The 72,089-nt window shown below is 35.3% G+C and overlaps 8 protein-coding genes across 8 annotated transcripts; 2 read left to right on the forward strand and 6 right to left on the reverse strand.

Moving 5' to 3' along the window:
* Nucleotides 1–5,614: 5,614 nt before the first annotated feature.
* On the reverse strand, nucleotides 5,615–6,553 carry LOC105068542 (olfactory receptor 52E1-like). Its single transcript, XM_010954418.3, has one exon. It carries the CDS (start codon nucleotides 6,551–6,553, stop codon nucleotides 5,615–5,617), a length of 939 nt encoding a protein of 312 aa, XP_010952720.3.
* Nucleotides 6,554–17,202: 10,649 nt separating this feature from the next.
* On the reverse strand, nucleotides 17,203–18,138 carry LOC105068543 (olfactory receptor 52J3-like). Its single transcript, XM_010954419.3, has one exon. It carries the CDS (start codon nucleotides 18,136–18,138, stop codon nucleotides 17,203–17,205), a length of 936 nt encoding a protein of 311 aa, XP_010952721.2.
* Nucleotides 18,139–25,694: 7,556 nt separating this feature from the next.
* Nucleotides 25,695–26,636, reverse strand: LOC105068544 (olfactory receptor 52E2-like). The gene has a single exon (XM_010954420.2). The coding sequence runs from the start codon at nucleotides 26,628–26,630 to the stop codon at nucleotides 25,695–25,697; it is 936 nt and encodes a 311-aa protein (XP_010952722.1). The 5' UTR covers nucleotides 26,631–26,636.
* Nucleotides 26,637–36,452: 9,816 nt separating this feature from the next.
* Nucleotides 36,453–37,427, forward strand: LOC123616666 (olfactory receptor 52D1-like). Its single transcript, XM_045516261.2, has one exon. It carries the CDS (start codon nucleotides 36,453–36,455, stop codon nucleotides 37,425–37,427), a length of 975 nt encoding a protein of 324 aa, XP_045372217.2.
* Nucleotides 37,428–41,703: 4,276 nt separating this feature from the next.
* Nucleotides 41,704–42,645, reverse strand: LOC105068561 (olfactory receptor 52E1-like). The gene has a single exon (XM_010954436.1). The coding sequence runs from the start codon at nucleotides 42,643–42,645 to the stop codon at nucleotides 41,704–41,706; it is 942 nt and encodes a 313-aa protein (XP_010952738.1).
* Nucleotides 42,646–53,421: 10,776 nt separating this feature from the next.
* LOC105068545 (olfactory receptor 52E2) lies at nucleotides 53,422–54,348 on the forward strand. Its single transcript, XM_010954422.1, has one exon. The coding sequence runs from the start codon at nucleotides 53,422–53,424 to the stop codon at nucleotides 54,346–54,348; it is 927 nt and encodes a 308-aa protein (XP_010952724.1).
* A 7,778-nt stretch (nucleotides 54,349–62,126) lies between these two features.
* LOC105068546 (olfactory receptor 52E2-like) lies at nucleotides 62,127–63,062 on the reverse strand. The gene has a single exon (XM_010954423.1). It carries the CDS (start codon nucleotides 63,060–63,062, stop codon nucleotides 62,127–62,129), a length of 936 nt encoding a protein of 311 aa, XP_010952725.1.
* Nucleotides 63,063–69,309: 6,247 nt separating this feature from the next.
* Nucleotides 69,310–70,245, reverse strand: OR52J3 (olfactory receptor family 52 subfamily J member 3). The gene has a single exon (XM_074373072.1). The coding sequence runs from the start codon at nucleotides 70,243–70,245 to the stop codon at nucleotides 69,310–69,312; it is 936 nt and encodes a 311-aa protein (XP_074229173.1).
* Between the last annotated feature and the right edge of the window lie 1,844 nt (nucleotides 70,246–72,089).

Here is a 72,089-nt window from a genome sequence, read left to right on the forward strand (position 1 = left end):
AACTAATTTCATTTCTATGAAGTTCTAGAGCATACAAAAAAATAGGTGCTGAAAATATTAGTGGTTTCATGGGATTGAAGGAGGTCCGGGACAGACTGGGAAGGAACACAAGAAGATTTTTGAGGTGCTAGAAAAATTCTGTCTTTATTGAGGTGTAGGCTATAGGCTATAAAGGTATATGCATTTGTCAAAAATGTACAGATAAGATTTGTGAATGTAAACGTGCAAATTTTACCTTAAAAAATTAAATCCAGTTCTGGAGAAAATAAAATGTGTACATTTCTTGAAATTGGATGATAAGAGATTCATGCATATCTATTGTTTGCATATGTATGAAATGACTCATAGTTAAATAGTATGAATATAAATCTAGTCAAAATAAGTTCCATCTTTAGTATTTTATGGTATAATATACAATGTAATTTGATTTAATATAATATTCAATTTTGGAGCTTATTTTAGAGATAAAATCATTTGCCTCATTCAGTTACTAGAGGAAGCTAAAAACCCTAAAATCTAACAATATTTCACAATCTCAGTCAAAGAACATAAAATAAATAACCTGTTATACTTAAATATTCAGTAATGATTTCTGTTGTGAATAGGATTTAGCTTTTATTTCTGATATTTTCTCTCTTAGTCATATTTATCAGCTCTAAGACCCATGATAACTATGAAATTGTCTTCATGATTATTTGCAACAAGTTCATTGATGATTGAAATTACTGTGAATAATGACAAATTTCATGGAAATTACAGTCGCACAGCATGCTAGCTTTATGTCACAAGTTGTGGTATACTATTTTCTCTGAGATTTCTTAAATTTATAATTTACTTTTCATGTAGTACAGTATTTACCCTATACCCTACTAAAATTTCTCATATTCCTCAACACATTCAACAAAATTTCGTATTCTATTATTAAAATTTAACACTTATTTCAGGAAGCCAGAAGCCTAATCAACTAGGAAAGTACCAATTGAGATGGCTTTCAGGATGTATATTTTTCTCCAATTCATGTATATAATGGCTATCTTTCTGATTTATTTGAGTGACTATGCTAGTAAAGCATCAGTCGAAGAAAATAATATTTACCAAAAATTGTATTAAATTGCTTTATAAATATTCCCACTCAAATTTCAAAAGAATTCTATGAGGTAGATGTTATTATCACACCAGATTTACATGCAAACAAAGCTAAGGTTAAGAGAGTCTAAGGAACTTGTCTCAAATAATGCATAAATGTAAGTTGTATGATTAGAATTAGATTAGATTAAAAAAAGGTACATGTGTGCTCCTCAGGAATGAAAAGGAAAACATTGACAATTTAGATCATAAATCATCTGGTTTGGAATTGGTGAGGGTCTTTGGGTGGTCCTAGACTCAAGAAAAGGTGAGATTGGAAGAAAGAAACAAAACGCTAAGAAGAATGAATAGATGGAGCCCAAGGGATTTTTAGGGCAATGAAATTATTCTGTATGATACTATAGTGGTGGCTACATGTCATTATGCATTTGACGAAACCCACAGAATGTACATCAAGAGTGAACCCTAATGTAAACTATGGACTTTGGTTGATAATAATATGCCCATGTTGGTTCATCGATTGTACCAAAAATGCCACACTGATGAGGGATGTTGAGGGTAGTGGAGTATATATGTGTGGGTGGGGAGGGCTATGTGCAGACTCTTTGTATTTTCTGCTCAATTCTGTTGTGAACCTGAAACTGCTCTAAAAGAATAAAGTCTATTAAAAAAAAATAACAACAACAAAAAAAACCCACTAAGGATTTGAGTGGCTCTTGTCAACTAGCACAATGAAAACATGCTGACTTTTTGGGGAGTACAGAAAGTAAAGGCATATGAATTCCAGGGAGCTGTTTCTGGCTAGGGAAACATCGAGGACTGTGAAACATATAACTTGACATTCTCTAAGACCATATCTCAACTCCATTTCCTGTTGTGCTGATGATACCATCTGATAAGTAGATCCTCATTAGAAATTCACAGTCATTACATGCATGAAAAAGGAAATTTCAGGGATTTAAAGTTTTGTCAGTGCCATAAATGTGGAAAAGTATAGACTTTAGAGGCCACTTGGTCAAAACTTCACTCTTAATATCCAGAGGGAAAGTTAGTCCTCAACTTTGTATCTGGTGTTCTACCACCATCAGGGGACAGTAACCTGTTTTAATATTTTTGTAGCTCTAATTCAGGGTTTTAATATTTGGCATATATAGCAATGACAACTTCCTACATATAATGTTTAAAGCAGACACTGATAACACATTACTTTATGACAACATATTACTTTATATTTTTATATATGTTATTTTTTAGATAAGTTTATTGCCACAACTTCTCAACAAAGTACAACTGACATTGACTGTCCATTGAAAGATAGCTTATAGGATGAACCAGTCGCCCCCAAGCTCACCTATTCATAAAAGCTGTGAAGGTAGGAATTTATTTGAAGGTCTCATAATTTATATGGTTTCGGATCTTGACTAGCAGATAGATCGTCTTATTAGTCTGTTCTTGCCAGCTGATATCCACTTGGTTTCAGATTCATACATGGACTTTTTCTGTTTACATAAGCACCCATCTGCATATTATGGCTGATCAAGAATCAGTTGGTTTGATGTTCAGGGACATTCCCTTTTAACCCAACAAAACATAGTTTTATGTCTTCACTCTCCCACATTCTAATGACATTAGGAAAATCATTCCCTGAGCCTTATTTTATTTATCTGTAGAGTTTGAGATAATAATAGTACCAACTTATATGGCTCTAGTGCTAATAAAATAAGATGTTGCGTAATCCTCTAACCCTGTGTCCTTAGTAACATTGGCTGAAATAATTTTGCATTATTATTACCCACGCATATGCCTCTTGGTACTAATATTTGATTTTGTAATAAAGCACAAAGCTTACTAATAATATAAACATGGTCCTTTCTAGGGGACTATGTTAACTGAGCCCCACCATTCAGTTTAAATTGAAAGTTAATCCTCTAATCCAATTAGATTAGGAGCTGTGTTTTAAAGCATCTTCATAATATTTGAGACATACATTGCACTTAGGGGACAAATGATAAAAATTTTAGGACTCCTTTATTGACATTCACTTGGGAAAGGCTTTCTTCCTAGGGTAAATTTACTAACACTTGATTTTCATTCTGAAACATGGAATATATAAACTATATTTGACTCAATGAGAACAAAATGGGATGCTGTAACTCAAATTCTCATTTTTTATCACTCAAACTGTGGAAAAACATTGTCATCTCTATAGAATCTGACTCCTGCACACAGGTTAATACCAAAGTAGAACAAGTATTAACATTTTTGTTTGCAGCTCAGAGTGCAGAGGTCATTCCCAAGGTCTTACAGCCGATAAGATATGGCAACTATTTCAGAGAGGTCACTCTACTGATGACCACTTTGATTTCCATGGTTCTGGACTCTGAGCACTCACCCACGCTCATTATCTGCAGTGAACATGCCCCATACAGTGTCTGGATGCTCCCTTTCTGTAGGGGTAGCTGCAATAAAAGGAACCTGGCATTTCATCTGTGATGTGTGTAAATACTACCTGGTGTGATTTCCAGAAACTGTCCTCAATGTCCACTGTGCTCAGCTGCCCCTCCTGTCTGAGCCTTTTCATGGGAAACCCCCTCCACAAGTATAAACTATGACCTGGGCCACCTTCCCAAGGACAAGGTTCTGCCTCTTACTGCATGGCAGGCTGGCCCTCCTGCCCAGGACCTCTCAAGAGGAACATTTTGTGCAAAGACTGTATCTCCCATGAGGAGAACATCCTGGGCCAATCCCTTCAGGGAATAAGAGCATTTGAGAGCTTGAACCAAGCATTCTGAAGTATCTTGGTTCAAACCTGCATCTAGGGAGCCAAGTATCCCTTTTGTATTTGGTCTGTTAGGCACATCAGTTTTTTATGTAGTTTATCTTCATTTCCATCTTTTATCTTCATTAGTATTCTCTAATTATTTTAATCATGGTCTCTTTATATTATATATATATATATTACGTTCCCTTTTATTTACATTTCATAATTAACAGCTATGCTCATTACTTTTATAGTCCCATTTTAAGTTGTATAACATGTTGGCATCTAGCTGTTTTCTTAACCTTTGTTTGCCTGCGTAAATACTCTGTATGTTAAATTATAACAGAGAGGCTAAGAAAACTATGCTGAGACTTATTCATTTAAAATTCTGTTACATAATAGTTGTGTGACTGTGTAATTCACTTAACTTCTGAATCTCTACTTACTTACTATAAAATGTAAAGTACCTAAAGAACCAAATATAATTCCTGTTATAAAGGGTCAAGAAATGTTACATACCATTATTAGTAGTCACATTGCATCTTGTTTCATAGTGTTTATATGATTCTTAAATCATAGAAATTATGGGATATTTATCCCATCTGTACCATATATAAGGAGCCAGTTTTTCTTGCTAGTGGTGTCATATACCTTTTTACATGTAAAATCTACATACTTAGTTTTGTTCCACAGTTTCTGAATATGTTCATGTTACATATTTTTGTTTACTCAGCTGAGAACCAAGGCAGTATCTATTCCAGATTTGAAATGCTGCTTGCCCCAATATAATATTAATATCAATATACAATATTATCATTGCTTATGCTGTTTTCCTGGTTACTTATTGAATTATTTGTACATAGACAAGTCTACCAATTTATAGATCTATCTTATTGTGTATTGGCTTTCACTCTTAAAGGTTCATTGAAGATTTTGATGAAAATACTGATAAAGAAAAGTCTAAAAGCATATGTACTTTTTGTTTGATGAGTGCATAAATGTTTTGCTTAATAATGTCATCTTTACTTCCTGTTATGTTTCATTTGCTGTGAAAACTAGGTTTATGAAATTATTCCTTTTCCTCCCACTACACCTTCTCACTTTCAGGCTTTATCACTACAAGCTAACCCATGTTGGCATGATCTTATCCTGACTTGGGTCAGAAACAAACAAACAAAGTTGTTTTTGCACTTTTTCCTCAAACTCTACCCTTGTTAGTTTGGAATCTTTTTCTCTGATTAAAAAAAATTGTTTAAAACAGCCACCTTCCGTTGCTTAAAACTTCTGTCTCTTCAGATAGATGGATTTCTCTAGTTACCTCCTCCATATACACTCTATTTTATATTATATTATTACCTCAGTTTCCTGAGCTATAGAAAGGGAATCTTAAGTATAGCTACTTCTTATTATAGTTATAAGAATTCAAAGAGTTAATACAAAGTTATGAAAACTGTCTGGCTCATAATATGTCTATGAATGAGTAGTATTACCATTATATTAGTCAGTTTTTATCAACCTCATTTTTTCCATGTAAATGCTGTTTTATTTATTATGTAGTTGCTGATATTTGTGATATGTGGCTGGAACTTTGCTTATATTAAATATTTATTGTTGTTTCTCTTGGCTTATTGTTTCTAAGATGAATGACTTTATAAATCTGCACATAGAATACCATCTTTCCTAGACATTGTAATGTTTCAATTTTGAAAGGAGAGAAGAGGTTCCATTTTCTCTTACTCAAGTCACTTAATCTCTGAAAACCAAATTTCATAATTTATTTCTGAAAGTTCTAATTACCCTGTCTCTTATCTGCTTGGTTCTGATCCCATAAATAACAGGGTTGAGAGCAGGTGGGATGACAGCATAAAAGTTAGCAAGAAGAATGTGGATGTATTGAGGAACATTTCGGCCAAAACAGTGGGTCAGGAAGGAGAAAAATGCTGGCGTATAGAAGGCCAACATGACACAGACATGGGAGCCACATGTGCTGAGTGCCTTTAGTCGGGCATCCCTGGAAGGTAGGCAGAAAACAGCACGGAGGATCTGGACATAGGACATGACAATGGCTATAATGTCAAACACCAAGATGGAGATGGCTCCTAAGCCATAGATGATGTTCACCTTTATGCTGGCACAGGACAGGTGGGCAATGCCCATGTGCTCACAGTATGTGTGGGGGATGATTTGGTGTCCACAGAAGGATAACCTTAGAATGAGCAGAACAAAGGGGATTGCAACAGCTAAGGGTCTCAGGAGGATGATCAGTGCTATAACTGATACCACCTTGTTTGTCAGCACCAATGTGTAGCGAAGAGGGTTACAGATGGCCACATAGCGATCATAGGCCATGGCCATGAGCACAGCCGACTCCATGCCAGTGCATAGGTGGATGAAGAACATCTGGATAAAGCAGCCCTCAAAGGAGATTTCTCCCATCTTGAACCAGAACATGCCAAGCATCTTGGGGATGGTGGATGTGGACAGGCCCAGGTCAATAGATGACAGAATGGCTAGGAAGTAGAACATTGGCTGATGGAGACTATGTTCAGTCTGAATCACAAAAATAATTGTAATATTTCCCAGTAGGGCAGTCAAATATACAATACAAAATGGAAAACTAATCCACATATGCACATCTTCTAGCCCTGGAACTCCCAATAGGAGGAAAAAGGACGGATGGAACTGTGTGCCATTAGGAGGGATCATGCTGCTCCTGTGGCACTTTTACAGCTGCACATATCATGGACCAGATGTCTCATTCACTGAGAGGCTGCAGCTCTTCTTGTCCAGTTTTATTGATTTATTACAGAATTATACAACATATGTGTAATATTTTTAATCATCAAGCCCATCATGACATAACTGTGTGACTTTTGTGAAAACTAAAATACATGTCATTCTTGTTTAATTTCAATAAGCTAATCAGATTCATTACATTTATTTTCATTCATTCCTTTAATATAATTTACTAAAACATTACTCAAAATGGATCAAAGACTTAAACATAAGAAAAGATACAATAAAACTCCTTGAAGAAAATATAGGCAAAACATTATCTGACATACATCTCAACAATGTTCTCCTAGAACAGCCTACTCAAGCAATAGAAATAAAAGCAAGAATAAACAAATGGGACCTAATGATACTTACAAGCTTCTGCACAGCAAAGGAAACCATAAGTAAAACAAAAAGACAACCTACAGAATGGGAAAAAATTTTTGCAAATGAAACCAACAAAGGCTTGATCTCCAGAATATATAATTAGCTCATATGACTTAATAAGAAACAACCAAACAACCCAATCCAAAAATGGGCAAAAGACCTAAACAAGCAATTCTCCAAGGAACACATACAAATGATCAATAGGCACATGAAAAAATGCTCAATATCACTAATCAGAGAAATGAAAATCAAAATGACAGTGAGGTATCACCTCACACCAGTCAGAATGGCCATCATTCAAAAATCCACAAATGACAAATACTGGAGAGGCTGTGGGGAACAGGGAACCCTCCTTCACTGCTGGTGGGAATGTAGTTTGGTGCAGCCACTGTGGAAAACAGTATGGAGATTCCTCAAAAGACTAGGAATAGACTTACTGTATGACCCAGGAATCCCGCTCCTGGGCATATATCCAGAAGGAACCCTACTTCAGGATGACACCTGCACCCCAATGTTCATAGCAGCACTATTTACAATAGCCAAGACATGGAGACAGCCTAAATGTCCATCAACAGATGACTGGATAAAGAAGTGGTATATTTATACAATGGAATACTACTCACATAAAAACCGACAACATAATGCCATTTGCAGCAACATGGATGCTCCTGGGGAATGTCATTCTAAGTGAAGTAATCCAGAAAGAGAAAGAAAAATACCATATGAGATCGCTCATATGTGGAATCTAAAAAAGGAAAAACAAACAAACAAACAAAGCATAAATACAAAACAGAAACAGACTCATAGACATAGAAAACAAACTTGTGGTTGCCAAGGGGGCGGGGGGTGGGAAGGGATGGATGGGATTTCAAAATGTATAGATAGATAAGAATAGATTAACAAGATTGTACTGTATAGCACAGGGAAATATACACAAGATCTTATGGTAGCTCACAGAGAAAAAAATGTGACAATGAATATATATATGTTCATGTATAACTGAAAAATTGTTCTCTATACTGGAATGTGACACAACATTATAAAATGATTATAAATCAATAAAAAATTTACTAAAACATTTATCAAGGACCAATAAGTTATCAGGCAAATGGACAGATATCTGGTGTACAAAGGTAAATCAAACATTGTTACTCCCTTTTTTTATTGAAATGTAGTCAGTTTACAATGTTGTGATGTTGTATTAATTTCTGGTGTATAGCATAGTAATTCAGATATACATATATCTGACTTTACATAATGGCCTGTGGAGTATTACATAAAAATACAAGTTTTAAGTCCAGACCCTAGAAATTTTGAATCAGTAGGTATGGTATAACACGTCATGATTTCTGTAAAGATTCTGTAATTAATCTGATTCAATTTTTTTTGACATTTGGGAACTGCTGCAGAACAAGATATTGTACATAAGCAGTTATAATATGAGTTAGAATGTGTTAAAATATGTGTACATTTAATAAAAGAATGTATAATTCAGTATCTCATAACCCTGACTTTATATGCCCTTTTCCCTTCTTAGAATTCTCGAAACAAAGTATAGTCACTGATTCTACGCTATACTATGATACTCTCAGGTTTTGTGGTGCTTTATCCCTTCCCTCAGCTGGAGTTACTTGTGGGAAATCTTTTGCTTTACTACATGTATATCTTCCAAGGACTTAAAAAGATACATATTAGCAGGTCTCAAAAGAAGTATGTCAAAGTAGAGTGAACTGGTATGTGGTAAATATAATCATCATTATCATCATCATCACCATCAGCTACTAAAGTTTTCTTTAGGATTTCCCTGTGCCCATGCTCCCCTGTTAGAGGGGAAATAATAAGAAAAAAACATAGAATTGACCTCGATGAGACATTTTCTGTCTTTTGGAGATTTCTGAAGTTCAGAAATTCTCCGAACCCTACTTATTCTCCAACTCTCATGAAGAAAACTTCCATGAATTTCACAATTATTGTGCAAAAGTACCAACTGATATGGGAAGGAATTTTGTTGTTGTTGTTGACTCTATTCATAGGAAGAATTGTAATTTAGGAGGACAAAGCGTTTCAGTTGACTAGTTATGATTGGGCAAGAAAAAAGAATAACAAAGTAGCATAGACTCAGATTATCTTGAGATGTGATTAATAGTGGCGCTATATACCCAAGAGCAGTAATTTGTAGGTAGAAATATATAAAGGGCTTTCTGTGACTATAACTTAGGCTCACGTAACCAAAACTGACTTTGTGATATGTAATAATGGATAAAGGTCGGGATTTGAAGCTTAAAAAAAAAAATTAAATAATAGTTCTACTTCTTTCAAGCTGTCTGGTAATATTCAAGACCTTGTTTTCTAAAAAAAAAAAAAAAAAAAGAAAGAAAGAAAGAAAAAACAAAAAAACCCCACATTCTTCACATATAACTTTGAAATAATAATACGTATGTTGCAAGTTTTATTTAGGAATTATAAGAAACATGGATAATGTATTAGGAGGTCAACGTAAATTAGGAAATTCTAATACTCTAAGTGCTAAATTATTTGAATTTTTCCACTTGTTGGTGTTACATTGCTGTTGTAGTATTTGTCTTAAATTCCAATTAGGAAAAAAATTTAAAGCAGTTTATAGAAATGAAATTTAGATAGACTATTCTTTAAAGATTCTAGATGTATATGGATCTAGAAATGTTTGGAATTGGTTCTATAAATGAGTCAAGCCTTTTAAAAATATTTTGCAATATCTTTGGAAACTTAAGGAATCTTGATATGATATTTTTCACTACTATGTTATAGCAGAATGGTAATAGCTAAGAGAAGGCAAGAGTGACAAGATTGAAGGCTAAGATACAACCACAGTAGGCAAAGTAAAAAGGGAGATAAAGGACAAAGTCAGAGAACACAGAAAGTTATAGAGGTATTTTCATATGCACACACACATATCACTAATATTTAAGAATGAAATTTAATAAAGTCTTTGTTGCAGTATGCATCTGAATCTGTATATACTTACTATCTTGTTACCCTCTAGGCTCACTGATACTTTCCATATTCAATTAGCTTTCCTTTTTTTGTCATCTTTTTAATCTCTTCAATCTACATCTCAATGAAATGGCCACAGTAAATAGTTCCTGTCTTATTGGGTCCTTTCTGCCCCCAAAGCCAAACTTACCAGCAAAGCTTTCTGAATTAGCTAGTTAATCTGGCCCAGAATGTTTCTGTGTCATGTACTCTGACTGAAATGGGAGATTTATACTGTAAACACTACCCTTAAAAATGTAGTGTCTTCAAACATCATTGCTCTCTAGAGAATAGAGGTGCCCAGAGGCACTGAGCTACATGCTTCATACATGAAGCATAACATAGTGATTTAAAAAGTCCTGATCCTGGATGCCGATTCCCAAGCTTGGGGTGACTACTGATGAATTGCCTTATCTCTAAGCAGGAGAGGCTCTGAGGAGGGCTTACTGCCAATGCTGTCTCTTCAAAATTCCTCTAGTTCTAGATTCCCTCTCGTGGGCCCCATGTATCAGTCCAGGTCATAGAGAATCTGAGGTGATTTTATATAAATGTTTGGCAAGTCATTCTGGATTTTTTTTTTCTTTTCATTACTGTGTTGTTTATCTTGCTTTTATCTGGTCAGTTTCTCCAAAACTTACCTGCCCCTCACCCTAGTCCTAAACATATTCAACCTTAAATATAATCATGAAAAAATTGAAGCCCGGTTAGTATTCTTCACTTCATGGAGTCGGGTATTTGTTAGAACTTAATTGGGGGAAATGATATAATAAAATAATGCCCAGTTGTTTTGAACACAAATCCTCCCTTCTTTCAGGTTCTTATTAACAGTAAAATAAGACAAGGTTAAATTTAATGGTAAAAAACTAGAGGCCTAGGGAAAGAAATATGAGATATAGGAAATTGGCTCAGTGGATGGACTTTGAGACAGATTGTATAGATTTGTATCCTATCTCCCCTACTTAATGGACATATGAGTTTGTGCAAGAAATTTAATCTTTGTCTCCATTTTCTTCTCTATGATGAGCAGAGTAATACCCAGTACAAAACATTGTTGTGAATATTTAAAAAACTAACACTTATACAGCAATTAAAACATCTCCTGAGATATAGTAAGGAATTTGTAACTGTTTGTTGATAATAATCGAAGCTACTTAGCTAATACTGAATATTCTCGGGCTGTGATACTCTATGGAAGCTCATACTGATTGGAGTTGCCATGGAGACGTCTTCTAGAATTCACTCCTGGAGTTATAGGGGAGTCAATAAATGACATCATCTTCCTTGTCTAGATTTATCGCCAATAACGAACAAAACATAAATCAAACAAATGACTTTTAGAACATCAGCATTAATACTGAGTAAAAGCTCTGTATTGTTTCTTATCTTACTCAGACATCTAAACTGGCAGACTGGGCTTTTTAACAGTCTTTGCTCCACACTCTTCACTTACCACAGAACCTTAGGTGTCTGTTCGCAGCAGTAGAGTCTTGTTAGGAAACTCATTGGGATTCATGGATTTTGGAGAGTGACCCTGGGGTCTGCAATGTCAGCACTATCATATGACAAATACATGTGTATTTCTAGATTCCCTATTCAGTATATTCATTTTTTGTTTATTCCTTTATCAATTGTCTTCTTTCATAATTTCAACAGTGTATTAAAATTCTTTACATCTCATATAGTATGTCCTGTTTCTTCTAGGTCTGTAATGTAACTTCTGGCTGATTGATTTTTTATACACTTTTTTAAGGTTTTAGGTAAACTTTAAAAAAATTAGAACACTTGTAGGTTAAAGAAAAATGCACATGTGGTAAAGAGAGTTTTCATATAACCCACACAGAATTTCTCCCATCAACATTGTACATTAGTATGGTCATTTGTTACAATTAATGAGCCAATATTAACCAAAGTTCATATATTAATAAAGTTCATATATTATTCAAGTTCATATATTATTCAGGTTCCCTCAGTTTTACCTAATGTTCTTTTTCTCTTATGGGATCCTATCCAGGACACCAAATTACACTTATCAGTTATGTCTAGTTAGACCTCTTAGGATTGTCTTGACTGTTACAGTTTCTCAGACTTTTCTTGGTTTTGTTAACTTGACAGTTTTTAGGAGTACTGGTCTGATTTTTGTAAAATGTTCCTTAGTTGAGATTAGTCTGATTATTTTTCTCATGATTAAACTAGAGTTATGTGATTTGGGGAAGAAGATCAGTGAGGTAACATACCATTTGTATCAAAACATATCAAGAGCTCCTACTATCAATGTGGTTTTATCACCTGGCTAAGGTAGTGCTTGTCAAGATCCTCTTTCTCCCACATTGTGGGAGCCCATGATTGGGTTAACAAATTGTAACAGACCCCAGCCACTTGTCTCCTTAAAGAAGAGCAAATGTGCTTAGTAACTGCCTTGTTTGCATAGTTGAGGTTTTAGATAGCACTCTACTCTAAGCAAAGCAATGACCGAGGCCTTCGGCTATAAACACTGGGCGTGCCTTCTATTAGATAATCTTCTATCCCCAAAGTAAGGAACTGGCTGGTCTGATGGTCTGCTTTAACATATCTATAAGAATGTATCTTCCTCCCCTCTTCCCATGACTTCCCTAAAGGTAAACTGTAGGCCCCCAAAGGAACGAGTCTTGGGCTGGAATGGTAAACAAGTTATAAAAAGCTGCAGACTCAGAGGTGAGAAGGCTGGTTAGCCAATGACTGGTAAGATCCCCAGAGGGGGGCAACCTAAGACAGGTACAGCCTCCTGAGTCCAAGAAAAATGTTAAGCAGCTGCTTCTCATACGCTCCTCCCTGATAAGCTGTAAGGCTTGCTGATGCCAACATGAACATGATTTATCAAAACCTAAAGGGTCTTCTGACCTTGAGCCAGACTCTACAATCTCAATCCCACCCTGTCTTTCCCTAAATTCCTGCATTCCATCACACAACTGTCAGTGATCTCTCCTTTGATTGTACACAATAAATGTGGGAGCATGTGAGAGGTTCGTGGAGTTGGCTCCCGACTCCCTCTCGCTCTCTTGACTTTTTCCACAGAGTCTCGAGTAATTCATTCCATCTCGGTGGGACTTCTGCTGACCAGAACCCACAACTGGTGACGAACCCACACCACATCTCCAAGTTTACTCTGTGGAAGCAAGTTACAACGTACATCCCCCGAATTACACAGTGAGATGTTATCCTCCACTTCCTTAAGATGGAGTATCCTCATAAATTGTTTGGAATTTTTTGCATAAGCAATAAATCTAGTTCCTCCATTTGTTTATGTATTCAATTATTTATTTGTCAGTATAGACTCATAAATACTTATTTTATATTTTAGGCTATAATCCAATACGGCTTTATTCTGTAACGTTTTCCGGCTTTGGCTACTGGGCGCTCTTTCAGTCAGCTCCTATGTCCCTTTGACACATCCCATAATTGTATGTTCTTATTTGGGGGGAGAGGGTGGTAATTTTCTTACTTTCTACCACCACAAGATGCTGTAGGTTTATCTTATGTATCACTTGCCCTAGGCTTAGAATGTGATATTTCTTTAAGGGTCACTGGTTTCCTTAGTTGGATAATGGTATTAGAAACAAAATTCTGGGTGCTGAGTATGCTTTACTGCTGGGTTGTCATTACTTTAAGGCCCTCTCAGCTGACAGCAAGGAAATATATGTGTGTATACTAACCTGTGTATGTTATACATATTTAGAAAGATTTGTCATCTGTTTAAAGATATCATTGTGATGTCTCTAACTAACCCATTACCGAATGAATTCTAGTATCCTCTCATGTTTATTGGTAAACTACCACTCCAACAATGAGAGACCTGGCATCCACCATATACCATGCATTTAAATAATTGCTTAATAGCAGTGTTAGAATTGTTAACCTATGACCCAAGGGGAAAAATGTATCTGCTAGTGTTTGGTGCTTATGTATGTATTTCTTTTTGCCTTTAGTCTCCACAGACTCCACTCATGTCCAAAGTTACTTAGGTTGACACATTTTCCCCTACAAACTTTAGTGAGGATTTTTCCTACATTTGTACTACATTATGTTTGTCAAGAGTTTGCATTTCATCTTGGGATACCCTGAACTCCTTAATGATTTTTTTAAAAATTTGATTCATCTTTTGTGTGGTAAAATTTTATGGACTTTGTGAAATGTGTAATATCATATATCCACCATTATAGTACCATATAGAATAGTTTTACTAACTTAAAACTTCCCATGTTCTTCACTTATTCAATATCCCTGAACTCTTCCTCCCCTTGGCAAACATAGATATGTTTGCTGTCTCTGTAGTTTCGCTTTCTAGAGAATTTTTTTTGCTAGAATCACACAAAATGAGGCTTTTTCCACTTAGTAGTATGCATTTAAGATTCGTCTATGCCTTTTTATAGTTTGCTGTCTCATTTCTTATTAATGCTGAATAATATTAATTGTATTATGTACAATGGATGTACCACAGTTTGGATATGTATTTGTGTATTGAAGGTCATCTTGACTACTTCCAGTTCTTGGCAAAAGTTGCTATAAATATTCATATGTATGTTTTTGTTTGGACATAGTTTTCAAACCAATTGGGTAAATTCCTTGGAGTGTAATTGATGGATCATATGGTAAAATTATATTTAGCTTTGTAAGAAACTTCTAAACTTTCTTCCAAGTGACTCTGCTATTTTTTTCATTCTCACTAAAAAATGAATGAAAGTGTCCATCAATGGATGGATGCATAATGAAGATTCATACACACACACACACACACACACACACACAGGAATACTATTCTGCCATTAAAAAGATAAAATCTTGCCATTTGTGACAACATGGATGGATCTTGAGGGTATTATGTTAAGTGAAATAGGTCAGATGGAGAAAGACAAATACCATATGATTTCACTTATGTGTGGAATATAAAAAACTAATAGACAAGCAGAAAACAAAATGAATGAACACACCAACCAAACAAAGCCAAACACATAAATACAGAGAACAGAGTGGTGATTTCGAGGGACTTAGAGGGTGAAATGGGTGAAAAGGGGGTGGACTGTATGTGTGGAAAATAAATTTTTGATGGTGCACACACTGTAGGATATACAGAAGTAGAAATACAATGTACATACAAAAAAATGAGTGAAAGGTACTATCACTTTGTATCCTCACCTACCCTTGGTATTGCTCTTTTTATTTATTTATTTTAGCCATCTTTTGAGATACGTAGTAGAATCTTATTGCATTTGTTATTTGAAATTCTTCAATGAAAAAATAAGTTGAGCATCTCTTCATATGTTTATTTTCCATCTGTGGACATTATATATAAAAGAAAGTGATGTTGAGCAAGTGAGAGAGAGAGCTGAGGGGAACCTGGACTTGAAGAGATATTTCCAGTGCTTTTGCGACTAAACCACTAAGCCCTACCTGCCTTTTATATGTAGGGCATGGAAGCATAAAGCAAAGTTTATGGTTGAATACAATGAACACAATAAATATAACAGCCATTGTTAGAACATGAATTTAAAGCTGCCCTTTAAAGTTTTAATAGAGAACATCATTTCTTGCAGATTAACACATCTGAGTCCTGTCAAACAGACCAACTGGAAATATGTATGAACTTTCCCTCTAAAGGTAGGACACTATGAATTTAATTTCTTTGAAGAATGGTATTGGTAATCCTGTGTGACATTGAAGGTGGGGGAGGAATCACATATTGGGCTTTTAAATCAGTGTATAAAATTAAATACACAATTTATTAATGTGAAAATTTATTATTTAATGTATGTCTTATTCTTTAATAATATTAAATTTGGGTTATACTTAAAATGGCACGCAATGTCCAAATTAAGGAAAACACTGGAAAGAATGCTGTTGGATGCACTTTGACAAAAGAAGCCATCAAAAATACATTATGTGCGTCTTCCTATCCCTAAGAGAAAAGAGCATTTAATGTGCTCAGAGTTCACAGGAAATAAATTCTTGAGATAATCATACTCACACATCTCTTATGTGACCCCCTCCCCCATTAATTCCTTTTAAAAAGTTTTTACTGAAGTCTCTAGTTCACATTCCTTGTAGTAATGTTGCAGTCATTGTAATAACATTAGACAGTGAACTTACCATCAGGTTGTTTTTAGCCTTCTGCCCAGTCACTCACTCTTATGTTCTATGTCATTATTTTTATGTGCACATCACTTTCTGCTAGCATCAAATTCAGGAAGAATAATTGTTAAAAAATATTTGATGCCCAGGAGTCATGTTGGAGATACGTACTTATAAGGTTACAGAAAACATTTTTATAAGAATATCCAGGAAATTCTGGTGAAAGTTGCTTACTTTGAAAGTATTTTCTACCTGAACTTGCCTGAGACTAACCTACTTTGGCAAAGCATCAAGTCCCAAAGGATGTATGTTTATTGCATTTTACAAATCAAGAGGCAGAAGTGGCCCGTATAAATAGAAACTTGCCTAAATATATTTAACCTGTGGTAATACACACACACTCATCTGAGGCAGGTAAAAGACTGATCAGACATGACTCAAAATCCTACTGTTAGAATTCTATGCATTCAAGCTTCTTTTATGTTCATGATTTTCATTCTTTAATACAACAAAAGGGAAGTAGTTGCACAGTAGGAGAACATGGTGTCTGTAGATTTTCATGAACAGAAAGGAGAAAGGTACTAAAACAAAAGGGAAGGACTGGAAACATTTTAAAAACTCTACTCCATAGCCCAGTGATGTCCTCAGAGAGTCAGGCACATCAAAATTTATACCTGAGAAATTGACCAAGACCTTTCTTACTTTAAATTCAAGTTCAGCTCTCTTTTCAGAGAAAACATGTCAGTTGACATAGACTAATTATGCCCAGCTGGAATATGATCCTGTTTTCAAACACAGGGACCAGGAGTTTCGCTAAATCTCTGTAGTTGAAAATGAAAGGACTTCCAATGGGATGTTTTCCCTAACTGTAAGGTAACCCTACATTCCACAAAAATAAGCACTCAACACCAATATGGAGAGGAAATATTGGGATTTAAGACTAGAAGGTAATCTCCAAAGTTTGTTCCTTTAGGATCTGTAGGATCTTTTGCTATAAGGAACACTTAAAAAGATAACCTTGAATAGAGTTAAAGTTAGCTACTTTAACACACCCCCAAGAACTAAGGAAACAAAAGACCCTACTTTGAGGTGAAAATACGGACCACATGCTCACGACTCTGCTTTGTCCTCACACCATAGATGATAGGATTGAGGGCAGGTGGGATGACCACACAGAGATTGGCAATAAGGATGTGGACATAATGGGGAATTTTTTGTCCAAATCGGTGGGTGAGGAAGGAGAACAGGGAGGGTGTATAGAAAACACACATGACCCCTACATGTGACCCACACGTGTTCAGGGCTTTGTGACGAGCATCTCGAGATGGGAGATGGAAAACTGCACAGAGGATGTAGGCATAAGAGATTCCAACCAGAGCCACATCCAAAATGAGGAAAGAAGCCACCAAAAGCCCATAAATGGCATTAATCCGAATGCTGGTACAGGCCAACTTGGCAATGCCCATATGCTCACAGTAGGAGTGGGCAATAATTCGAGCCTCACAGAAGGGCAGACGATAAGTTAGGTAGAGAATGGGCAACATAAGCAAAACTGGGTGCATTATAATACCAACACCAGTGCCTGCTAGAACTCGGGGTATCAGGATGGTTGTGTAGTGGAGAGGTGCACAGATGGCCACATGGGGGTCAAAAGCCATTGCCAGCAGGACTGCAGACTCCATTCCTGTGAAGGTGTGTATCAGAAACATCTGGGCCACACAGGCTCCAAAGCCAATTTCATGAGCATTAAACCAGAAGATACCCAGCATCCGGGGCACTGCGGATGTGGAGAGGGCCAGATCTATGGCAGATAAGATGGCTAGAAAGTAGAACATGTGGTCTCGCAGAGTACAGTCAGACCAGATAATCAGCAAAATGGTAGCATTGCCCAGCAGAGCCATTAAGTAAATGAAGCAAAAAGGCAAGGAGATCCAGACATGGGCATCCTCAAGTCCTGGGATGCCTGTAAGGAAAAAGGTGTCTGGGTGGAAAGTGGAAGTGTTGATGTGGAGCATCTTGCCACTGATGAGAAGGCAAATAGTTGACCAACTCTAGAAGCAAAAATAAGAGTGATAAAGGCTCACACCTCCAATAGGCTTAATTTTTATTTTTTTTCTTATAAAAGGTAATGATACAACTTGTGTACGAAGGTAGGTATAGGCACAGACTGAGCACTTTTTAGTGGAAGGAAAATTAACTTTATGGAAATCTTTCCTCTGAAATACTAGATTCATATCTTATACTTGTTAGCTCAAACCCCATACAAAATATGCAATGAATTAAAGAAACATGAAGGAGTTTATGTTTATATTGAGATCTCAGTATTCTTTGAAGACAAAGTACACCTTACTTAAACATATCAACACAAAAATCACTCAGCATCAAGATACAGACACCTGCACACAGAACGTGATTATATATGTATAAGAACAGTGTTGTAACTAGATACAAAGAGTGATAGAAGTCAAGCAGGATTTCTTAAACTTGTTTGTTCAGTATCAATTTTTACAATGAATACCAGATCCAAAATGAAGAGGTATGCTGCTTTAGTTTATCCCTTCATACTTATTCATATACCCCCACAGACACACTGTACTGTGTCTAGATATAAAGAGATGCACAAAGATAGACAGCCACATTGTACTGTACATCAGATTTGAAAATAGTTACACAAAGATGGGAAAACCTGATACAATGTGCAGGAGACAAGTGATCTCTTTGATACTAATATTCTGATGGGATATATACAAATAAAGACTCTCCAAAGTTTTACAGGCTATCAAATTCCCAAGAACATCCCAAGATTTCTAGCAATTCTATCTTTCTTTGTATGAGTGTGGAGGAGAGGGGAGTTTGGGGGTGAGCAGTGAAAAGATTTGTTGAAAGGAGATGGTTTGAGAGAATAAAGACCCATTTCTAATGACAATGATGAAGGTCAGCCTCAGGCTGATGAAATCCATGCTCCTGATTTACCACCCTGCAGTTACGGTCTTTCTTTCTTTCTCTCTTTCTTCCACTCCTTGTCTCTCTTATTTTCTCTCTCTCTTTCTTTTCTTTCTTCCTTCTTTGCTTTCATTCTTCTTTCTTATTTTTTCTTCCTTCCTTTTTCTTTTTTTTCTTCCAGAAAAAAAGCAAAAAGAGATAACACAGCACTATAGAAAAAATAAGAAAGGGACAGAGAAGTATAGGATGAAAGGAAAGTAGGGAAGGAAAAGAGAAGATTAAAGACAGAAAAGAAAGAAGGAAGCATAAAGAATTAAGTAAAAAGGAAGGAAGAAAATAAGGGAGGAAGGAAAGAAAAAAGAAAGAAGAAAGAAAGGTAGGAAGGAAGGGAGGGAAGGAAAGTGGAAGGGGAGTCTCAGCTCCAAGTGACTCCTGTTAAAAGTGAGAGACAAAAGTCCAAATTTGGGGAATTATTTTAATAATGATATTAATAAGATAGAGCTTCCCCAGCCAGTAAATCCTGCAAGACTACTTAATCTCCATCTCCAGGCTTCTTACTTCTTTCCTTTCCCCTTGATAATCAACTTTATAAACCTGCACTTAACTCTGGGTCCATGATGGCCTTATTTTTTAATTATTATGATGGAAGACCATGCCCTAATACACAATTATCACTGGGAGTGGAGATCTTCATTTACAGCATAACTTAAGTTCCCTATCTCTATATAATATAGATAGTTATTTAAAAATTTAAATTGTTTCAACATGATCTAGTTCTTTCAGTCAGAAAATCCTTCTACAGTTGTGATATAGAATATATAATAAATTCAACCACAGCCTGTTCTTTAACTGGTGTACAAGGGTCTCTGATCCATCTACATCAAACATTTAATTGGAAGCTCACCTCCAGCAGGAATAGGGCTAGAGAGCTCTAGTGTATCTACTAAAGGGAACAACGACTTATACTACCTGTACTTAGGATCCTTTGGGGCCTGTCTGAAAACAAAGCCAACTCAAATCCTCTACATGAACCAGGAATAACACCGAGAGACTCCTGAGAAAGAGCCCATTATCTGCACGTGGGGCAGAGGGACTGATGTGGAGCCAGACAGCATCTTCTACTCCACATCGTTTCCCCAACACATATACATATTGTAAATAGAAAGTCAGAGTTACAAACTAATACTACCAAAACATATTGATATGAAGTGAACAGAACTTCTTATTGGCTAAATTTTGCATCCTGATTTTATTAGATATAACAATGCTATTTAGATCATAAATTACCAATATGTAAATCTTCCCTTCCCACATCCATGTCTCAGCACTCCTCAAAACTTTATTAACATATCATGACTGTCAAATAAGACAAAGTCTCTGATGTTTTTCCACGAGTACTAGTCTTACTGGTTGTAAATGTAAGTTAATAAAAATTAAATAAACAAAAATTAAATAAAATGAAGTACATTTAAATACAGGAAATAAATGGAAGCCAAAGAAAGGAAAGATGTGGTATCCTAATATTTCAAAGTCACAAATAAAAATGCATTTTTTCTATGTAAAAATAAAAGGAAAATAATATTACTTAGTCATAGAAAAATACAGGAACACCACTTACCAAAATTCCCATTCAGATGGTGATCCAGGAGGACTGGTAGATGATCTTCTCATTACATATGTCAGTTAAAGCACTTCTACTATTACATATTAACATAGACTATTGAAATTACTACAAATCTATAAATGACAAACAACTCAGTATTGAAAAAGGAACAAAAACTTAATCTGGTGATTTAAAAAAAGAGAGTATCTGACAAATATAAGAAAAAATTTTTCATCTCTGCTATGCATCAGGAAAATTCTAATTCAAACCACAATGTGACACTGTTAGCAGATAGAGGGACCCCTAAATTAGGAAGCCCACCAAAATGTGGGTCCTTGCTGCTGGCTGAGAAGGAATTCACACAGCAGAGGCATAGGAACCAAATAAACAGCTGCTTTGTTGCTCAGAAAGGGAAATGGAAGGAAATTGCTCGAACAAAGATATGGAAAGAAAGGGACTCAAACAGAAAGGAAGTGCTCCAGCAGGAAGCCATCAGCCAAAATGGCCAGTAGAGATGGCTGTGGGCCAGGACCAGCCAACAGGTCTTTTGTTAGAAAGCTCTGCCATCATTATCTTCATTCCAGTGGTGGTGTTAATTATTTTCTGCTATGGGCTCCTTCCTCCCTCACAGCTCAGCCCTGAAACAAAAAGCAATTAGCAAAAACTTTGGCTAGAACAAAGGAAGAGATACTGGGGTATGTCCTTGGATTTTGGGGAGCCAGCTGTGGGATAACAGAAACGTAGTCCTAAAGAAAGCACATGGAGATCTGGCTATTAACTTAGGCAATATAAATAGTGAAATGCTCTGCCGAAGCCACGTTACAAAGGCTCTTGAGACTCTATGGTTAAAGGCTCTCAAGATTAAAAAAAGTTTTGAATCTGGCTTTAAACCACTGGTAACTTAAAATTGGCCATGTTGGGAGAACTTCTTGACGGAAATATATTTTCCATTTTGTAAATGCTCCCCAAAATGTGTGTATATATACACATATGTTTGTGAGTACAGGTAAGTAAGTAGATACATACACATACACTTGCGTACGTGTGTGTGTGTACACTCCAGCCTGCAGATGGGGAATAGTGTTCTGTGTGTGCAAGCATGTGTTTCAGAAAGACTGTGCATGTGTTTCAGAAAGACTCTGTCAATGAGTTAAAAAGAAGGTGGGGAGGAGTGAGAGATACAGAATGGGAGGAATTAAAAGGTGGGAGAGAGTGATGTAGAAGACAGGCACAGAGATGATGGAAGGAAAGCAGAGAAATGTGTCATGATTTCTAAGTTTGAGAGTTTGCCTGTATCTTTGGAATCCAGCTTCTAGAAGGATAAAAGAAATGACCACCAAGTGAGAACTAACAATGCAATGAGGTGAAGTCCTTTTGGATTAATAGTTCATTGTAATGTCATAGTGAGATTGATACAATTATGAAGTGAATAGGCAAAAATATTTATTTTCCCCTTTCTAAAAAAGAATCACCAAGAAGAAAACGAGAAATATGGGGTCTTGGGAATAATACAGGAAGAAGACCCAATGGACATTGATTTAAGAAAAAAATTTTTATACACCTGAGTATAAAATTCTTGGTAAAAGAAGACAGAGAATGTTCAGTAATATTATATCACTTTTACCTCTAGCCAATCAACTTTAGTTTTATACTTATATATCTTCATTATATAGTGATACCTGACATTTTAGTCAATTTGAATAATAAACATATATAATAAGAAATAAAATATATATTTATAAAAATCACTAATAACTAAAGTGTTTTCCTCTGTATTTGCATACATATATGCCTTTAAAAGAATGGTGATTATATTTTTCTCTTTTTTTTACTCAGTATGTAATAGTGAAAGCTCTTGTCAAACTTTATTAATAGATATAATATATGTTCATTTAATCATCCCCCAATATTTTACAATTTTCCCAATATCTTACAATTGCCAGTAGTATATACATATATGATCCAAGTATGTAAATGTAATTTACAAATTTCTGTAAGTTTATACTGTAAATTTTTGTTTATAAGAGGGGACATATTTATCTTATTACATTTACATCTGAGACATCAAACAAGATACCTGCCACTGAATGTATTCTTTGTAAATTATGCATTTAATCAAGAACTTATAGTTAATGAAGAAGATATCTCTAGAAATTATGCGTATCTCTAGAAGTTGATGCATTGGGTGTTAGCTCAAGTATGAAATATTTATTCTTAAAATGATTAGTCTAAACCAGTAATGGCAAATCCAATCCCTTTATCAATGGTGTGTTTAGAAATAGTCATAAACTAATTCTGGCATTCAGTTCCAAAAGGAAGGCTTCACTACCCTTGTTGAGAGAAGTTTTTTAGCTCCTAAAAGGCTGTGGAGAAATTAAAACCTATAGATTTGGGCCATTAAAACAATCAACTATGGATCCTGCCTTTCTACTGGGTTTATTGTTATATGAAATAATAACATTCATTATACTGAAGTAAATTCATACTGTGACTTTCTTTTATTTGCAAAGTGAAGCATCCTAACCAGTATGATAATTATAGACATGTTTAAGACAATTATTATATAATATTAAAATCAATTGTCACAAATAATTTTCCAATTTTTATTCCATTTTGCACAATAAATTAATAAGTTAATTGGATTGGAAAGATGTGCTCTACTCACTGACTCACTATTTTTAGAATTCAGTCATTTACTTGCATCTTCTCAATACAGTAACTATTTTTTCAGCCTTTTTCTGTACAATTTCTTTTTTGGCATGAAACTTACACTAATACATAAATTAAACATCAACTTTCTTATATTATACTATGACTAATAATAAGAGCATGAGTTGTTTCATTCTTTGATTTATTCAGCAGACATTTCTTGAGTAGCTTGTGAGTCACATTGTGAGTCACTTAATAGATAAGTAAGTGACATCAAATTCCTTATAGTCTGGAAGGACAGAGGAAGATAGGCAGTCATTGCAAGTTATTATAATACTAAGCTGTAAGTGAGAGAACTATGAATAAATACAGTAAACAAAGAAGAGTAAGTACCTCTCTACTTTCAATGGTGTGAGGAAAATCGACCTAGAATTGCTGATATGTAGAAATTCACTCCCATGTGGACCAATGTTATTCTTTTCCTAAAATAAGATTTTATTTGAATGTTAGATTTGAAAAAATTAAAATGCAAATGCCAGAAAATTGTTGTGACATAAGTCTTTAGTGGATGGGGAATGGAGGGAAAGGCAATAAGTCTTATAAAGCAGGTTTGTCTGTATTGCAGAGTTTATTAGGGAATAGGCATATCTCTATGAAATGAAGACCAAGAAGGAAGTTAAGCGTAATAGGAAAACTGAAGTTGGGAGAGATGTCTGGCATGGAGAATGTAGCAAAAGTACAAATATATGCTGGTCACTGGAAATACTAAGTAAGACAGTAGCATTAAAGACAGAAATGAAAATACTTAAGAGATATTTATGAAATAAAATCAGCTGGTCTGGAAGACTGAATGTGTCTGGTGATATAGGTACTTCAGAGTTATAGTTATCACATAGTTGATGCAAGAAATTAAGATATAGAAAGTCAAGAAGACCAACATGATTAAAATTAAGAGAATATAAAGGAGGTGACAAAAGACTGTGGAGATATATTTTCTCACATTACATGTGGAGAAAGAGAAGAATAAATTATGTAATTAATCATTTCCAAATTATAAGTTTCTATTTTAAAGACTAAGAATGCTAAACATAAATATGTAAATATAAATATAATTTGTGATAGACTTAGGAAAAATGAACATTTTTCCAGTTTCCTTTAAGTAAGAACTTCAAGATAATCACAATGATTTTATAAAATCTCAATAAATTTGTTGTGCTTTAATATTTTGTGTGTGTATATATATATATATATATATATATTATATTTGACACTTTTACTTTAGTTGTGTCACTTCAACTTCAGGGTATTTTATGGGATGTTAAAATAAAAACTCATAAACATCTCTAATAAAAACTCTGTTGGCAAGGGTTTGAATAAATAACAAAACGTGGTAACACAAATAAGAATGATAATATTAATGGCTAATAATTATTTTATGTGTTACTATAAACAACATTTAGGACACTATACTGATTGCTTTAGAAAAATTATATAATTAAGTCTTAATGCTTAACTTTAAAATAAAACTATATTTATAAAATAAGGAAATTGAGGATCATTGAACATATATTAAAGACAGAATTAGGACCAAACTTAAAATTCTGTTTAACTGTTGAGATCATATGAGCAAAGACAGGACAAAGGAAGCAACAATTAGGAAATCAGTCTAAAAATAAGGTAGAAAACAAATAGAACTAAGAAGGTAAAAGTAAGCAACCTTTTAGGCTGTAAGTGGTTTCTTTATTTACATTTATGTCATAGTTTGTTCTATGAAACCTAAATATACTTGTGACAAACTCTACACAAAAATTCTTAGTGAAGCTTTTTTCCTTACTTGCATTGCATGTACAAAATCAGTACTTAATCTATGACACAGTTTTGGATGTTAAAAATATTTATGATGAAATCACAAAATATATTATAGTCCTCATAATGGAATGAAAATGACTGATTTCTGAATACTGGGGAAAAAGGAAACAAAAGGAGCGATAAGAGGGGTTGCAAAGTAAAGAGAGAGAAACAGAGTCAAATGGACACAAAAAGGGAGTGAGAATCATCAGAAAAATCCACAGGAATGCTATAGGGTAGCTAGTGCACAAAAAAAAATGTGTTACATTCTCTAAATTCTACTTCATATCTACTTATACTAGTGATCAAAAAACACATATGAAGACTGTGATGGGCCATCACTTACCATATGAATTGGATAACAAAGCTTAGATTTTTACTCCCTGAACTCACTAAAATAGTTACAGAAGGGAGCCAACATATGTAAAGATTTCTTTAATCACATTTAAATGTACATAATATAACAAGGTGTTTTTATGCTCAAAATTCGCATCTCATACATTTTAGGTGTGATTCCTTTTCAATCCCTTATTTTGGTAATAGTATGTTCTTCACACGATCATAGATCTGCTTGGTTCTGACTCCATATATGACAGGATTGAGCATTGGTGGCACTACGACATAAAGATTGGCCAAAAGTATGTGAATATAGCGGGGGACATTTCGGCCAAAACGATGTGTCATGAAGGAAAAGAGGGCTGGTGTGTAGAAGGCAAGGATTACACAAACATGGGAACCACATGTGCTAAGAGACTTGTGTCGGGCTTCACTGGAAGGAAGACGAAAAACAGCACGGAGTATCTGAAGATAAGAAATGGCAATGGCTATGATGTCAAACACCAGGATTGAAATAGCACCTAAGCCATAGATGATATTGATCTTGATGCTGGCACAAGACAGACGAGCAAGACCCATGTGTTCACAGTAGGTATGGGGGATGACTTGCTTCCCACAGAAGGGCAGTCGCAAAATGAGAACTACAAATGGAATAACAGAAATAAATGATCTCATTAACACACCAAGACCGATCACAGAAACAACCTTGTTGGTGAAGATGGTGCTATATCGGAGTGGGTTGCAGATGGCCACATAGCGGTCATAAGCCATTGCCAAGAGGACTGCGGATTCCATACCAGTGAAGTTGTGAATGAAAAACATCTGGGTGAGGCAAGCTTCAAAGATGATCTCCCTGAGACCAAACCAGAAGATCCCGAGCATCTTAGGGATGGTAGCTGTGGAGAGACCCAAATCAATGGTAGCCAACATGGCCAGGAAGTAGAACATAGGCTGGTGTAGGCTGCGCTCAGCCTGGATCACAAGCAGGATGGTGAAGTTCCCTAGGAGTGCAATCACATACACAGCACAAAAGGGAAAGCTAATCCAGATGTGGAGTGTTTCCAGTCCTGGGATTCCCAGCAACAAGAAGAAAGAGGGATGAAACTGGATATCATTGAGAATGGACATCCTGCTTGGTAATACATAAGTCTATGTTCCTTACATAAATCTGTTCACCAGTCTTCAGGCTACCAGGTAAAGCCCTGCAATGTTTTAAACCTAAGGAAAAATAAGAACACCTTAGAATTGTGTTCATTCTCTTCCTCAGTTAATTTACACAATTAGAAATTTAGTACATAAAGAGGAATGTGAAAAAGTGAATTCTCAATGAGAAAGCTTTGGAAGAAGTTACACAGTAGATTGTATTTTAAAATTCTGTAGAACATATTCATCTTCTTAGCACCTTTCTGTTTTAATTTGCAATTGTTTCATCACTAGTATTATGCTAAGATTTTGCTTAAGTGCTTGCTTTATGAATTATCTTCTCTTATCATCACCAACGTAATGTATTTTCAATTTTGTCATAAACAGGGCTTTGTCAGTCTCTATAGTTATGTCTATTGTTCCATTTGATTAGATGGTAACACACAGTTACTAATACATAAGATTTGTAATAAGGGTTCATGAACACCATAATCATTAAAATGTAATTTAAATTATTAAAAATAAATCTAAAGGATTAAAATCAACCCAGTTGTTAATATTTATTCATTATTATTACAAGATAAGAAGTAAATGTAGTTATAACAGCAGCATCAACTATGATTTATTAAGGTACTGAACCTGTGAAAATATCCTTAGTTTTTATAAACACATATAAAAGAACATTTTAACCCTATGTTTACATATGGATCTGAACCTCAAATAGTTGAATGCTTATAGTTACAGAGCTATAGAAAGAAAATAGAGGAGAAAATAGTAAATTGAAATGGAAAGAGAATGGAAATAAGGAGAAGATAATTCATGCCTCACTCATGTCGTACATACACAGTTCCCTCTCCTCCAAACACATTCACACAAACACCTAATCTCTTTTAAACTCACATCCATCTGAATATGAGATGTCAGTATCTTCATTATAAATCTAAGGCAATCATAATTGTAACAGTTTAGGATACATAGCAAATATGTTGAAGAAAAGACTAGATAGAAAGCAAGCTAAATCTATCATTTTCAAAATTACCTAAACTGTTCTTACATATTTTCTTGTATTTTACTCTGGCAATTGTTACATGAGTATTTTCAAAGAATTTGATCAGTCATTACTTGTATTTGTTTTGTAGGAAAAAGTGGTTTTCCATCATTTTGTATTATTGGAAGATGCCAGGAGAATAATGATAATTATGATCACAGTTTTACTAAGACAATCAGGTATTATCTATACATCCATATATGGGAAGCAAAGCCAAAAAGAGGGTGGAGCCCTTGATAAAACGGCAATAGAAGGAGCAGAAAAGTATGTTTGAGGAAATGGGAAACTTCTAGGAGGAAATAGTAAACATTTGAAAAGAAGAGAAGCTAAAAATAATAGATACAGTTTGTAAGAGATACTCTGTGAACATTCTTTGAGAATAGTCTTTCTTCCAGAATGTTCTGGCCTCATAATGTTCTGGCCTTTTTAGAGTATCCACTCTTAAAAGGTGTTTTATAGACAACACAAAGAGTGAAATTAGGATTCAATTATAGAAGCAAAATTTTCTGTGATTTATTAACATAAGTGCTAATTGCAGATCCTTTTATTAAGTAATTTTTTATATTCCTAAATAACATCTCTGAGGATTAGGAATGTCGTCAGTAGTCTCAGGAAGTTATAAAAATAATGTTTTCCTTTTTCATTGTACCTATATTCAGTAGATCCTCAGTAAATAAGAAAATTACATTAGCTAATAGGTAGAAAGCTCATCATTAAATTGAAAAATAAGCCAAATTTCTGGTTTGTTGTTAGAGGGAGAGATGGTATTATATTTTGTGTTTAAAAATTATCTCTCGACTCAGATAATTATGTCCTACAATGGGGCCTCAGTAGTTGGTTCAGTAGAGAGTCAGTGATATGATACCCAAGCAGAAAGACTTGTAAGACATACACAGAACAAGGAAATTTTGTACTTCTCTGTCTTAATGTCATTACCATTCAGTGAATTGACTAGATCAAAAATCAAATTGTAACTATGTATGGTGATTATGGATGTTAACTAGACTTATTGTGGTGATCAGTTCACAATATGTACATTATGTTGTCCACTTGAAAGTAACATAACATTATATGTAAATTATATCTAAATTTTTAAAAATAGTTTTATAAAGAAAAAAGAAAGAAAAAATCTGAATAGCAGCCTCCCCCTATACACACACATTAAAAAAAAAACAAATTTTATTTTTCCAGCATCTTTAAAAGCAGTGCATTTGTCTCCATCATAATGGGACTAGTTCAAGTCATCATGTTTTCTTGGATTTATTTACAACATAGAACTTTACTATACTTAAAGGCATGAGCTCTGCAGTCAGACTAATTATGTTGAAAGCAAGCTTCATGACATATTCACTCTGTAATCAAAGAAAAGTAAATAACAAGCATTTTTCCTCTATAAAACAGATAATAAAGATAAAAATCCTAAATATCTTGCTAGTTTTAAACAGATTCTTTAAAAAAATACTTTGAACCATTTGAACATTTGAACCTATTCCAAAGATACTGTTATCTATCGTTCTTTAGAGATCAGGAGAGTGATTTTTCTAAAATGCACACAAGATGGATTCAGGCTGAAATCCAAATATTTATACTAGGATCATGTGGTCCTTTCTAAATGTGGTCTTATTTATTCTCTTAAGTTTCAGTCTAGTCTTCTTTCCCCCAGACTTACCCGATGTCTCTTTCCTTTCTCTTTCATTCCTCTTCCTTCCCTTTGTCCATCATTGTGTCCTATGGGTGCACTATGAAATGGGGGAAGGGAAGGCTCACCAGACTGAGCACCAGGATGAAATCCTGTCTCTGTTTTGTCTCTACCTGCTCTGTCTTTATGAGGGCATTGCTCTTTGCCTGGGCAGAGCTTTCAATGGAAAATACCCCAGGGCCAATTTTTTGAAGGACAAAAGTTCTCTGAGGATTCTAGTGCTAACCTCGCTCTGAGTCAAAAGGAAAGAGCCATTAGGGAGCCCTGGCTTCTGAGAAAAAGGCGGCCAAAAAAAAAAAAAAAAAAAAAAAAAAAAATGAGGTTTAGGTTTGGAAGATGACAGAATAGGAGGTCTTTGTACTCTTCCCTGGTGGAAGCACCCATTTAGCAACTGGAAATGGATGAAAATACCTTTATGAGAGTTCCAGAATCTAGATGCAAGGTTACAGGACCCTGGTGGAGCACAGAATAAGAAAAGAGATTAATAAGAATAAGTAGAAAAATTTCATGTCACACACATCAGCCCTTCCCTAGCCTGGCACTGCTCTGCACCAAAAGATTTCCTCAGCCCATGAGTTCTCCCATGGGGGGACAAGAGAGCAAGCCCGCCCTTATACATGCCTGTGTACACATACATATGATATGTATTCACGCACGGTGTCCAATCTTGTTTTTTTAATTGAAGTATAGTAGGTTTACAAAGTTGTGTTAATTTCTGGTGTACAGCATGGTGATTCAGTTATATATATTCGTTTTCATATTCTTTTTTTTTATAGACTATTACAAGGTGTTGACTATAGTTCCCTGTGCTATACAGTAGGACTTTGTTGTTTATCTGTTTTATATATAGTAGTTAGTATCCGCAAATCCTGAAGTTCCAATTTATCCCTCCACCCTACTCTCCCTTTCCCATTTGGTAACCATGAGTTTGTTTTCTATGTCTGTGAGTCAATTTCTGTTTTATAAATACGTTCATTTGTCTCATTTTTTTAGATTCCACTATAAGTGATATTTTATGATATTTTTCTTTCTCTTTCTGGCTTACTTCACTTAGTATGACAATCTTCAGGTCCATTCATGTTGCTGCAAATTGCATTATTTTATTTCTTTTTATGTCTGAGTAGTATTCCATTCTGTATATCTATACATACAGTACAACTTTTTTATCCGGTTATCTGTCAATGGACACTTAGGTTTCTTCCATGTCTTGGCTATTGTAGATAGTGCTGCTATGAACATTGGGGTGCATATGTCTTTTCAAATTAGAGTTTCCTCCAGACTCCAGATATATGCCCCAGAGTGAGATTGCTGGATCATATGGTAAGTCATTTTTAGTATTTTGAGAAAACCCCATACTGTTTTCCATGATGGCTACACCAAACTACACTCCCACCAGCAGTGTAGGTGAGTTCCCTTTTCTCCACACCCTCTCCAGCATTTATTGTTCATGGACTTTTGAATGATGGCCATTCTGATTGGTGTAAGGTGATATCTCATTGTAGTTTTGATTTGAGTTTCTCTGATAATTAGTAGTATTGAGCATTTTTTCATGTGCCATTGATATGTCTTCATTGGAGAATTGCTTGTGTAGGTCTTCTGCCCATTTTTTTGAGTTTTTGTTGTTGCTGTTGAGTTGTATCAGTTGTTTTGTATATGCTGGAGATTAAGCCCTTGTCAGTCTCATCATTTGAAAATATTTTCTCCCATTCCATAGGTTTTCTTTCTTTTTTGCTTATGATTTCTTTTGCTATGCAAAAGCTTATAAGTTTAATTAGGTCTCATTTGCTTATTTTTGCTTTTATTTCTATTGCCTGGCTAGACTACCCTAGGAGAAAATTGCTACAATTTAAATCAGAAAATGTTTTGCCTATGTTTTCTTCTAGGAGATTTATAGTGTCTTGTCTTTAAGCCATTTTGAGTTTATATTTATATATGGTGTGAGGGAGTGTTCTAACTTCATTGATTTACATGCAACTGCCTGACTCCCAACACCACTTGCTGAAGAGGCTGTCTTTTCTCCATTGTATAATTCTGGCCTCTCTATTCTGTTCCATTGATCCATATGTCTGGTTTTGTGCCAATACCACGCTGTTTTGATTACTGTAGCTCTGTAGTTTTGTCTGAAGTCTGGGAAGGTTATTCCTCCAGCTTCATTCTTTTTATTCAGTATTGCTTTGGCAATTCTGGGTCTTTTGTGATTCCATATAAATTTTAGGATTATTTGTTCTAGTTCTGTGAGAAATGTCCTTGGATAATTTGATAGGGATTGCATTAACTCTGTAGATTGCTTTGGATAGTATTGCCTTTATAACAATATTAATTCTTCCAATCCAAGAGCATGGAATATCTTTCTTTCTTTAAATCATCTTTAATTTCTTGATCAAAGTTTTACAGTTCTCCTCATATAAATCTTTCACTTCCTTGGTCAGGTTTATTCCTGTTTTATTTTTTGATACATTTTTAAAGGAATTTTTTTTCACTTTCCTTTTCTGATATTTCATTGTTAGTGTAAAAAGAATGCAACAGATTACTGTATATTAATCTTGTGTCCTGCTACCTTGCTGAATTCTTTTATAAGCTCTAGTAGTTTTGTGTGGAATCTTTGGGTTATGGTATAAAATTTTAAAGTTTAATATGATTTAAGTATTTAAAATCACATGAATATAAAATTATGAAATAAAATTAAACCAAATATTAAGGTGACATTAAAATTGATTTTTTATGTTCTCTCAAATGAAAAATAAAAAGGTACTACTTAAAGCAAAGGGACTAGACACTGTCTTTACTTTTTTATTCATACATATGATATTTTTAACAATGAACAATTCTCTCCCTCATAAAACAAACAAACAAAAAATGAACAATTCTGAGATTCAAGCAGTCCTGCTGAGAATCAGGCTCCAGATAGCTGGGGAAGACTCATCTTTCTTCCATCACCCCTTCCTTGGATTTTCCTGTTATTAAGATATCAGCTCTAAAGTCTTAGAACCTGAATTCTGAACTCAAATCTCTAACTCCCAAATGGTTTCTTTCCCTGACACTATGGAGACCATGCCCACTGAGTGCCCATGGGAGCCTCAGAAATTGCAGAACATGTCTATAACTGAGCTCATCTGGAAAAGCTGTAAGTCATGGAATGTCCCTCAGGCGAGATCCTCATCCCTACAGAAGCCCTGGTGAGATAAGGCAATGCAGTTGCTCTCATTTGTGTCCTGGGCTAGCTGGACCGCAGCCAGATGGAAGGTTTCAGGGCTCTAGTCAGAACAAACAGGCTCTGAAAACAGGCTCATATAAAAAGTTTCTTGGGGCATCTGAGCCCATTTGAGTTTGTGGCCCCTAAATAGACAGCCTCTGTTTTACTGTTATGAGTTGACTCACGCTACAACTTTCCTTGAGAATAAATTTGTGCATGGGCCCCTCTGCTTAGTTCAGTCCCTCAAAGGAAGGCTGATGAAACAAAGGATGGGAGTGCAGAGGCATCAGGCCTATATTCTCAACAAGCCTTAGAAATCGGTGATACATGAGCAATTTTCCACGCTGTTCAAAGTCAACTTAAATGCATTATGTCATTTTACTTTTACGAAGCCCCGTGGAACACTTGCCTCCTAATGGTTAAGGTAAACTTTGTAAAGTTTTACAAAATTACAAACTTTGTAATTACACTTGTGTTCCAATTTCAGCTCCTTGAATTCATAGTAGAATAGCTTTGAGAAACTAAAATGAACATTGTTAGCTTTTTTTCATATCTGTGTTATATGTATGATTACCCCCCTAAAATGTCCCTTATTGATCCAATAGAATAATGCCTGCAATGTAAAAAATACAGTATCTAATAGATGCTTGATTCATCTTAATTTATTTTATGTTTGTAAATAGATTAATAAGGATGTAGAATTTAGCCCAAAGATGTTAGAGGTCATTTATTTTATTTCTCCTCAAAGGCAGACGTGAGTTTCTTTTCCTCCATTCCCTCTTTTTTTTTTCCATCCTGTAATCAGACAAGTTAAAAAATGCTGACAGAATTTAATTTTGTTGCAAACTAATCCCTGGATATATCTTAAATGTTTAGTATTATAAAATAAATACTATAAATAGTATAAAATAGTATTAAAAACTTAATAGTATAAATAGTATAAACTGTCAATGCACTATAGTGTTTGGGGATTAGTATGGACTGTAATCAACTTATAGTGATTCTATTGGCTGCCTTAAATTTGTATAGAAATTATTTACCAGAAAAATAATAATACTCCCTTATCTTCTCCTTTTCTCTTTTTCTTTATTCACTCATTGGGACATCAAACAAATATATGAAAATACATGATCTCTGCCAAGTATGAATTTGTAATATAATAAAGGAGAAAGACGTACAGAAATAAAAATACAATATGATGAGATAGAAGACATGTAAGTGCACATACCATAGGGACTCTGAGGAAACATGTCAATGATGGCTCAAAGCAGCTAGAAAAATAATCTCAGAGGTGCTGATATGTGCATAGAGTCTCAAGTTCTAATTAAGTTGTTGAGGTTTTATGTGTGAAAAAATACCAGGAAGAACAAAGACACAGGGTCACCACTTGCATGAATTGAGTGATAAATTCTCTATGAGAGAGACATGAAGAGATATCTCAAGAGGTTAGAAGAACCTCTTAATATTTTAAAAGGCATGAAAAGCCTCATCTCATTTGTAATTTCTTGGTTTATATTTTTGTGATGAATACCATTGTAACTCTGCATTATTTATTTACTTACTTTAAACTATATAGGTAACATATTAATATATAGAATGCACTGGCACTGTTAAAAAAGTTAAACCATAGTGATACAGCTAAATTACACTGTTTATATTCTTTCCACCTATCCCACATTTTAGACTGTTCCTAAATTGAGTCTATATTTCCTAAGTATATCCTTTAGATTGTTTCCTATGTTTATAAAATTCTTAGTATAGATCTGTTTTATATATATACACATACATATACACTATATATGTTTAATTTTTGCATGTGTATAGTGTTAGTGTCAAATTTCTGTTTCATTTTTCATTTGGATACTTTCTATGTCAGTTTATATACATATATTGTATTCATTCTATGTGCTTCCAAGTACTCAAAAATATAAATATGCCACAGATTTTTTAACTTGATATTACTTTATAGATGCACATTTTCAATGCTTCCATATTTCTCCTATTATAGGCAATTTTACAATGAGAATCACTGTATATACTTCCATGTGTACATGTGAACATTATTCCCTAGGATGACAAAGAGTTAAATTGATTAGCCAAAACTTTTGTTTTATAAGAATGACTACTATACAATTTTTCTCTAAAAGTTGGGTCAACTTTTTCCTACCAGTTATGCATACTAGTTCCTCTTTAACCTAAACTTCACTAATGCTTGTTATCAAAAATCTTGATATTCTATTGGCTAAAAATATGAAGTGTGATTTGTATCATATTCATTTTAATTTTTAATTTCCTGATTGCAGTTAAAGATAATATCTATTTTAAGTGATTGGACATTTGCATTCACTTCAGTGTGAACTTTTTTGTACATACCTATCAACTGATTTTCTACTGGGACAATATATTTAAACTGTTTAAAGGGAAAGGAGAAATAGAAAGAGTAAAACTCCAAGTGAATGAGAAATATGAGAATGATGCTGGAAACACAACTATAGATAAAAGGATTTATTTTCATTTGAGAATAAGAAAAGGATAAAAGACTTTCCAAAGCCAAAGCTCCTTGACTCACATATCCAGCTGTTCTCATGCTCAAAGGAAAATATCCATCTCTAGAGACTTGGAGGGTAAAATAGACAAAGTAAGCAAAATCTTTGACTACAAATCTTCAGCAAAGTAAAAGGCAAAAACATGTATCACTATTGTAAATCGATACTGATACCTAGTCTGCTAAATAAATATTCCAGTCTACTTAAGTGGATGCTGATTTGAGGGCTATTTTTCAGATCAATAAGACTCCATAATCTACAAGTATCTATATTAGAGGGTAGAGCAAAAGGAGTATCTCAGGAAGAGGGCTATTTAATTGTGTTTCTAAGAAGGAAAAGAAAACAAACTGTGTGTTAAGGAAGCAATATACCTTTCAAAATATTGCTCTAAAAGAAGTCTTAAGAAATGGAACAAGTAGAATCAGCAGGTCACAGTATGGGTTGTGGGTAAGGATCGGCCAACATAGGAGAGGTACGCAGAGCAAAGGAAAGCTTATAAAAGAAAGCTCTGATGAAACAGACTGCCTAAAGAGTGAACTTAATCAAAAGCAAGTCATAAAGTCATTTCACTAACTGAATAAATGTGAGAAAGTGAAGGAAGCTCAGAATACAGGTTATAATAATATCGTAATTCTTGCCTGGTAAGGTCCCAAGTAAACACAAATTCAGGGGCCAGTGGAGAGTCACGAGCAAAGCAATGAGCTGTTCATTTGCTGAAACACTATCATCAGGCCCACTGTTACCATCCTAAATGAATTCTTTGTTGGTCTGAATGAACCCCCTAAATGAACCCCCTTCTGATCATTGCACAGTAATCAACATATCCTCCCCAAATTTGGTGTTTAAGTATCAAAGCTGCCCTCTGTAACTTGGCATGTCCTCAAAATATTATAACTAAAATCTAAAAAAAAATCTATCTTCTTTTCAAAACCTTCTATCATCCCTCCCATTTCACTCTAGTTTGTATCTTATAATTGCACTTTTGTTACTAAGGCATCCGAAGAAATGATTCTTAGTTTTCTTCAGCTTTCAACTAATACCTGTTTCTGTTTCTTCTAAATGGAAGATTTTTGATTTTCATGTATTTAAACTCCAGTTTTTAGTATCTACATATTTTCCCTCACTTAGCATCTATAGAACAGCCACACTGAAAATTACAACTCTGAAATATTTCACACTTAGGTGATGAAATTATTTCTGTCTAAATATTTACAGACATTGTTTTTATTCCATGGACTGCAATTCCCTATATTTTGGCTTACTTAGCTTACCAGGGGCTTCAAAATTTATGTTATTATTTGTTTGCTTTAGAGGAAAATTTATGAAAAGAAAACTGAAACATCTAATGCTGATTATGTCAGCATACAATAAAACCGGTGTCCATCCATCAACCTTCATTCTCATTGGCATTCCTGGGTTGGAGGCTGCCCACATCTGGATCTCCATCCCTTTTTGTGTTGTCTACCTTTTGGCCCTACTGGGAAACTGCTCCATTCTCTTTATTGTCAAGACCGACTCCAGCCTCCATGAGCCAGTGTACCTCTTCCTCTGTATGCTGGCTGTGGCTGACCTCACTACAGCTGTGCCCAAACTTCTCAGACTTTTCTGGTTCCATGATGGTGAGATTCGCTTTGAAGCCTGCCTCACTCAAGTGTTCCTGATTCACTCTAGCTCCACCATGGAGTCTGGCTTCTTCCTGGCCATGGCTTTTGACCATTATATAGCCATTTGCAGTCCGTTAAGACATTCAGCTATTCTGACACATTCTTCAGTTGTGGGCATGGGCCTAGCTATTGTACTCCGGGGCACAGCATTTCTCAGTCCTCACCCCTTCCTGCTACAGTGGCTTCCTTACTGCAGGACCAATGTCATTTCCCACACCTATTGTGAGTTCATGGCCCTCATCAAGATTGCCTGTGCTGAGACAAGAATTCGCAAAGCCTATAGCCTCATTGTTGCATTTCTTACAGGAGGAGTGGACTTCATACTGATCACTTGTTCTTATGTCCTTATACTCCACACTGTCTTCCACCTCCCATCCAAGGATGCCCGACTCAAGACCTTGGGTACTTGTGGCTCCCATGTGTGTGTGACCTTGGTGTCTTATACTCCGGCTTTCTTCTCTTTTCTTACCCACAGATTTGGGGACCAGGTGGCACCCCATGTCCACATATTTGTGGCTAATATCTATCTTCTTGTCCCACCCATGGTGAACCCTATCATCTATGGGGTAAGGACCAAGAAAATACGGGACAGGTTTCTTAAATTTTTCAATCTTTCAAAGCCTCTTAACTAAATCCTTTTTAAAAAAATTTTGGGGTATGTAATATCTGAACAAACTTTATGTTATATAACTTTGTGGTTTCTTTATCAAGATCTTTTAATTGTTTGAGGGATAATAAGGTTTTTCTATGGGAAGTAACTCACCCAAAGAAGAGCTATCACATTATCTCATCTCATCTATATTGCAATAATGAAGCAAATATATTACAATGTTAGAGTCTTTTTCAAAATAGTAAAATACTGTTTGAAAAAGATGGAGAATCATATGAGGCTAAAAACAAGAGAAATTTAAAATCAACATGATGTATAATTATATACCTGTGGTTTATTGTATAAGACTTACTACTAGATTTAGAAATTTCCTTTTTTTTTTTTTTTTTTTTTTTTTTTTGCCCCAGTTCTTCCTTCTTGACTAAATGTTCTTCTTTCATGCTTTAACACTTTCTTAGTGAGAGTCTCTTGGTGCTAACTTCTCTGTTATCTGTTCATCTAAAGTTTTCTTCATTTCACCCTCTTCTCGAATGGTACTTTTCTAGCTACACCGTTTCATTCTCCAGTTACTATATTTTGTTAGCCTCTTGAAGTCATAACCCTATAGTCTTCTGGAATCTATTATTACTTTGAAGAGGTTTGCTATTGACCAAATTGTCATTAATTTGTAATCTTTTCACTATGTCATTAAATCCTTTTGCTTTTTTTGATGTTCTGTAGATTCACATGGATAAATCTCATAGGCATTATACTAATTGATAAAAATCAGACACAGAAGACTACATACTGTATGATTCTGTTTAAATGAAACTCTATAGACAGCAAAACTATGGTAGGGTAGTATTCAGGCATCTATGTTTTAAAGTTTTTTCTGCAGTTCATAAACAGCTAAAATTGAGCTGCAACTGTGCAAATTGAGGTACAAAGAAATTAGTTAACCAAAGGAAAAATATTTCAGTCAAGTACTTCACCTCTAAAGCTAAAAATGTAGAGAGAAAAAAATGTGAAGAGAGGTAACATTTGTTAAGCATTGCCTGGTACCAAGCTCATCATTGTGTATTTTATATACATAATCACTTAACCTTTACAATATTTTCTAAAGTTAATTATCATATATACCCATATGATAAATAGCTCAACAAACTCATATTCAATTTGCTAGGATTTAAGTCTGTCTAGCTCTAAAACCATAATTTTCCTCTAATCTTACAATGATTCCATCTATAGGTTTATATTCTTAACCACTACACTTTATTTAGTTACATTACACACTGCTATGTCAACATGACAAGTACTGTGATAGAAGTACAAAATAGGTAATTAACCAAGGCTATAATGTTTAGAAAGTCAAAACACTATTCCATCAGGACATCAGGAACATTAGATAAATAATTAAACAAAGATAATTAAACAAAATTGTGGATTAGGTCAAGTTAGGGGTGTGTGTGTGTGTGTGTGTTTGGGAGAGATGTCTAGTTTTGAGTTAGCCAATTCTGTATCCAACCATCTCACTTCGTAAAGATTATTCCATTCTCTCCATCTGACAATGAACCATTTTGATTATTAATCAAGTTTCAACTTTCCAGAATGATTCTCAATATTTAAAGCTTGAATAATCCTTGAAGTCTCTTAAAAATGCAGATTACTCAGGCCTACTCTGAAACTGTTAGGTTCAAAACTTCTGTGGTGTATCCCATGGATAAAATCTCATTTAAATTTCATAAGTCATCCTGAATATTTATGATTCAGTGGTCGACGGTTCATTCTTTGATAAATACAGTTGTAGGAAGCTGAGAATGGACACATAGATGTCCTTCCATTCAGAAGATACAACACAATTTAAAATTCCTACCAGGGCTTACTTACAGTTTTTAATTAGAATATAGAAAGTTGGAAAGAATATCACTCAAAACTTTGAAAAAATATGCTGGATAATCAAAATTCACCATTTTCTTGACTATGTCAGATAGTTGAAATCAGAGAGCATCCAATTAACACAAAGTCTAAGGAAAAATAGGCAGTTTCAAAGAGAGATGGAACATGATCCCATACTCACCAAGACTGGATGCCAGGTGCCATACAAGCCTGTAAAAAGAATTGACTAAAATTTTTAAACAATTTCTCACAGCAAAGCATGGATCTGTGTAAGAATCGAAAATGCCTGGGAGACATGTGTATATGACACGAGTGGGAATTTACACCCACTCAAGTTTTTCTCACTTGACCTCAACCAGCTACTCATGGAAAGTCTGAGGGCAGGAGTAGAGGCCCGAAAAGGCCTTCATCATGAGATAATCTGGTGGAAGGGAGTAGCAGCCACTGGAGGATGGAACTGCACCTCACCCAAGTTTTCCTCCCTCTAAGGAACAAGGGAGGACCCCACTGCCCCTGAGGGAAAGGAGCAGAAACAAACTCTGTAACCCCAGAACAAAGCAGGTTCATCAGAAGTGTCCTACAGCACTAGGGGAGAGGCAGATCACTGAGAAGTCTCCACCTTCAAGACCCAGGAACATAGCACCTGCCTAAGACAGGCTGAAGGAGAAAAATTAGGAAGATAAATCCTGCTCCCACCACCAGATGAGCTGGGTTCATGTAACAAGTAACTGCGCTCTGCTCCTGAGGGAGTGTCGAGACCATGAAGCGTGGTCTTGTCTGTGGCACAGGAACAAAGGGATGATCTAACGCTGATAGTGGGGTAGATACTAGAAAAGTCTTCTGACTCATCAGCCCTCACCCTGAGTAAGAGGTAAAGTGAGAGGGATATGAATCCTGTGATGCAGTCACCGAGGACATTCAAAGCAACAGCAGGAAGCAATGGATGACCTGATAGTCCTTTAACAATTAAAGAAGTTTAATCTACAATGAGCAATCTTCTAACACACACAGAAAAATTCCAGGCCCCAGTGGCTGCACTGGTGAATTCTACCAAACTTTTAAAGGCTAAATACCAGTTCTTCCACAAATTACCCAAAACATATAAAGAGAGTGAACACTGTCCAAATCATTCAAGAAAAAGTTGGGGCTATATAGTTAGAGTCTATTTCATAAGTAGAATAAATGGATAAATAAGGATGAGTTTGGGGCCACAATAGGGTCCTAGAAAAGCCACAACATAACTGATTGTTTTCAAATTTCAAGTTCAGTGTGTGATGTTAATTAATACAAACTCCCTCTAAGAATTTATGAAATCATATTTTCTATTGCAATAAAAGTAGGATTTTTTTCTAAAGCACATTCTACAAATATGAGTGTCATAGGATGGTCTAAGGAGCAGTCTGAAGCCAATATAATTTTAAAGTTTAAAATAAATATTTGTAATTATAAGCTCTGAGGAGTCTTGCAATAGAAATACAGTTAAAAATGTAGCTTTAATGGCCAAGATTTACAAACATACTTTACCTTGAATCCCTTCTACAAATAATGTCAATAATGTATATAGAAATAGAGAATAATTAGTGATATCACATGGAACTAGAGTTCCATCTTAAACACAAACATATGCACACACACATACATGGGGTGGGGGATAATGCTGGCCTTGTAACATCACTAAGACTTTCAACATTCCATTAGAGTGAAATTCTTCTGTGGTGTGGCAAAAAACACAGAGACAACTGTTTGAAAAAGAATTGTTTCTTTGAAAAGAGGTATCAGCAATCCAGGCTCTGCGAGAACTCATCCAGTAAATGAGAAACACAATTCAGCTTTAAAATTAAAAATAAACTACACACTGACAAAGATGGCCAAGTTTCTTCAGTTCTGTTCATGGAAAATTCCCACCTTCACACGTGACATAGTCACAATGTCAGTTTCATATACTCCAGCATGAACACGGCAAAGCAAGAATAGCATACTTTTTGGCAGGGAGTCCAGGCATATGGGAACTGCTCCAGCATCTACTATTTTGGGACCAGCACTAGTCAGCGTAACTCATTTATTTTTGTTTAAATCAGGATATGAATGGCTTTTTTGTTTGCTTGTGATTTGGGGGGAGGAGATGCAGTTTAGTTTTAAACTGATGATGACTATGGAATGTGATTGACTCAGTCATAATGGAAGCAGAATAGAGTGTTGGTTTTCTTCTACATGAGGAATCTAAATTATTTCCAAACAATGGAAAATTATAAAGCAGTTTTATTTATGCATTTGACATGTGCTTAACTTTCCATTGTGGATTTGAGAAGGAAGTTGACAGGCCTCCCTTAAGATGGGTCTGCATAACTTCCAAATGTCCCTTTTCCATTCTGAAAATAGAGAACTGGTGCCACTCCCTTCTTAAATTTGAGTATTTACAAGAGCTATGTTTTTTTCTTGGAAAATACTTTCAGCATTTTTTCTCTAATCTGTTTAGTTCTGACACCATAGATTACAGGGTTGAGAGCAGGTGGAATAACTACATAGAAATTGGCCAAAAGGATGTGGATGTAGCATGATATATTCTCGCCAGATCTGTGGGTCATGAATGAAAAAAGTTCAGGAGTGTAGAAAGCCAACATGACACACACATGAGAGCCACAGGTGCTGAGGGCTTTGAGCCGAGCATCATGGGAAGGGAGTCGAAAGACAGCACGAAGGATGTGGACGTAAGAGATGACAATGGCTATGATGTCAAACACTAGTATAGAGATGGCACATAAGCCATAGATGATGTTGACCTTGATGCTGGCACAAGACAGGCAGGCAATGCCCATGTGCTCACAATAAGTGTGAGGGATAATTTGGTGTCCACAAAATGGTAACCGTATGATGAGTAGAACAAATGGTATGGCAAAAGACAAAGGTCTTAGGAGGATGACCAATGAAATGATGAATACCACCTTATTTGTCAGCACCAATGTGTAGCGAAGAGGGTTACAGATGGCCACATAGCAATCACAGGCCATGGCCACGAGCACAGCCAACTCCATGCCAGTGCATAGGTAGATGAAGAACATCTGGATGAGGCAGCCCTCAAAGGAGATTTCTCCCATCTTGAACCAGAAGATGCCAAGCATCTTGGGGATGGTGGATGTGGACAGGCCCAGGTCAATAGATGACAGAATGGCCAGGAAGTAGAACATGGGCTGATAAAGGTGATTCTCAGTCTGAATCACAGAAAGGATGCTGATATTTCCAAGGACAGCTGTCAGGTACACAGCAAAGAAAGGAAAACCAATCCAGATATGCAGATGTTCCAGCCCAGGTATCCCCAAAAGGAGGAAAGAGTAGGGATGAAATAGGGTGGCATTAAGTGAGGGCATCCTTCTGGGAGCTTTTCTATAGTGAAATGTATCATAGATCAAGATCCTCTCATTCATAGAATAGTTTTCATCCTTGCTCAGTGCACTCAGAGAAAGTGAAGAAATCAGTGAAACTCCTTCCATATCTACTGCATTGTTGCATCACAGAGGCTGGAAAGTTTATAAAAATTAATAGTAAAATGTAATGACAAGATTTCAATATACTTCATCAAATCCACTCAATGGCATTTAATATTTTACTTCAACAAACATTGACTAGGTATCTACCATATATGCACCAAGTTTTATGCTAAGACTGATGCGAAAGATAAGTTAAAGAAGGTTCTTTTCCTTACAGAATTTAAATTTTTAATGATTAGAACAGTCATACAAATCAGCCATTCAAATTAATAAAATAGTTATCAGGAAAAAGTTTTTCCCTTGTTACTTGGGTACACAAAATTTTTTTCTAGTTATCTTTTATTATTATTTCATAGAAAAATTGGTTGATTCATGACTGTATACTTTAGGTACAAAGTGAGACTACATCTTAAACATGATGACAAATTTATGGTATGTGAATTATATCTCAATAAAGCTGTTTTTCAAAAACTTAAAAAGAAAACACCATGATGACAGCCATTATTATTCTGAATGTACCACATTTCTGAGTGGAACATATGTAATACATTCTTAAAAGGAACCATAAATGTAACAAACAAGAGCTTTCTAAGACAACTTTTGATCTGTGCAGGCCTCTCTCTGTTTAAGCTACCCAAAACCATTTCTCATGTCATAGTTATCTTCTGACTTCTCCTTTCTTGTTGGTACCAATATCAAAAAATAACCTGGCATTGGAGTTTTATTAACGAGGCCACAGAGGACTTCATCTCAGGATAATCTTCTTAATCTGGTCTGCTTAGTATGGACGGTACATATCCCTCTTCATTTCTGTTCTGATGGTAGGCATATGGGGCCTTGCCGTTTAAGTGTCTTCCTGTCAAGAAAAAAACACAGATTCACACACACACAGATTAATGTTCAGGTTTATAAAATACCACAAAATTGTCAGGTAAAATGAGTTAATTTATACCTGTCACTCCTAGAAACCAAATCCACTATTTTTTTAACTATACTAAGTTGTCACCGTTATGTATCACCTTCGTAAGTTGAAGTGCACTGTCATCAAGAGTGCTATCTTTCTCATGCTATATTCTGTCTCTCTATCAATAGACTATAGAGAGATATAGATAAATAGGTTTACATATGCAAAACAAGTTCAAGCTGCATTAGACAGATAAACCATAATAGAACAGTATTTCTGGGCATGAAAGAGTGTGTGTGTGTGTGTGCTGAAAGGGTATATTGCTGCTTGAGTCTTGGACACATTGCTTCAGAAATTATAGAAAGGAGAATATGATCCCAGATACAGGAAGGAGATAACAAATGTGAGTTAAGATGATTAGTCAAAGGCAAATAAATTACTAGATGAAGAGGGATATCAAGAAAAAAAATAAGAACTATGTAGAAAACATCCCTAATTTGAAAGAGGATGGCCATATGCAAGGAGTGGTGTTTAAATTCAGGGAATTTCAGAAGGAGATGAAGTTGAATCCTATAATCAGATTTCCTTTCTGTGACTTGGGTTCAGCTAACTTAGAACTTAATGTTTGGAAAATGGCCTAATATTTAGACATAGACATAGGAATTGAAGCCAAGTTCTATTGCTCATTGTCATGTGAATTTGGTGAAAACATATCCCTTCTCTGAGTCTGAGATTCCTCACCTGTGAAATGAGGCTAACAATGCCTATGTTGCCGGTTGTTGCAAGGTTCTCATGGCCCAAGATGGTTCATAAAAATAGCATAGTTACAGTTACTGGTTTACCTGTTGATATGAACATCGTGAACTTGGTTCTGACATATCTCAGCTTGTCAGGTAATTCTTACAGCTGACTTTAAGTCCTGATCCTCACTTCATCTGCATATTAATTTTATGATAGAGTGTGTATATTTATAATGAAGTAAATCTGATTACCTTTATCCCTAGACATTTTCACAGATATTTTCATTACATACTTGATGATTCCACCATTACAAAATGATTAGGACTACCTTCTGGTTGGAGTAAAACAGCAAGTTGTTTGGTTGTGTTTTACTACATTGTAACTGGTGAGGGATAATTTCTAAATAATTTAAAGTAAGTTCAACTGAATATAGGCTCAGGACTAGGGCAGGCACCCATACTTTAAATTAGATTAGAGGGGACTGAAGGAGCCATAGCAGTGAGAAAGAGAAAGAAAACATGAAGAGAAAGAACTTTGATAGATCTATAAATAGGATTCAGATCAGCAGGAAGTACACAGAAACAAATGACAAAGATGTTAAAAGATATATGAGCCTCATACGGAGATTAGAAAAAATGAAGGCAGTGGTTGCTCAAGTGTATATAAGAGATTATGCCAACACATTCTTACAGATTGTTCCATAATCCCTTCCCCTCAACCAGAAGGTTTTCCTTTCACCTACCACTTTTTACCTTGTGCTCAGTTGGCCACAAATAAAGATCCACGCTTCTAAAACCTTACATAGCAGCAGAGACTCCTGGAGATGTTAGCAAAACTCCCCTAGCATCCTTCTGAACTCCATTTGCTTAGGAGGGGGGTTCTTTAGTGCTGTGGCTATAGCCTCCAGAGTGAGAACTTTGTATTGGAACACCTTAGGGATAGGGGTAGCGACAAAGCTCTGAGGTCTGAATTAGCTCTTTTTCCAGTGAAATAGAGTGCCACCAGACATAGATAGCCCATGTCTTTATTTCAAGACCCAGAATTTCAAATTTAGGATTAGTTTATTTCTAAGGGAAAATTATTATTATTATTTTTTAATCTTGTAAAATACTTAAATACTTTTTACAACAAGGTTCTTAGGATTGGTTCTAAGCTTATAATACTGAATGCTTTGAGATGGGTAGGACCAATCTAGATCTCATGATAGATAGTAATGGCTGTATTAAATCTGTGTATATCTTCTTAGTATTGCACAACTACCGTATTGACTCAATATTTAGTATAATTGAAGAGCTAAAAAATGAAGAAATACATAATCATTGCATCACAGTGACTCCATATTTAGCATTATCACACAATGCTAAAGGGAAGAAATGCAATACAGTTTTACATCATACTGAAATCTATCATATCACTCTGGAAGAAGCTTCCTGTCAGTAATGAAAAGAAGAGGTGAAAATCTAGAGGAGAGAAACTAGTCATTTTGCATTTTGTGATCATTCTCCCACTGACTACTTATATAAAACCATTAAATATGTTTCTGTACCCAGTTCCACCATGAAGGAGAAGGTGTTCCCCCCTGCCCCAACACCACCAAGCAATGCTCCAGACATCAACTGGGTATCCTATAGTTTAACTTAATTTTGACACTATCTATCTGGAGATAGTGTCAGATCACACAGGTCAAGGGTTTAGTCTCACAAGACTGCCCCCAACCCACTTCAGAAACCAGTCACAAACCCAATTATCATCTGTGCCTCTGACCACCTTATAAACCAGACTAGGTTGATTATAGTCTCTAAACTCAGTCCTTGAACTTTTGTGGTCAGTCACAAGTCCAGGTTGTTACAGGACTGGCTGACTGGTTTTAAATCAGAGGTTGCCATGATCCCTTCCTTGAGTTCAATTAATTTGCAGAGCAGCTCACAGAATTCAGAGAAACATTTTACTTACTAGATTACTGCTTTAGTATAAATGGATATGACTCAGGAACAGCCAGGTGAAATAGATGTGCAAGGCAAGGTACAGGGAAAGGACATGGAACTTTAATGCCATCTTTAGGCATGCCACTCTCCCCAGGTTTCCATATCTTCACCAACCCAGAAACCCCCCCAAGTTCCATTCTTTTGAATTTTTATGGAGGCTTCATTACACAGGCATGATCAGGTCATTGGTCACTGGGGATTGAACTCGATCTCTAGACTGTCTCCCTTCCCAGGAGGTTAAGGGGTTGAGACTGAAAGTTACAACCCTCTATTTACATTATGGCTCCACTAGCAACCAGACTTCATCTTAGGTGGTGCCCAAAAGTTACCTCATTAACATAACAAAAGACACATTCATGACTCTCATCGGCTAGGAAATTCCAAGTGTTTTAGGAGCTCTGTGCCAGAAGCAGGGACTAAACTCAAATAATTATTTATTATAAATCTTAATATTGCAACTTATGTACAAATTCCTTTATCATCTCAATCTCAGTTGGTTTTATTTAGATATAATTGACCTATAACATTGTGTTAGTTAAAACCTGTTGATTCAATACACTTGAATATTGTAATATGATTACCTTAGTGTTAGTAACACCTCCATCAGATCACATAATTATCACTTTTTTTGTGGTAAGAATATTTAAGAACTAATCTCTTTGCAATTTTAAAGTATATAATTGAGTATTGTTGACCATACTCACCATGCTGTGCATTAGATCCCCAGGACTTATTCATCTTCTAACTGCTAGTTTGTACCCTTTGACCAACATTTCCCCAATTCTTCCACCCTCAGCCCCTGGTAACCACCATTCTACTTTCTGTTTCTATGAGTTCATCTTTTTTAGATTCCACATATAAGTAATATCATAAAGCATTTGCCTTTTTCTGTCTGATTTATCCCTTAACTTAATGCTCTTAAGGTCTATCCATGTTGTCACAAATGGCAGGATTTCCTTCTTTCTTACAACTGAATAATATTCCATTCTGTATATATACTACATTTTCTTCATACATTCATCAGTTGTCAGATACTTAGGTTTTTTGTTTTTTCCATATCTCGGTTATTGTGAATATCACTGCAATAAACATGAGAATGCAGATATCTTTTTAATGTCTTGTTTCAATTTCCTTTGGATATATACCCACATAAGGGTGTTCAAATGAGAGAACGGTCGACAGTTTCACAGGCTGTAGAGAGTTGCAACAAGGACAGTAGCATTTGTCTGGGCCTGGTGACTGGAGGCCACTGATCAACTTAAGGTGTTGGGTAGGATGCCAGATTAAAGAGAGGTGGGATGAGATGAGGAAAAACAGATTATACATTTCATTGTGCTTGTATAGTCCTTCTCACATATTTTTGGACAACTCCAGTTGATCCATGATCCTCAAAGAGTGATGTTGTTCATTCACTTTTTTTCAGATCTTGTAACCAGACATTTGTACACATTTCTATTTCTAAGTTCTAGGCCTCAACCCTCACCCAGGAATTCCCACTTGTTTCATGGTGTTATAAGGTCCTGAGCTAAGTATCTAGTATGGAAACTTTCTGCTCTCACTTCTGCTTCACTGGGGGTTCAAGTCTTGGCAGGAATCTTTCAATCTTCCAGTGCAATTGGATAGCTGTCATAAAGTTAGCGTTCTGTCCCTCTCAGTTAAAGTATCAAAATGCAGCTGAATCTCTGATCGTCTTCCTTCTCTTTTGTAGTACTTTCTGGGTTCCAACAACCAGCTGAGGTAACGCTCCGGCTGCAGAGACTCTCACAGCTCTCCCTGTCACTGCCCTTTGTGCTCAGCAAAAGCTTTTCCTTCCAAGACCTGTGTGTATCCCTCTGTTTCTTTCTTTTTTTTTTTTTTTTTTTGAAACACAAAAGTGAGAAGATAGCGTGTGTTCAGATAAAACTTGGAGGAATATGCAGGACAAAACAAGTATATGCCTCAGAGAAATCTGGAAAAATTGTTCAGAAAAAATAGTCTGAGAGGAAGGGGGCCATTTATGAATTATATCCATCACTCTAATTCCTAGTGTGTGATGGACAGTCATTACCTCAGAGAGTCGAGGCCAGTTTCTGGACATAGAGTTAAAATGTTTCTGTGGAAAGTGCAGAAGCTGTAGAAGTGGGGGGCTTGTATTCTAATCATAACTGTTCTTTAGTTTGCTCAGTGGCATTTCTAAACCTGGAACTGCAAGATCAAGGTGCTAGCTGATTCAGTTCCTGGTAAAGAGGTCTCTTCCTGGCTTGCAAATTTCTGCCTTCTCACTATGTCTTCACATGGCCTCTCCTTTTCTTTTAAGGCCACTTATCCTATCAGGAGGGCCCCACCCTCATGACCTCCTCTAACTCTAATTACCCTCCAAAGACCTCATCTCCAAATATTATCACTTTGGCAGCTAGAGTTTCAGCATATGAATTTGGTGGGGTCAGGGGTGGGGGGCACAAACATTCAGTCCATAACAGGGCCCTGAACTTGCAGGGTATAATGTCTGAACCAGTGTCTTAACTACTGTTGGCTACAGAATTTGAGAAGCCCAGTGCAAAGGGAAGTTGCTGGGGTCCTTTCTGGAAATGCAGAGAAATAAAGAGCTTTTATTTTTTGTTGATGGTCTCTCTCTTTTGAGTAATTATGGTATCTTTTGTATTCTTTTTTATCGTGCTCTCTTCTGGGCATGGGAATTCCTGTGGGGTAGGGGCAAACATGCACAGGAGCACAAGATCCCTGTCCCGTGAACCAGACACTGGTTACCAATGTGGGTAGGTTCAGAATTTGGAGCATGCCAAGGGCAAAGGACAGCAGCAGCCATCTCTGGGCAAGGCTAGAGTAACAAGAGGCCAAGAAATCACTCTGGGAAGATGTGGCAGGTACAGCACACGTTCACTTCTGGTCCCAAATCCCAGGACCTGCCCCATCTTTATATAAGATTTCAATTACAGAACATAAATTCAAAGATAAAGTTATTTAAAGAACTCAAGACAACATTAAACCCAAGCACCACAGAGCATTAAACCCAAGCATTGGACCCCCTTTTGAAAACAGGGTCTTGAGTACTGTATTGATCAAACACCTACTGTCATTAACTAAGCCTCGACAAGTCCAACTTTTGAGATACATTGGTTACTATTTCTGGGGGGGAAAAAGGCAAAAGGACAGTGTAGGACCATAAATGCACTAACAAAGTTTTTATTTTTTATATAATAAGTAGATTTATTTAAAACATTTAAGGTACAATATGAGCATCTGCTTAAAATTATTGGTAAATTTACAGGATTCCATTATAAAATTTTATGTTAATTTTGCTAAATGGATATAAATCAAAATTTAATCACAATGCTAGAGTCCAATAAAAGGAATTGAAAGAATAATTGATTACATTTTATATTAACTATGAATGAGAAATGAGTTGGTGGAGTAAAACAGAAGGAACAACTGGAAAAAAAAAAAAAGAGGAAAACAAAATTAAAGGTTACATAATCTGTCCGATGTCACTTTTGTTACTAAACTTAGAACAGAAGTGCTTTGACTTTGGAGCCCTTGTTCTTGAACAGAAAATTGTACTGTCTCCCTAAATGATGATCTGGGATGGTGAGAGAATGAACTCCATCAATCATTGTGTGCTGTAGCATGGAGCAAATTAACGAAAGGTTAATGGAGACTCACAAGTAATGAAGAAACCTCACTTTTTTTATTATCTTCATTTCCTTAGAAATCATGGCTTTCTATTCATGACTCAGGGCCAGATTAGAAACTAGAATCCTCAGAGACCTCATGCCCTTTACAAAACTGGCTCTGGGGGATTTTATCTTGAAAGCTCCACCCAGGCAAAGAGCAGTTCCCTCATAAAGACAGAGAAGACTGAGACAAAACAGACAGAATTCCATCCTGGTGCTCAGTCTGGTGAGTCTTCCCTGTCTCCCAGCTCACAGTGCATCCATAGGACTCAGTGATGGACAAAGGGGAAGAAGAGGAATGCAAGAGAAAGAAAAGTGACATCGGATAAGTTTCGGGGAAAGAAGACTGACTAATGGTGCAGCTTAGGGAAAGAATAGCATCATATTTAGGGAGGATCATATAATTCTAGTAAAAGCATTTAGATTTCAGCCTGAATCCATTCAATGTGCATTTCAGAAAGATTTTTCTGCCTGATATCTAAAAAATGATGGATGCCTAGTATCTTTGGAAAATGCTTCAAAGTGTTTTATAAGAATTATCTATTCTAAAATCAAGGGTTTAATTTTAAGGGTTTATTTACACTTATCATTTCTATTTTCTACATGAAGAAACTGAAGTACAGAGATGTCAAAGTTCTTGTGCAAGCTCACACAGCCACTTTATGCAATAGACTGTGATGCGGGAGATACAAAAACAAATGATATATATTCTATCTACCATTAAGGAATTCATATTTTGTAAATATTTTATTGAATTTTCACAGCCATAAACAAAGTGCACATGATAAGAGTGTGGCTCAATTAATTTTCTACAAACTGATTATACCTGTGTAACCAGTATATAAATGAATAAACAGACGTTATCAGCATCCTGAAAGTCCCACCCATACTGACTGCCAGTACTCCAAAAAGTCACAACTATCCTGACTTCTTAGACTATAGATTAGATTTTACTAATTTTAACTTTTATTTAAATGGTCGGTTTCTTTCTCTCATCATTATTTTGTAATATACTTCCATTTTATGGCGTGCAGTTGTAGACTGTTCATATGTTTGGTCTTTTACTATATACTATATTTAAGAATACAGAAGAAAAAGGCATCAAGTCTTTATGAGGTCATTTACCAGGGCCCCAAGTATATATCTGAATTATGTCTTGAAGGATGCTGTTTATAAAATTTGCTTGATGGAACTTTCCATTATTGTTTACATGCTTTTATCCATTTTCAGTTTGGACATAACACTGTTATTTTTACCAATTCAAATACAAGAAAGTCAGGGAGAAAATATCAGGGTGTTCCTATGGTAAGATCAAATGGATAGACTAACTCTGAGCAGGAGTGAAATTTCAAGATGTTAAACACAAGATTGTAGGTATCATTGATTTGAAAGATAAGAACCAACATTGCTAACAACCCTTCTGTAACATATCCATCTCACTGTAACTTTGCCTCATCTAAACTTTTGTAATTCCTGAAGACCTTGTCAACAGATATAAGACTACCCTTTGTACCCCTTTTCACCTTCATTTATCTATAGAGGTTATATGTTGCCCTTAGGGTTTTACACAATTTAATCAGCAAAGAAAAACTACTTAATGTCCTCCCTCAGGAGCATAAAGATTTATATAGCTGAGAAATCAGATCTTGTGCCTTTTTCCACATTCCCAGTTTCCACTCTGATGTTTTGTGTACTTTGTCTATATTTGTCTCCCACTTGGTTTATTCATAAAACTTCCTGGCTACTTACCTGATATTTACCCTCTGCATGATCATAGGCTATAACTGTATGACCAGCAAGACATAGTTTTCACTTATTTTATTTGCAATCGAAGAATATAATACCATTCCTTCCCTCTCCGAAAAGCCAGAGGAGCAGCTTATTTTTACCCTTTAGCAATCAAATCTATAACTAGTACGTAAACTTCCGCTGAGAAATTGTTGCATATGTGTATACTGGAAAAAGGAAAACTTTGTTGATTTTAAGATGATTTCCACCCATGGGATTTACAGAAAATCTTGCCTCCATGAGTAAATTCTACATTCCATCCTTCTGTTATCCATTGCCATACCTTTTGAAAATATTCATGATTCCGTTGTGACATCACCTTATGAAAGTAGACTCTGTTCCCGTGGGAGCTGCCTCACAGTATCTCCTGCTCCTAGCTTTGCTTGGAACTAGGAATGGTAAACCATTCATACTCAACTGCTTCTTCCGTAACCTGTTCATTACACTCTTTCTTTCCCTCTTTATATCAATGTCTAGATAATACTCTGACTTTCTTGCTGAAAATGAAATCATAATTAATATTGCTGCCATGGAATCTTCAAATGATCAGAAAAGAGACTTTACACTAGAAAATACTTACACACATGGATGAATAGATACTTTGGAAATCCCCTATCAAATGTTATAAGCAAACAACATGAAGACATAAAGAAGGGTTTAGGGAACTTTGAAAATGATTGAGTTATCATGCATCTGATTTAACAATAATTTTTTTGTCTCTCTGGTTTTTGATTGGCATTTTGACATGTATCTTAAACTCCTAAAGTCATAATTGACTCAGCTATAAATGAGGAATACTAACATACTCTTTTCAGATGGATGCTGTGAGTTTTAAAAAAGACTGTGTATTTTTGTAATGTGTGTGGATTATGTGCTTGTGTGGTACCTATATATATATAAAACATAGGTAAGACATATCCTTTATTTCCATTTTTCTTCCATTTCCATTCACTACTTTTCTCACTAGTTTAATTTCCCAGACCTTCCATTAAAAGTATTTTAAATTTCTGATAAAGCTCTTAAATACTTTGATCCTTGGATAACATATATGTAAAACATGTAAAATTAATGTTCTTCTTGAACTTTTTTTTAATATTAGAGATGATTTTTGCTCAGAGACTGGCCAAAAGTCTTTCAAATAAATGGTAGTTGGTAATTGATGTTGCTGTTTTCAGTACTCTTCTTATCTTATATAATAATGACTAAATACTAATACAATGATTGATTTTAATCCTTTAAAGTAATTTTTAATATTTTGATGGTTTAATATTTTGATAAATTTTGATAAATCCATGTGCTTATTGATTTGTTATTGTCCATCCTGTGTGTCAATCCCTGTTTTGTCATTCAGTCAAGTGGAACTGATTGCCATAATTGTATTTAGAGGCTAGCAGAACCTTAAATTGGTCAGAAGGGTTGGGGGAGGTGTCTATTGGTGATGATTGCAATAATGAGAGAAGGTAGCTAATTAAGTGTTCTTATACTATCTTTCAAAGCCACAGAAAACTATCCAGTGACCTACAGATTGGGTGAGCATACATTCCTGAAGACCTATGCATTACCAAATAGGATGTTCCTTCCCAATGACACCCAGTTTCACCTCTTCTCCTTCTTGTTGCTGGGAATCCCTGGAATGGAAACACTCCACATCTGGATTGGCTTTCCCTTTTGTGCTGTGTATGTGATTGCACTCCTAGGGAACTTCACCATCCTGTTTGTGATCCAGGCTGAGCACAGCCTACACCAGCCTATGTTCTACTTCCTGGCCATGTTGGCTACCATTGATTTGGGTCTCTCCACAGCCACCATTCCTAAGATGCTTGGGATCTTCTGGTTCAACCTCAGAGAGATCATCTTTGAAGCCTGCCTCACCCAGATGTTTTTCATTCACAACTTCACACTTATGGAATCTGCAGTCCTTTTGGCAATGGCTTATGACCGCTATGTGGCCATCTGCAACCCACTCAGATATAGCACCATCCTCACCAACAAAGTTGTCTCTGTGATTGGCCTTGGTGTGTTAGTGAGGGCATTTATTTTTGTGATTCCATTTGTATTTCTCATTTTGCGGTTGCCCTTCTGTGGGAATCATGTCATTCCTCATACCTACTGTGAACACATGGGTCTTGCTCGCCTATCTTGTGCCAGTATCAAGATCAATATTATTTATGGATTATGTGCAATTTGTAATCTAGTATTTGACATCATAGCGGTTGCCCTTTCTTATGTTCAGATACTCCGTGCTGTTTTTCGTCTTCCTTCCCATGAAGCCCGACTCAAATCCCTCAACACCTGTGGTTCTCATGTTTTTGTAATTCTTGCCTTTTATACACCAGCCCTCTTTTCCTTTATGACACATCGCTTTGGACAAAATGTTCCCCGCTATATTCACATACTTTTGGCCAATCTTTATGTCGTAGTACCACCAATGCTCAATCCGGTTATATATGGAGTCAGAACTAAGCAGATCTATGATCGTGTGAAGACAACACTGTGATTGAAACAAGGAAAGGAAAAAGAATGACATGTAATACATATGAGGTTCAATATGCAATTTTATGAAACTTAAGTCAGAGAAATGCCTTCTTATAAAAGTTATGTTAGATGTATCTCTTTATTGGCTACCTCCTGTAAGTATTTCAATGCCTTCTACCAGCTTTTCAGACCACTTCTTCCTCTTATCTACTGCTGTATTCTCTTTGTTCCTTATAATTTCATTTGGCTGGTTATTGCCATTTTACTTTATTCTTTCCAATATCTGATTGATATTTTATACCAAAAGTTTTGAATTCATCCATTTTTACTAGATCCATTGGTGTTTCATGGAGCTTCTTTCTTCTCCCAGTAGAATTATAGTTATTTTCTGAGTGTCTGTTTTCATAACTGCATGCTACTGGGAATAAAATGGTGACTATGCCACTTTCTTTGGCTTTGTGGAATTTATCAAATTTAAAATTAGTCAAAAAAATCAATTTATAAGCATTCATCCTTTTTCTTTCAGCCTTTTAATATCCTGATAATTGTTTCTCTCTGTTTACAAGTTATATTTAAAGCAACCTGACAATTTTATTATCTTAATTATACTACTGATTTCATGCACATTTATCATAACTACTGTTATTTATTCTATTAAATGTATTACATTATATTTACTATCTTTTACTTCAGCCTGGCCTATAGATCTTTCATGACCAAGATTTTCTTTTTTTGAATTATTTTTGTTACTATTGTAAGTCGCCTTTGCTTTGCTTTTACGCATAATTTTACAATTAAAATCACTTTAGCCATTGCCCCACAAATGCCCATACAACCTGTCAAATTTTAGTATAAGTTAGCAGTCTTACCACTTTCTAGTTAATAAGGATCTTTGAAAAATTTTAGTCTCCATATCTGCTTGCTGACATATACTATTGCTGGTTTAATTTACTTCTTATAAATTTTAAAGCATATTGCTTGGGACAGTCAATATTCACTTAAATGTTCCCAAATATTTACTGTTTCTATTGCTATTTGTTCCTTCTTGCATCTTCAAAATTATATCTGTAATGATTTTATTCATGTGTGAAGAATAAACTGAAGTCTTACCTCCTTGATGTAGTTTTGCTGGTGATGAGTTTTCTGCTATTCTTTGCCTGAAATAATTTTATTTCATTTTAAGGTTATTAGAGGACATAGTATTCTAAATTTACTGGGGTTTTCCAGCTTTATGGAGGTATGATTGACAAATTAAAATTATCTATATTTAGCTTGTACAATGTGGTTTTTAAAGTGTACATGTGGTGTTTAATATACGTATACATTATGAAATGATTACCACAATTAAGTTAATTAGCACATCCATCACTTCACATGGTTACCTTTTGATTTTTGGGATAACACTTAAGATCTACTCTCTTTAGCAAATTTCAAGTACACAAACAGTATTATTAACTATAACCACCATGCTGTACTTTAAATCCCTTGAACTTACTCACCTTCTAATTGAAAATTTATACCTTTTACCAATATCTCCCTGTGTTCCCACTCCCCAGCCACTATTCTACTCTCTGGTTCTGTAAGTTTGACTTGTTTTTAGATTGCACATAAAAGTGAAATCTACAGTATTTGTCTTTGTGTCTGATTTATTTCATTTAGCAAAATGTCCTCTAAGCAAGATTTCCTTCTTTTTATCAAGGAATAGTATTTTATAGTTTATGGTTTATATATTCTTTACTACATATTCTTTATTGTTTCATCTGTTGATGAACATTGAGGTTGTTTCCATATCTGGGCTGTTGTGGATAATGATGCCCTGAACATGGTAGTGTATGGTAGTGTACATATTTCTTCAAGCTACTGATTTCATTTCTTTTGGATATATACCTGGAAGTGGGCTTCCTGGATCACATGGTAATTATATTTTTAACTTTTTTGAAGAAATTCCATGCTGTTTTCCATGATGCCTGTGTCAAAGCTATTATATAGTAAAGAGGTTAAAATTAAGCACAAAGGAGTCCAAATGCCTGATTTCCACACCAATTTCTACCAATCCCTAGCCATGTGTCTTTGAGGAAGCTACTTAACCTACATAAGGTTATTCATTGCAGGTATGAAGCAGGTTTATGTAGCCATTATCCTGATATTTTATGTCTACATTGTTTTCAGTTTTTTAAAGCAATATAGGCTTCTCATCCCTCAGAGGGACAATTCTGAGGTGTGTTCCATTTGGTTCTTCAGAGACCCTAGTACAGTATTGTTGCCCACAATGGTAACCAACACACTGATTTTATTGAAGTGTTTTTTTTTTTTCCTTTCCTATGTTAGTGTCCCCAGTCCATTACTGTGCTTCCTGAGATGAACCTTCAAATAAACTGTAAGCCCTTAAGTCCTTGTTGAAGGCTACACTTTCAGGGGAACCCCAACCAATATAGAGGCATTAATAGGATTGTTAGTGTATTAATATAGGAGTAAAATTGCTCAACAAAATATGGATCTATTTTCTCTCTGGTTTATGTGTCTATGGGTATATGTGCACTTTTCTTGTTTTCTGAATGAAAAGCTAATTGTTCTAGAATTATTTAATTATTAGTCCATCATTTTCCCCACTGACATACAACATAGAAGTGCTAAGTACATACATTATATTTTGTATGAAGTAAATAGTTAAAATGAGGTGAATCCCTTCAGGTTCAATAGTTTTTTTGTTTTGTTTTGTTTTTTGTTTTTGTTTTTGTTTTGTATTTTTACTTCTGAAAATGTATTTTTCTTCTCTCTGTCATACTTGATAATTTAGTGGGAATCAATTCTGAAATTGACAATTATTTTTCTTCAGAATAGTAAGAATAGTATTTTATTATCGACTGGTATTTTTGTTGCATTGAAGAACTTTGCATCTAGACAAATTGTCTTTCCTTTTTTTGGTTTTTAAATTTTATTGCTTATATGTCCTTTTATTTTCTCTTTATCTTTGATTATTTAAACTTTTAATGCAGTTGTAGAATGTAATTTTATATTATAGTCTGGTAACTATTTTTGAATAAACTTTTGATGTGAATATTATATATTTATGCATTTATAAATATTTATAATGAGAAAGTATTCATATATCTTTTAAAACATCATCTTCACCCTATTTTTCAGTTCTTTTAAACATCCTATAAATAATAATTTAGAAACTCTTACTCTATGCTCTATCAATGTAAAAACACAACTATCAATTTTATTTTTTTACTCAGTACTATTTGGAAATTCTATATAGTTATCTTTTTAGGATATCTACTTTGTTTATTTTATTTGTATTCAGCAATACTTATTACATGATTCTCCATTTTTTAGTTGGTTGTTTCTTTTTACTCAGTTATTATAAGTATTTATTAAATTTTAAACCTTTCTTTTTAAAGATGATAAATGTAAAAATTTGAATAGGTCTTCATTTTGTTTAGTTATTTCAACTTCTCTGCACTGATTTATTTTCTTACTGTAACTATTTTGATTGACCCTCTTTATGTGTTGTATTATATAAGTCTGAAGATCCACCTCAAGTGGAGTATTTCTCTATCTCCTTTTCCTATTCTTTTTTTATCAGTCTCTTTTTTCCTCTTTCTTTCTCTCTTACTCACTTTACCCTCTGTCCTATAAATTTCACCTACAAATTAATTCCTGTCTAGAAATTTTATGACAGTCTCTACTAAAACTCCTGTGATCTCCAGTGCAAAAATTAGTCTTCTAGTTGGAATTTCAGGATCTCTAAGAGGCAGTGATCAGCAGGTGCTTGGATCATTTGAGTTCAGAAGTTGAGAGTGTGGTCTGTGAACTATAGTCATGCACCTCCATGAAAGTACTGACATAAAAAATTTAATCCCCAGAAGTGTTTTTCAGCTTTCATTCTGTTGTAGTAAATCCTATCCTAAACTTAATTTTGTATAGTTAGGCTTGTTTTAGTCTTCTGAGTCTGGTAGAATAATTTAGTCCTCATCAACTCACAAAAGTGGGTACTTCATCTTATTCAGCATCTGATTTTTTCCTGGAGTACTTTGTATATACTTTGTTTACTTTTCGAGGAATAATTTACATGTAGTAAAATGCATAGATCTTTTGTGTGCAGTTTGAGGAATTTTGACTAATGAATGTACTCAGGTTGCCAACATGTAAATCTGATTATTTATATTTCCAATATTTCAGAAATACAGTTCATACTACTTGCCTTGTCTCTCAAGATAGCAAACATAATTCTGATTTCTATCACCATGGGATTGTTTTGCCTGTTCTTGAGCTTTAGCTACACTGTTATAGATACAGTATGTATCCTTTTCCCTTTAGCTTATTTCACTCAGAAAAGTGGAATTTTTAAAATATGTATTACATTGCAGAATGTACAGTGTTTTTTCCTTTTATATTACTGAGTAATATTTCATTGTATGAATACACTCCAATATGTTTATCCATTGTCCACTTGAAGTACATTTGGATTGTTGCCCCTTTGGTAGTATTGTGAATAAAGTTACCATGAACATTTCAATACTGGATTTTTTTTGGACAAATGCTTCCATGTCTCTTGGCTAAACGATTAAAAGTAGAATTTTTAGGTCATAGGATGGATGTAGCAAAATGTATATTTAACATTAAAATATTTCCCCCCTACCATCAACTTTTATTTTAGTTGTTCCTTATTTGTATTGTCAGTTTACATTGTCATCACTTCATATCATCATTAAATGTGCCAATCTAGTGGGGCATAAAAAGGCATTTTATTAACTTGAATTCTCCTTATGACTAAAATTTTTAGGCATATTGTCTTGTGTTTATTAGACACTATGTATTTTTCTTTATGAGTACATGTTCAAGCTCTTTGCCCACTCTTTTATATAATTTTTTTCATCTCTTAGTTAATTGAGTTATAGGATATCTTTACATAGTCTGAGTTCATGACCTATGTCAGAACTATGTATTCTAAATTTTTTCTTCCCATCTGTGGTTTGTTGTTTCATTTTCAAATGGTTTCTTTATAGAATACAATATTTTAATTTTGATAAAATCCAAGATAGTCTCCTTTAATGTATCTTGTTGAAGAAATCTTTTTCTACCCCAAGGTCTCAAGTAAATTACTTTATCATTTTCTTCTAGAGATCTTATAATTTGAATTTTGATAATTAGATTAAGAGCTTAAATTTATCTCAAGAAATCTTCAGAACTTGGATTTATCTCAAGAAATGCTCAGATTCTGTATAAAACTTGAAGGCAGAGCAAATGCAGGTGACAGTTTTGATGTGGATTTTCAGAGAAAGACGGGGGTCAAGGATAGGTCCATGTTTTATTTTTCTTAGGACTTTAGAAGTGGGACAATGACCAAAAATTAATATATGAAATACAGAAGTGTTATGTGTTTTTAGAAATCTTGGCAACAACAGGCTTTCATTTATAAATAAGGTTAAAAAGTGACCAGAAAAATGTGAAGTAGAAGAAATAATTGAACAGTAGACATTCAATTTGACTTTCTTTTAAACTTCTTCCTTTACATTTTCATGGCTTAATATTTTATGATACACATTATGTATGTTCAACATTAAACATTTTACACAATTAACAAATCTTCCAAAAATAAGTCTCTCACAGTTTAGGGATAAATAATTTAACATCCAGGAAATTTTTTTGTGAAAATTATATTTTCTTGATATTTTGCATACTGTACACAATTTTATAACTAATTTTTCACTTAATACCAATCATGAAAAGAGTTCAATACCAGTAAAATACCTTAAAGTAATTCATTAAAGATTATACATATCATTACATTGTACAGTAGTTGTAAAAGTCAAACTGTGAAATCACAGTGGCTGTTTTGGAATCCAGGCTCCATGTGGTACTAGCTGCCTGATCTAAGGAAACATAATTTGTATCTGAATGTCTCATTTTTCTCAATTGTGGCAGGATAAAAATAAAACCGGAGCCATAGGATTACTGCTAAAATGAAATCAAAAAGTATTTGAAACCTGTGCCTGATACACAATGAGAGCTTTAGAAATATTAGCTATTATATGCTTTTGAGTAATTTTTTTCTTTATTATTAATTACACATTTAAAATCATACTGATTTCAAATACACTCTGTTTTGATACTCATACCCAAGTTTGTGGACATTTCTCTGTTACTCTTGACTGATAGTCTTCAAAGTGTATCATCCAATTTTGAGCATATTAGAGCATTTACTCAATTATAGTTTTAACTAAAAATACAGTAGGACTATATTTTCCAATTAAATTTGAGAATAATACTAAAGCAATAATGTTAAATCTGTTCCAAAAATAGCATTGGTCTCTGAGACAATGAACATAATAATAACTTTCTTAACAGTTTAAGTCCATGCTATGTGTCAGACAGTGTTAGCCCTTTGCTCATATTAATGCTTTTCCTTACAAAAAATATAATTCCCCTCCCACTTACGCAGGAGACCCCCCCTCCCAGCATTGCAGAGTTAGTTATTATAAGTTAAATACCCAGTGTTTTGTCATAGAATATAGGTGGTACATAAGCTGTCGTAAACCTACCCTACAAGCTTCATCCCCACTTCAATCTCAGTATTAACCATACTGCTCTACCTTACACGTGAATCTGCAAAAATAAGGTTTTGTCAAATCTCTGTGATTATCCCCATGTTGTTTTCTCTTCATGAGATGCCTTTGTGTACTAACAGAAAAGTAGTTTTAGGATTCCATGCTATTCATTCACTTATATATGATATCTGAGCATTTATTCACTCCCTGAATAGAAATTACCCCTTCTTATTCAGAGATTTGATTGTATTTCATAGACTTATATGTTTATCTCTCAACATGCTTCATTGCAGAGATGCTGTGTTCTCTCAACACACCAGTTTTTATAAGGCAAATTACATTTATAGCCAAAGTATACAAATAACATTAAGAAATTAAGAAATTGTTCTTAAAAGAGAGAGAGAGAGAGATTTGATATGACCAAAGTACATCCATCACTGTTTTCTAAATGAATAGTGCTTCTATAAAACATATAGGGAATATTTTTAATGAGATGGATATGTATTTAGTTTTAAACATACTGAATTTCTAGTATTTTGTAAGAATACATTTTTCTTCCACTTAGTCCCCTGGCCTCTTTCTTTCACTTTACTTCCTGTTTCTAACTACTCTACTAAGCCAATCAATCAACCCTTCAATTAAACCAATAAGAAAAAAGCTGTTTGTACTCTAAAAGTAAGTGAAATGGAGTACTCAACTAGGTTATGAAAAGAGGGGCAGAGCAGGAAGAGAAAGCTACATAAGAAATATTGAAGCAGGCTGATGGAGAGAAATTTGGAGGACAGAAAGAGAAAAAGAAATAGAGAAAATGAGCAACAGAAGAAGGAAGAGAGAAAATGGAAGGGGAGGAAAAGAAGAAAGAGGAGAAGAGGAGAGAGAGAGCTTGAGGGAGAAAGAGGAAGAGAAAGAGAAGGATGAGAGAACACCTGGTACCCACAGTGGAAATGAAAACATGTCTTCTGTAAATTGACCCCTTAGATATCTGGGAATCATGAACACATCTTATGCTTATCTTCAAAATAATCATATAGAATGTTTGCTAATCCAGCTTGATATCTAGAATCCAAAGCTTCCTATTCTCATTCCCTGAATGAGTTAATACACACAAAAAGACATCCTTCCCATTAAGTGATCCTGGCTGTACCTCGTTTACAAGGCCTAATTTCAGGGCATCTCCTCATTTATCAGATGTATACATGTTAACATGTAATCTTTAGGACCAAAACAGGAGGTGTTTATCTTCTGTTTATTTTGGGATGAATATTCTAAGCACCCTTTCACGGATCTGCTTGGTCCTGACTCCATAGATAACAGGGTTGAGCATTGGTGGAATAACCACATAGAGATTGGCCAGGAGGATATGAATGTAGCGGGGAACATTCTGGCCAAAACGGTGTGTCATAAAAGAGAAGAGGGCTGGGATGTAAAAGGCCAAAATTACACAAACATGGGAACCACAGGTGCATAGAGACTTGAGCCTGGCCTCACGGGAGGGGAGACGGAAAACAGCACAGAGAATTTGGACATAGGAGAGAGCAATGGCCATGATGTCAAATCCCAGGATAGCAATGGTCCCCAGACCATATATGATGTTGACCCTGATACTTGCACAGGCCAGACGAGCAAGCCCCATGTGCTCACAGTATGTGTGAGGAATGATGTGGTGTCCACAGAAGGGCAGTCGCAAGATGAGGAATACAAAGGGAAACACACAGAATAAAGATCTCCCAACCACCCCAAAGCCAATAAGAGATACTGTCTTGTTAGTAAGGATTGTGCTATAACGAAGGGGGTTACAAATAGCTACATAGCGGTCATAAGCCATGGCCAGAAGGACTACTGACTCCATGCCAGTAAAGATGTGAATGAAAAACATTTGAGTGAGGCAGGCATCAAAAATGATCTCCCTGAGGCTGAACCAGAAGATGCCCAGCATCTTAGGGATGGTGGCTGTGGACAGTCCCAAGTCAATGGTAGCCAGCATCGCCAGGAAGTAGAACATGGGCTGGTGGAGGCTGTGCTCAGTCTGGATGACAAACAAGATGGTGAAGTTTCCTATGAGTGCAATCAGATACACAGCACAAAAAGGAAAGCCAATCCAGATGTGAATGTTTTCCAGTCCTGGGATGCCCAGCAGCAGGAAGGAGGAGGGGTGGAACTGGGTGTCATTGGAAAGAGGCATCTTGGCTTGTGATTTCATTTGAATGTGTTCACTGCAGATGTGTGCTGACCCATATTGGGAGGGACCAGTCTGTGACCATTAAGTTTTACAGTACTGGAAAAAAACAAAAACCAAATATCCTACCTGTTTATCCCCATAGCAGAAACCTCATCAATAGCCTTTTTGCCAGAATCATTGAAATCCTCTGTCATAATAAAATTATTCCAATTGAAATTTAGTCACCGAAAACTGATTAATTTTATTACTCTAAAACTTTGTTTCACAGAAACAAAGAGGGAGGGAATAAGAGACTAGAAAGTAGGATATCATGTAATGTTAAGAATGACTTTAGTGGGACCTCTTCATGGTAACACATCACTAACTGTGTCCCATGACTTTAAAGTGTATGCTTTCTGCCAAGAGTGTGGACTGCTAAGAAAGGAGGCTAGAGGAATGAAAGTGTGATCACTGTTGGGTAGAAAAGATTATGAGTGGCAACCAAACATTGTTTCTTATCAAATTACTATTTAATCTCAAGTATCTACCTTCTTTACAATTTAATAGATGTTTATACAGAAGATATTGATGTTCTGAACAGTGAGATATATTTCTATTTCTCTGTCTCCATATATAGAAATAGGAACAAGTGATACACTTACAACCATCCCGTACTCATACAACCATTTTTTTTTCACTACCAGTACTGTATTCAATAAATTACATAAGATATTCAACACATTGTTATAACAAAGGCTTTGGGTTAGATGATTTTGCCCAACTGTAGGCTAACATAAGTTTTTCCTGAGTAGGTTTAAGGTAGGCTAGGCCAAACTATGATGTTTGGTAGTATATAACTGCTTATATAACTATACAACTCTGTCTCCATATATCTATATCTATATCTATATCTATATCTATATCTATATCTATATCTATATCTATACCTATACCTATACCTATATCTATATAGTTGACACTTGAACACTGCAGGGCTTAGGGGCACCAACCCCTACCCAGTCAAAAATCCACATATAACTTTACAGTCAGCCATTCATGTCTTTGGTTCTGCATCTGTGAATTCAAACAACCGTGGTTAGTGTAGACTACAGCAGATATTTATTAAAAAGAATCACCATATAAGTGGACCTTCACAGTTCAAACCCATGTTGTTCAAGGGTCAACTATACACACTCATACACACACACACACACACACATAAACACACACTGTTGTGACAGTTTGCTTAATTTTGCAAATGGTAAAATGAATACAAGTAGTTGTTACACAAATGATTGTTAAAGAATCGTTTTCTGGCCTATAAGGAGAATCTAATTAATCTATGTTCTGGGGAATAATAAATGACTGCAAAAATAGATCTCCCATCTCTCACAGGTATATTCTAGAGTAGTTGACAATGATTTTTTTTAAAAGGTAAAAGAAAAGTAATTCAAAAAGTTGCAGAGGTTGATTTAGGTAGACAGAAAAAGAGGAAGTAAATATCCTATAAATTTGGAGAGACAGGAAGAAACAGTGACAGGGTGAAATCTCCTTTATGTACCTATTATCTTTAGAATAGCTTTTATAAAATTTATTTTAAGTTATATTTACCTACTATTTTGTCTAATTTCTGGACAGTGAGCTCTTTAATGTTAAAGAAACTCTCTCTCCCTTATGTCTCCATACCCAATATCTAGTACTGAGCCTGGTATATTGGTTAAGGGAATTTTTAAATACATATTTTAAGGAATTTTTTGAATAGTGAACCTAAGTATAATACAGAGATTAACCTTGATCTTTGTATTTTGTTTTTTAAATAAGTAATAAACAAAATGTAAGTACTCTGTAAGATTTCTTTGATAAAAAGAAAATGAAATGTGGCTTAAATAGTATACAGTGTTTCCTAAAGTCTTAAGTCTTGAGTGGTAGAGATAATCATGAAGTGGACCCAAGGTTTACTGCCTATCTTTGGAATTTTAGCTCATAGTGTCAGAATTCTTTATGGTTGCAGGAAATGATTAGTCCTTCTAATACACAATACCTGCCCTTCCAAGGAACTACACTCTGAAAATTCTGAACTCTAAGAGATAAGTGTCGTAAGCCAACACTATACAAGGAAATACATTAGCAAAGCCTTGTGAACTCTGGAGATATAATAGTTTTTTTCCCCACTAATGTCTATACATATTGTAAAGTATTTACACAACACAATACAGTTTTTGAGTACGGGGTTGGTCCTTCATCTACAAGTCACACAGCAGTGCTCAGAAATGCACTAGAATATTTCTACTGTTTCTTTTTGTATATCTTTCAGTGTTTATCACATTAGCCTTAGAATATGAGAAGACACATTTAGGATTCCTTTTTTTCTTTCTTTCTTTCTTTATTTTCTACTTTACTCTGATATGAAACAATAAACAAATCTTCCTAGGTTGAGACACCTGGCCTTAAAATGATTGGAAAGATAAAAATGCACACAGGGGTTATCAGGAGGGTGGTAGAACTCTGTGGTAGAGTATGTGCTTGGCATGCACAAGGTCCTGAGTTCAATCCCCAGTACCTCCATTAAAAATAAATAAATAAAAACCTAATTACCTCCCCCCAAAAAAGAAAAAAATGGGGGTTATTAATGATATTTTTCTCTTCTATGTAAATATAAAACCTCATTTCATGAACCCAATCTCAGCCCCTCTGCTCTTTTTTTGTGACACTTCTATCTTTTCCCCCTTCTTCCCCTCTGTCATTTTCCCTGTGGGCTTTGGAAAGGTGTGGTCGACTCACCAGACTGTGCACCATAAGTGATTCTGAGCCCCTAGGTTTTCATGTATACCCAAATAGAGAATGTAGTTGTTATCCTTTATATGATGCTCCTGAAAGGAGAGCCTCCCAGTGAAACTCTCTAGAGCCAACATGCTGAAGATAGGAGGGCCCAGAATTCCCTGTTTTAACCAAGTCCCATGCTAAGTAGAAAAATCCACCAGGGATTTCTGCCCTTTTCTAGGGATTGTTATGATTTTATGTTTAAGTAATTATTGCATATACTAAGTTAGATTATTCTACTAAATTAATTTCTCTTTTTTTAGCTTGTGTAATATGGTTACTAGAAAATTTTAAGTACATGGGTGACTTACATTTTATTTCTAATAGAGAGAATCATTCTAGAACAGTAAGGAGTGGTGGGCATTGTTCAAGGGATAGGTAAGCAATACACACTAAGTCAGCTACATCAGGGGAACATATTACATTTCCTTTGGACAAGGGGAGACTGTCAACCTCAGACAAAGAGAACTGCTTCTAGTGGTAAAGGAGGCTGGGCAGAACTCAGGGTTTGCTTCATTGGGGCCTACTCGTAGAAGACCATTCCAACTTTTAGAACACTCCTCAATAAATCGACTCCTAGGAGATAAATATTTCTTTAGGATAGTCAAAAATGCTTTCTATTTCCTTACCTGGACCTTGGGCTGGGTGTTTAAAACCCTGAACTCATTATTACCTTTATCCAGGTTCTTCAGCTTATTTGTCACAGAAAGCCAAATCCATACTCTCTTTATTCTTATGGAAATCTTCTTTGGCAGAAATACTTGGACATTCAAAGCCTTGCCTTTTTTAAGCACTTGGTTAAGGCTGTCTAGAGGTGATGATAAATGTAACAGTTTTGTCAATGTCCTCCATACACCACAAGTGTCCTCTTTATCAACAGCAGTGGAGGCCTTAATGACCTTAGCTAATCAAATAAGGAACTAATCCCAAATTCCCATTTTTAAGAATATTTTGCCCAGGAACCACTTTTGGTATATATACTTATGTCAGCCTGGATTCAGAACTGCTGTGTGTATAAGGAGTAAAGACAGGAATTGATACAAGTTGGAAGAAGCTAGAAAAGATTTGAAAATAAATTTACTAAACAGATTATTTATGCATGAATGAGTTGCTTTTGCAGAAACTAGGTACATTCAGTTTCTGGGATGGAACTGTAAGGAACTGGGTGTAGAAATTTGTGGAAGGTGATTTGTTATCCACAGCTACTGGACCTTTGTATCTGCAGTAAAGTATCTAGTGCTGGACTTGTGATCACTGTTGGTCAGGAGGGCTTGTTGCCATGGAGAGCTGGACGTGGAGCTGGGGGAAGTGAGGAGAAATTAGAATCCTCTAGTATCACTGTGTTTATCCATCATTGCCTATAAGTTGAACATTAGAAAATAATGGCTGACTTTTCACATTTGCTCTCACACCTTATGCATTTCTTATGTAACCAACTCTAAGCTGGAAGCTTGAAGGGAAGAGAATTCTGGGAAACAGAGTGCTGGTTTAGCTAAGTAGTCACAGTACAAAATCACCAAAGGACACTTGATCATCTGTGCTTATCTCAGTGTCGTGCATAGTTAATTATCAGTTGATATTTTAAGAAATGAATACAGTGTTTAAATGAACCCAAGAATAAATTAACTCAGAATTCCATGAAGATATTTTTAACAATTGCAGAATGACAACAGTTTTTTTTAAAACAAATTATTGTAAAGAACAAAAGAAGAGCAAATAAATTATTGAAGGATAATCAGCTATAAAAGTTATTCAAATACATCATAAATCTGTAGTGATGAAAACATTGTGATACTAGTCCAAGAATAAACAGACAAGCTGATTATATTAATAAAAAGCAGATTCTTGTACAAATTGAAATTCAATTTGAAGAAAAAATAAGTACAATTAAGTTCTGAAGTGTTGAGTTATTAGATCAATTATGTTATAAAAATAAGTTAGGAATGGAAACAGAGAAGTAGTTAATTTCCCACCCTACATTTGACACCAAAATGAATTACAATTAGATTAGAATGAAATATAAAAATGAATGCATAAACATAAATACACATACACAAATCCCATGGAATAGATGTTGGAATGTTAGTATATAATAAAGTAATGCAAAGCCATAAGTCTGAAAGTTATTGGAGGCTGTGCTATAGGTAATATAATCTGTAATGATTTCATTATAAATTTAATCTACCAGATAAACAACAAAGTCCTACTGTATAGCGCAGAGAACTATATTCAATACCTTGTAATGCCATATAATAAAAAAGAATATATATGTAAAAATGAATCACTATGTTGTATACCAGAAATTAACATATTGTAAATTGACTATACTTCAATAAAAAATTAGACAAAAATTTAATCTACCATATAAAAATAAAGTAAATATAAAGAGTTCATAGGAAAGTGTTGATATGCAAAATACATTCAAATAACTCTGTGATGAGACTTTTAGGAAGCTAGGCAAAAAATTTGGTGAAGTGGGAAGGAAATTACAATAAATAAGAAACAAATACAAGAAGCAAGAATATGATCCATTCAATCAGTAACCTACTACCTAACAATTCTAAGTATACAACCTTTAGAAAATGTTCAAATATGCACAAAAAGTATGTCACAACATTGATTCTAAATTAAAAGTAACTAAAATATTATACATATCACCAAAAGTTGAAGAGATAAGTAAAATGCAAATGAAAGTTTCTACTACATTTCAAAAGGAAATAACTATATCCCACATGTATCAACACAGATAATCTCTAAATTTAATATTAAGTGCAACAATTGTCTGTGAAATAATACACAGTACATTACCATATGAATTAAAAATTAAAATTCCACATCCACCTCCCCCCACTGAAATTATTGAATTTAAAATGATAAATTTAGACTCTAAGAAAGATTTTTTAAAAAGCATGTGGTAGTCACTCTGTCTCTGAGGATGAGAAAAAAAAAAAAAACTGAAACTAGATTGGAGTAGTAGTCATAGGTTATTTCAACTTAAATCCCTCATATATTTGATTAAAAATACCATTTAAGATAAATAAATCATAGTAACAATAGTTTTTAATTCCACATTATGGAAACAGAGTGCTTTGTTGTATGTTTCCTTGTCTTACTTTTAAGCTAAGGGAAAAATAGAGACCTTAAAATCTAGGGGGGAAAAGCAATGTTAACAAGAATAATGATAGGAAAGGTCATTGCTTGGACTATTCACGCTCACTCAAAATGAAGTAATGCAAACAGTTCTCACTGTCACAATAGAAATCAGTCCTTGAACTTAAAATATTTTGAAGACTATTCCAACCACAGAATCAATAGGGAGCCAAGATCAAATAAATCCCCTGGAATGGAATTGGCAGCACTAAATTTTGACAGAGAAAGGTCTTTGCTCAAAGAACAAACCAACATTTCTTGCTGGATCAAAATGCTTCTTAAACAAAGGAGGCAAGGGTCCTTATTTTTTAATAAGCACACAGAGTACTCGCTCTCGTATCTGTTTGGTCCTCACACCATAGATGATGGGGTTGAGTGAAGGTGGGATAACCAAATAGAGGTTGGCAACAAGAATGTGAATGTAGCGGGGTATGCTGTGTCCAAATCGGTGAGTGAGGAAAGAGAAGACTGAGGGGATATAGAAAACACAAATGACCCCAACATGGGAGCCACACGTGCTTAGGGCTTTTAGCCGTGCATCTTGGGATGGGAGGCGAAGGACAGCATGGAGAATATAAATATAGGAGATGCCAACAAGGACTAGGTTTAGGACAAAGAAGAAAACAACAAAGAGCCCATAAGTACCATTGATGCGGATGTTTCCACAGGATAGTTTTGCAATACCCATGTGCTCACAGTAGGAATGAGCTATCACATGAGCCTGACAAAAGGGTAGGCGGTAGATGAGATAGATCATGGGAAGTGTCAGCAGGACTGGACGAATTACAATGCACATGCTGATGCCCACCAGCACCCGGGATGTCAGGATGGTCATGTAGTGGAGTGGAGCACAGATTGCTACATAGCGGTCAAAGGCCATGGCCACCAGGACCTCAGCCTCCATGCCAGTGAAGGCATGGATCAGGAACATCTGGGCCACACAAGCCCCAAAGTTAATCTCATGAGCATCAAACCAGAAGATACCCAGCATGCGGGGGACAGAGGTTGTTGAAAGGGCCAAATCAATGGTTGAAAGGATGGCCAGAAAGTAGAACATAGGCTCCCGGAGGGTCTGCTCCATCTTGATGACTAGCAGAATTGTGACATTGCCTAGTAAAGCCACAAGGTAAACAAAGCAGAAAGGCAGGGAGATCCAGGCATGGACCTCTTCCAGGCCTGGGATTCCAATGAGGAAAAATGTGGTTGGGTGAAAAAAACTCCTATTGTGATAAAACATCCTTCCAAATAACAGAGTAGGAGATGTTGTCACTCCTAGGAGGAGGAAAAAAAAAGTTGAGTAAGAAATAGTTATGAAAATTATTACCTTAGTGCTTCTATATATGGTGAACATGAAAAAGTTTGCTATTTCGAAGGTTATATTAATTTTCTTTTTAATTTCTAAATTGAACCATTCTCATTTGGGGCATGTCTCAAAGGGCTTAATCCTTAGACAGATTTAATCCTAATTTTTTTAACATGTAAGGTTTATCAGCATACCCATGGCAGAGTTATAAGATATAGGACATAATATTATGTATGGAATAATTTAGTATTCCCCGTATCTTTTGTGAAGTCCTTCTCTAAAGAGGGTCACATGAAAAATCAATGATACACATATGGAAATGCAGGCATAACCCAAAAGGAGACAGATAGATGAGAAAGTAAAGTCATAGGCACAAATGTACGACACTCTCATACTTAGAAAACCCTGAAATTATCTAATGATCCATTCATCATTTGTTGAAAACCCAGAAACTTTCTAATGATCCATTCATCATTTATTGACACAGAGAAAATACCAAAACCATACGTAATATCCTGTTTAAAAGACTGCAACAAAGTATCAGAGATACATATTATCACAAAGAAAAGCACAGACACTCTGGAGCACACACTGGCTAGTCACATACCTCCGTACTTGAAAAGAGCCGAGAAAGAAATATAATAATAAACTTTTGTAGATTTTCATTGATGTCTCTATTTTCCCAAGACCATTCCATTTCATAGAGGCTCATTTTTTAGTGCTATGGTTGTGGTGGTTCCTAGTGGTATTTGAAAACTTCTTCATTCACTTTCCACTCTACATCAGGTCCTCAGAGAAAACCTGCTCATTTTACCACTGCTGCAGAACTAGCTAGTACTTGGTTCACTCCTTCTGCCTGATTAAGACACTGGAAATGTGAGTACAGGACAACCCAGAAGGCTTCAGGTTGTTATGGACCTGAGGAAGGCATTTTTGAGCATCACAAAACTGTCTGGAATAACAAAATCTAATGGAAGAGAGAATTACTTTCTGTAATTGTCTAAAGGAAATAGAGAAGTGTGCTTTCGCAATGCCTTCAAAATGATGGAGAAGCAGTCAGGAGAAGCCCCATAAACTCAAATAATGAAATAAAGAGCCTTTCTCTGGGTCTCTAACTTAAGGCAGAGTAATCCAAGATGAGGATAAAGAAGGACAGACTTCTGTTCTTACCCTTTATGTAACTCTATATTTCCATGGGAAATACATATGGGTGAAAAAATAAATGTTATATATGTTCTGAAGTTTGAGAGCGAGTGTGTGTGTGTGCATGTGTGCGTGTGTTTGTGTGTGTGAGAGAGAGAGAGATGGAGGGAGAAAAAGAGAGAGTTGTATTTTGTAATGCTCCCATATTTGTATTTTTTAAAAACTGAAACTTCCAGGTAATGGTCATTGCCCACTGGCAGGGTACTGGCCAAAACCAAGCCTTCTAGACTTCATGATGCCTACCTTTGGTTCATCTCTGAAAATTAACCCTCAATAACATGCCACTTCTAACCTCAGATTTCCATCATGCTTCATAAGTCCATGTCATCCAATCCCTATCACCTATAGCAGAAGCAGAAATTCTACTTTATCAACCAACTATATAACCATTTTGTAAATAGATTTTCAATGCCTTGGATCTTCTAGATATTTTTAGATACTCAATCTCTATTTAAAAGTTGCAAGATTTTCCCCACTGTTAGATCCAGAAATTGGACTACTACATCATGTATATTGTATCAAGGTGGCAGTTCTCAGCCACCAGTGATTATCTCTCTCATTTGACTGCAACACAT

This window comes from Camelus bactrianus, chromosome 10, assembly GCF_048773025.1.
Source record: "Camelus bactrianus isolate YW-2024 breed Bactrian camel chromosome 10, ASM4877302v1, whole genome shotgun sequence".
Taxonomy (NCBI): domain Eukaryota; kingdom Metazoa; phylum Chordata; class Mammalia; order Artiodactyla; family Camelidae; genus Camelus; species Camelus bactrianus.

Coding starts and splice junctions, on each gene's coding strand:
- LOC123616666 (XM_045516261.2), top strand. CDS start 36,453: ATGAAAAGAAAACTGAAACATCTAATGCTGATTATGTCAGCATACAAT.
- LOC105068542 (XM_010954418.3), bottom strand. CDS start 6,553: ATGATCCCTCCTAATGGCACACAGTTCCATCCGTCCTTTTTCCTCCTA.
- LOC105068545 (XM_010954422.1), top strand. CDS start 53,422: ATGTTCCTTCCCAATGACACCCAGTTTCACCTCTTCTCCTTCTTGTTG.
- OR52J3 (XM_074373072.1), bottom strand. CDS start 70,245: ATGTTTTATCACAATAGGAGTTTTTTTCACCCAACCACATTTTTCCTC.
- LOC105068546 (XM_010954423.1), bottom strand. CDS start 63,062: ATGCCTCTTTCCAATGACACCCAGTTCCACCCCTCCTCCTTCCTGCTG.
- LOC105068543 (XM_010954419.3), bottom strand. CDS start 18,138: ATGCTCCACATCAACACTTCCACTTTCCACCCAGACACCTTTTTCCTT.
- LOC105068544 (XM_010954420.2), bottom strand. CDS start 26,630: ATGTCCATTCTCAATGATATCCAGTTTCATCCCTCTTTCTTCTTGTTG.
- LOC105068561 (XM_010954436.1), bottom strand. CDS start 42,645: ATGCCCTCACTTAATGCCACCCTATTTCATCCCTACTCTTTCCTCCTT.